Source organism: Miscanthus floridulus, chromosome 13, assembly GCF_019320115.1.
Source record: "Miscanthus floridulus cultivar M001 chromosome 13, ASM1932011v1, whole genome shotgun sequence".
Lineage (NCBI taxonomy): Eukaryota > Viridiplantae > Streptophyta > Magnoliopsida > Poales > Poaceae > Miscanthus > Miscanthus floridulus.
Genome location: NC_089592.1, coordinates 71,228,233 through 71,300,321, shown reverse-complemented (window position 1 = coordinate 71,300,321; position 72,089 = coordinate 71,228,233). Strand labels below are relative to the sequence as shown.

Sequence of the window (72,089 nt, the reverse complement as noted above, 5' to 3'; positions counted from 1 at the left end):
TCACCCCATTGATTGACATTGATAATCTCAACCTATCTATATTTTGAACCTTTGTGGTCATTGATGACAAAGGGGGAGAAAAACAAAGATATTAGTATATGGGGAGAAAAACAAAAATATTAGTGTACTAAGATTAATGAAAAGACAACAAAGGGGGAGAACTTGACATAGGGGGGAGATATAACAAAGGAAAATGATCAATTAAAATTTTAAGCACACAAGTAGGGGGAGCAAGCTCATGAACTTGTATGGTGCATTTGAATGTGCATTTCATATGTTTGCTTGCATGGCACAAGTTTTAAATTTCAATATCCATGCTTGTGTGGTGTATGCTAGTTGTAGGTTTAAATGATGAAATAAAAATCTAGCATGCATAGGTTATCTAGTGATTTTATTTCCAAGTGTTTCCAAGTGGTATCGAGCTAACCATGGTGCTAAGGATGGTATAATGGTGCACTCCGATTGGTATCACACTTCAAAGGTCCATCTTTTATACCTTAGCATCATTTGGTAGACATTGTCTCCTATATTTCCTATCTAAGCATATGTGCAAGCTTCAACTCAAACTCTTAGCACATATGTAGGGGGAGCAATTGCTACCATTTGGGGTTCATGAAACTTGTCCATATCCTTTTACAAATATTAAAAATGCTTGGGCAAGCATCATGGATTCAATTGAATTTCAATTCATATCTTTGTGAAAAGGGTTATCATCAATTACCAAAAAGGGGGAGATTGAAAGCTCTAGTTTGATTTTGGTGAATTGATGAAACCCTAAGTGCTAACCTAATTTACTTAGTGATTATGAGATAGGTAGTACATTCCAAGTGGTGAAGCAAATGAAGATCATGACATGATGATGGTGATGCCATGGTGATGATCAAGTGCTTAAACTTGAAAAGAAGAAAGAGAAAAACAAAAGGCTCAAGGCAAAGGTATATAATGGTAGGAGCTATTTTGTTTTGGTGATCAAGACACTTAGAGAGTGTGATCACATTTAGGTTTGATAGCCGTACTATTAAGAGGGGTGAAACTCGTATTAAAATGCGGTTATCAAAGTGCCACTAGATGCTCTAACTCATTGCATATGCATTTAGGATCTAGTGGAGTGCTAACACCCTTGAAAATGTTTGTGAAAATATGCTAACACATGTGCACAAGGTGATACACTTGGTGGTTGGCACATTTGAGCAAGGGTTAGAAACTTCACCGGTGGAGTGTCCGCCCGTAGAGTGCGGATAGTCCAACGGTGCCACCGGTGCCCTAAACTCAGGTGAACATGGTCACTGTAAGTGACCGGACGCTGGTCTCTGAAGGACCGATGTGTCCGGTCAGTAGCAGCAGAAGAAGCGTAGCATCGGTCATCAACCGAACGCTGGCGCTGAAACAACCGAACGTTGGCTGGCTGCATCCGGTCACACTGACATGGTCATGCACAGGGGAAACGCCAAGTGACCGAACACTGGGTGAGTCCGGTCGAGCATGACTGGATGCGTCTGGTCGTGAAAAGTCGTCTCTAGATGCTTACTGTAAACGACCGGACACTGAGGTCTAGCGTTCAGTCACTTTGAGCTGCTGTGTCCGGTCGTCACTTGACCGTTGAGATCGGGCGATCAACATTTGAAGAGAAGGGACACGTGGCATGCATCGTGTGACCAGACGCTGAGGTCCAACGTCCGGTCAATATGATCAGAGCGTCCGATCACCCCGTGTTGTGCCCAGTGAAGGGGTACAATGGCTCTATTTCATGGGGGCTTCTATTTAAGCCCCTTGGTCGGCTCAAGCTCACTTTCTTAGCCATTTGCATTGACATAGCAACCTTGTGAGTTTAGCCAAAGCCCTCCCACTTATCTCCATCATTGATTCATTATCTTTGTGAGATTGGAAGAGAATCCAAGTGCATTGCTTGAGTGTTTGCATCTAGAGGCACTTGGTGTTCATGTTTTGTTGTGGGATTAGCTTGTTACTCTTGGTGGTTGCCGCCACCTAGATGGCTTGGAGCAGCGAGGATCGTCGAGCAGAGGTTGGTGATTGTCTCTGGCTCTGATCGTGGTGATTGTGAGGGGTTCTTGACTTTCCCCAGTGGAGAGCCAAAAGGTACTCTAGTGGATTGCTCATGGCTTGTGTGATCCTCATCTTGTGTTGGTTGTGCGGCACCCTATCGAGTGTTTGGCGTGTGATGCCAATCAGCATGTGAACCTCCAACTGAGTGAATCGTCACAACGAGAAGTAGCTTGTCGGCAAGCAAGTGAACCTTGGTAAAAAATCATTGTGTTCATTATTTGATTCCGAGGTGATTGGTCTTCATTGCTATTCATTCTTGTGATGGATTGGCTCTTTTCTCGACTCGACGGTATAACCTTCTTGCTCACTCTCTTTATATTACCGTAAACTAGTTGTCAAGCTCTTTAGTGTAGCTAGTTGTGAGAGCTTGTTAGTTTGGTTAGTGTGGCTCTTTAGTTAGCCTTTGAGAGCACACTAACTTAGTGTAGTGACATAACTATTGTGTGGATAGAAACTATATCAACTAGAATTGTGGTAGGTGGCTTGCATTTTTAGTAGGCTAGCACAACACTTGCTTTGCCTCATAATTGTTTAACCGGTTTGCTAAGTATTGTTGTAGAAATTTTTATTAGGCTATTCACCTCCCCTCTAGCCATTAGGACCTTTCAACCAGGCCCTCAACGCCAAGACGTCCAAGGACAAATTCCCGATTCTGGTCGTCGATGAGCTTCTTGACGAGCTTCATGGGGCTCACTTCTTCACCAAGCTTGATTTGCACTCGGGATACCATCAAGTGCGGATGCACCTCGACGACATCGCCAAGACAACGTTCCGCACTCACCATGGCCATTTTGAGTTCCCGGTCATACCGTTCGGCCTTTCCAACGCACCGGTGACTTTTTAGGCTTTGATGAACGACGTGCTCCGCCCCTTTTTGTGCAGGTTCGTGCTTGTGTTTTTCGACAACATACTCATATATAGTGCCTCCTGGGCCGAACACTAGAAGCACCTCAGCATCGTCCTCAACGCACTTCGGGTGCACCAGCTCCACCTCAAGCGTTCCAAGTGTTCTTTTGGGGTGTCGTCGGTGGCCTACCTGGGCCACGTGATATCAGCAAGCGATGTCGCTATGGACACCGACAAGGTGGCTGCAGTCACCTCGTGGCTAGCCCCTCGCTCCGCCCATGGGCTGTGGGGCTTCTTGGGCCTTGCCAGCTACTACAGGAAGTTCATCCACGACTTCGGCTTCATCGCTGCGCCACTGACGCGCCTCCTGCAGAAGGATGCATTCGCCTGGGACGACGAGGCGGACACGGCGTTTTAGGCGCTCAAGGGTGTCCTGTCCATAGGTCCCGTCCTCCAAATGCCCGACTTCAACAAGCAGTTCGTGCTGGACTGCGACGCGTCAGGCACAAGGTTTGGTGCTGTTCTCCACCAAGACACCGAACCCCTCTCTTTCTTTAGCCGGCCCTTCGCTGCTCGCCATCTCAAGCTCACCGCCTACGAACGCGAGCTGATTGGGCTGGTTTAGGCTATACATCACTGGCGACCATACCTATGGGGGCATCATTTTCTTGTTCGTACAGATCACTACAGCCTCAAGTTCCTGCTGGACCAACGCCTCTCAACTATGCCTCAACACTAGTGGATCAGCAAGTTGTTTGGCTTTGATTTTGCTGTGGAGTATCACCCTGGTCGCCTGAACATCGTGGCGAATGCGCTATCCCGCCGCGGCATGGAGGAGGGTCTAGCTGCTGTCCCTGCTACTCATGCCCTCTCCAGGCCGACGTTCGCCCTCTTTGATGACATTCGCAGGGCTGCAACAGCAGCTGCAGACGCCCAGCAGCTCCTCCAGCGCTTGCAAGCTGGTGAGTTGCCGGCACCATGGCACTTCGACGAAGGTCTCCTTCTCCATGGGTCCTGCATCTTCGTTCCGGACCATGACAACCTACGCCACCAAGTCCTCCTCTTGGCTCATTCGGCGGGCCATGAGGGGGTCTAGAAGACTCTGTACTGCTTGTGCACCGACTTCTACATTCCGGGAGACCGCGCCCTTGTCTAGGATTGGGTGCGGGCGTGCAGCACGTGTCAGTGGAACAAGACGGAGTCACTACAACCTGCCGACCTGCTACAACCCCTCGAAGTACCGTCCCAGGTGTGGGCGGATATCTCCATGGACTTCATCGAGGGGCTGCCCAAGGTCAGCGGCAAATCCATCATTCTTGCGGCCTTCCACCCTCAGACAGACGGCCAGTCAGAGGTGGTCAACAAGGTGATTGCGATGCATTTACGTTGTGTTACAGGTGATCGACCGTGAGTGTGGGTGGATTGGTTGCCTTGGGCGGAGTATTGCTACAACACCTCCTTTCTTACCGCCCTACGTGCCACTCCGTTCGAAGTGGTCTACGGCCGTCCGCCCCCGTCGATACTACCATACCAGCTAGGGTCGGCGCGGACTGACACCGCTGACGCCTTACTCCGCAGCCGAGATGAGGAGCTGGCTGAGGTCCTGCAGCGCCTCCTTTAGGCGCAGCAGCTGTCTAAGAAGTACTACGACGCCGACCACCAAGACCTGGAGTTCGCTGTGGGCGATTGGGTTTAGCTGCGCCTGCTTCATTGGACCACGTAGTCTTTGGAGCCCCGGGCAAAAGGGAAGCTTGGCCCTTGCTACGCCGGGCCTTTCCAAGTGCTGGAGCACATTGGTAGGGTTGCCTACCGGCTGCAGCTTTCGGCTGGCGCTTGACTGCATGACGTCTTCCATGTGGGCTTGCTCAAGCCGCACAAGGGGGATCCTCCAGCATCGCTTGCTGCACTACCGCCGCTGCTGGATGGTCGGCTCCTTCCTGCTCCTGAGCACGCCCTCCGAGCTCAACTCCGGCGGGGCGCGTGGCACGTCCTCATCCAATGGCGTGGACTGCCCAACGACAAAGCCACATGGGAGCTCCTCGATGACTTCAAAGGCCTCTACCCCGACTTTCAGCTCGAGCACGAGCTGTTTGCATAGGTGGGGAGAGATGTTATGACCGACATCTACTATAATAGGCGCAGGCCCATTAGTGGCTAGAGGTGGACATCTGTTAGGGGCTAGCGGCCCAGGCGTCATCTGTTAGGGGCTGATTGCCCAGAATTAGCTATTTTATTTATTTCCTCAGATAGAATATTTAGTCCTTAAATATAGGATCTTATAGATGGAAGCTAGGAGGATAAATATATGTAAACATTGATGGGAGAGGATTAAGCAGAAAGCAACAATTAAGTTGCTGGCTTCCCTTGGGAGCCAGCCGTCCCTGCCCTCTCTCCTTCACGTGAACATCACCTTGTTACTGTAGCACCACATGAGTTCTAGGGCTGCAGCAGCAGCCGCCGCACTCTCATCGCCACGGCCCCTCGCCGACGTCGAGAGTACACACCACGTCCTCCCCTCTTCCACCCTATAACCTGTGCAGCAACTCCGGTAGGGCATCAAGTCCTATCAACCGTGCACTCAAAGTTCTAATTAGATGGTATTATGTATCAATGGGTGGCTCAGCAATTATTTCTATAACTCGTATTGTATACTTGCAAGACAAATTGGGCTGGAAGATTGGTTTTGCCATTTCTATAGCTATAGCGGCATTTGCTACATTTTTAAACATTGTTACATCGCCCTTTTACATCAAGGTGGAACCACAGAAAAACACATGGATTAGTTTAGTGCAAGTGATTTTCATCTCTATAAGGAATCGACACATTGAACTTCCTAAAGCAGGTGATAGTGATCTGCATTACCACAACATTGGAGGATTGGCAATGGTTCCATCAACCAAAATGAGGTATTAATCATTGATAATTTGCTATTTGATCTTGTAAAGCTACACTTATTGTTCTTGAGTTAACCATTAGTTCGAAACTTCGAATATTATAGGTTCCTGTGTGTTGAGGGCACATGTACATAGTTCTAACACTGAAGTGCTCAATGCCAATTCATGGATTGTATGCACAGTTGAGCAAGTCGAGGACACCAAGCGTGCACTAAGTGTTATCCCTATGTGGTCGGCTATGATTACTAGTTTGTTGATCCCAACGGCTTCGTTCAGGGTGTTACAGGCAGAAACGATGGATCGTCGTGTTGGTACCATAAAGTTTCGAATGCCTGCTGGTTCAATTGCAATGTTTGAAGTCATTACTTTCACATTGTGGTCAGGCTGCTTTGACAAATTTATCGTACCACTTCTTCAAAAGATTACAAGAAGAGAAAAAATGCTTAGTCATAAGCAGAAAATGGGCATCGCGGTGTTCTTTTTTCCATTGCATATGCTCTTTCGGCATCAGTAGTGGAGGTTTTTCAGAGGAAGCAAGCAATAAGGCAGGGCCTGAAAAACAATATTGATGGGGTTGTAAATATGTCAGTGTTGTGGCTAGCCCCTCAATGTGTTTTTGCCGGCCTCATTGGTGCATTTGGATCCATTGGACAGATCGAATTCTACTATGCAGTGCTACCAAAGACAATGAGTAGCTTAGCACTGGCCCTCCTCCCCCTAGCATCAGGTGTCGCAAACATTGCAAGTACAGTGATTGTCAAGCTAGTCAAAGTGATTACATGTAGTGGTGGAAGAGTAGGATGGCTTCCTGATAACCTGAACCAAGAGCACTATGACTACTTCTATTTTGTGCTTGCAATGCTTGGCATTGCAGGTTTCATCTATTTTGTTGCTTGTTGCTATTGGTTTGAGGAACCGTCACCAAACCAACTTGTTGAATCTAATGAAGATGAAGCAAATATGAAATGAACATAGGGGTTTTTCTTTTTCTTTTATAATAGATCGCCCCATGGTTGACATATGGCTTTCTATAATGGTTGTTGAGGCATAGTTTTCATATATAAGTGTAACATAGCTGTTTATTGGACCTACTATTCTTTTGGTTCTTTATGAATCACATAATTATCAGTTATTGTATTATTTATTTTCATGTTATTTCATTTCACTGTGTTAATAGGTGTTGCTGCCTTGCTGGTATAAGTTTCTTATATAATGTTAAGGCTTTCGCTACAATGCAAAAAAAAGTAAATAACAAGCCATTGGTTAACATAAGTAGTCTCAATGAACTCTTGTTCTTCATGAGATAACATAGTGGAGACGTTGATTTGACAACGTGACTTCTTCAGTCCATCCTGTTGGAGCTCATGAAGCCATTGGTTTTATGAAGGCGTTGCTACAACCTGAAGGTGTTAACACAAGAAGTTACTCGTTTCGATCCCTAAAAAACTGAGGTTGTAGCGCCGAGCAACTATAGGGCAATTACTTTAGTCCATCCCATTGCAAGCCGATCTTCAGGTTTATGGCATACTGCTTGGCTACATGCTTATCACGCAGCTAATGGGCACCAACCAAAGTATCATCATCAAGCAACATTCTATCTTACTATTACCAACCTCTAAATTAATTCTCACAAGATATGCTAAAAAGATAATTTCTAAAATTTCTCACATAAAAAGAGCTAGTCATCAATTTGGTATACTCTAATCACAATTGATAATAGCCACTGGATCTATTATATTTTCTAAATAATTACCCACATCTGTCATTATGGAAAACAACAGAAAGTAACTCCTGAATCCGTATGTTATTATAAAACATAATCTAAATAAACTCCAAATTTGCATCTAATTACCCACATTTTATTACGATAGATAGTTTAAGTAACCCCTTGAATTTACATCTAAATTACCCCTTCTACATTTATTAAAAAGACTAAAATATCCCCTTAAATCTACTAGTACGAAAATGTTAATAACTATAATCTGTTCATATATATGTTTCTTAATTATCCACTTGTATCAATACTAATAGTCTAATATATTAAAAAGTGACTAATGTAAACATAAATGTGTACCCACCCAGATTAAGTACACATGCATGCATGGGTGATAAATTTATGTGTTATGTTTCGCTAATCATGAAAAATATTCACATAACTCATATATGAATGATAATAGCATTTTATTATAACATTATATTAATATCATGACATATAGCTTATGTAAATTGTTACTTTAGATAAGCCGACATTATCTATATTGGTAGAATAACTGTAAGCATTCTATTTCCTAATAATAAAGCAACGATACTACACATGTGATTATTAGATAAAGAAAATTCAACACCTTTAGAAGTGAGTGAGGTTATTAGTTTGTGCATACCAACCAAAGGTGGGTATGACCTTCTTGATCTTCAGTATTCCTTTGGATTGAATAGTGATTATAAGACTTAACTATTAATACCCTCTTAAGCCTAGCATCGCTACCCTATCCTAGATGTGGCAGAATCACCCAAATTATATGGCCCACATGTGCCCGTCATTGTCTCACAGACTTCTGACTGTTGCACATATAAGCCACACAATTCTGGTAGTCTGTCGGGTGTCCTTGGAAAACCTGAATCATTCACTTTTTCTTTTCGAGCAGGATACATCACAGAAGGCATTGCAGTATTACAACAGTTTATACAAATATATTACATCGGAATAAACAATGGAAGTCTTACTAACCATAAGTTTACAAATCATTCATTAAGTTATTACAATTAATAAATTTTAGCCAACTAGGCAGTAGCGTAGCATGACAGGTACCACGAGTAACACACAAGAGAGATTCACCCTGCCCAAGGGTGCATAATAAACTTCACTACTGCTAGCTCTCCTCCTACAACAAGGGTTAACAAACCTTGAGTACAAAGGTACTCAACAAGACTTAACCGACGAAAAGGAAAGACTCCAAGGATATGCAGGCTTTACGGGAATCAAGGTAAGTCTGTAGCAAGAGTCAAGATTAACTTTTGTAGAAAAACTTACTAATGATTGATCCTTATTTTTAATGTTTTAGCTCAAGTTAAATCATTATTAGTCTCTAGTTTGCACCTGATCTAGAGCAACCACTTCTTTAATCATCATATCTCATGATCATACGAAACATTGTTACATTGATGAACTACGAAGTATGGTCAGAGGATCGAGTCTTCTTCTCTGAGAAGCAACGGTGATTCGAATCGATTTGGCCCAGCTGGGGTTTTCTTACCACATGACATATGCAGGCCCCGGACCTACGTATATCAACCTTCACTCAGATCCTCCAAATGTGAACCGGTCTGCGCTACCCGAGAATACAGTACTCCACCTCCCTACGCTGTCCCGGACGGATTTACAGGATGTGTACACACTACTCTCGCCATCTCCCACTCCCAGTGCGCAGTTGTCTTTTCACATAGTGGAATAGCCAAGGTATTAGGCTTACTGGAGTATGTGGCCAATACTACAAAGTCTCGACCATACGGTGGCCTACAATGAACGGTCCTTAATCGACACAGGCGGGGCACTACGTCAAGACTCAAACTTGACGCAAGCAAAGAGTCCGCCCGGTCTCAAATTAAATTCATGATCACCATTAAGCCACAGGGCATTCCCTAGGTAAGAACATTAGAAATCAACTTTGTTGCTGAACTCTTATCCACTAAGCAAGACTAATCATTATTAACTACTACTTCTATTAGGGTGACAAGGATGGTATAGAAATATCAAGGCAGGCATGCAGCAGTTGGTAATCAACAACTCCTATTTTACTTAAATGCATCAAGTATAAGACTTAAGTGAATAACATTTATAAAACACAAGGAAAGGGGTTATGCTTCGGGGCTTGCCTGCTGTGTTGGGAGATAAGATAACCAAATCCACTGATAAGAAATCCACTTCGGGGACTTGCTCAACAACGGGACTCCCTCTCTCGATCACTAAACGTAGTAAATATGCATGATTTAGAATGATGAGACACTAAACATAGTTTATGATGATCAAACAAGATTACTAACTTGAATACAACTTTCCTCCGCAGTTAAGTTAGATTATCTACTCACAAAGCAATATTAGTATTATTATTATTAATAATAAGTTTAATTATGAGCACAACCAATAAGTAATTAAATTGCTAAGGAACATCAGAGGTGTTTGTGTCCCAAGGTCTACAATCAATCCAAAACCACACTCAAGTCCTATTATGATTTAACCTAATTATGTTAGCATTTATTAATTAAAAAAATAAAGCATGTAATTAAGTGGATAATTAAGAATTATCAAAACAGTACCAAACTTTTTGTGAAGGTAGGTTATTGCACATAACATTTACACAAAAAGTTTCATGATTAAAAGATTATTGTTTTAACCTATAAAAATCATGGAAGGTGCATTTATTAATTAAAAGAGGTAATTTTTAGTCATGCAAAAACTATTGATATTCAATATTTCATATTTTTTCTAGGTAGAGTACATCATTAAGAGGCTACACAAACATTTTCATAATTTTATCACATTTCTATATTTTTCTATGAATCAAACAAGAATCATTATATTTAATCAATTTCTAAAAAAAAAGATGAAAAAAAATCATTTTGTACACACGCGTAGCCAGCCACAGATGTTGACAGGCGGGGCCTGGTTAGTAGAACAGTGCTTCCCGCGCTGACTAAGATGGACATCGCCATTGATCGACGAAAACTAGGCACGGATCGATCAACGGTCAAGCGTATAAGCATCGCAGCAACAGGGAGAGCTTGGAACGGAAGATGGTTGAATGAGCGGCTCACCGGAGTGGCCTGGCCATGGTGAGGTGGATCACGACGGTGGGGCGGATGTTGTTGCGGTGAGAAGCGGCGGCGCTGCCAGCTCCGACGATTAGAGGTGACGCGAGCAGGCTTAGGCGGTGCACAAAGATGAAGTGGAGTAGAGGACGTGGGGAATTGGACGGCGTGTGAGTAGATGCAGTGAGTTGATCGGCGAGAGTGAGCTCGACGACGGCGGTAGAGAGAGGGAAAGTGGGAAAATGGCGGTCGACTTGGGCTTAAAACGGCGAGGTCGATGCAGGCGCAGCCACCAGCTCCTGCTTGAGTTAGGACACGTAGACTACTGTGTGTAGGACGTGCGCGAAGCGGTGTTGGAGGGCGGCGGCTCGCCGGTGAAGCAGGTAGACTGCTTGTTGCTGCTGTCGATGAACAGTAACGCCTGAACCCCGATCTTCTCTCCTCTTTTTCTCTAGATTCCAAACATCAACTCAAGATTCTCCAAGAACAAGACTTGTTCATCCTCATGCAGGCTCCAACTTTGCTTAATGAACTGATATAAAAAACTCACTAGTTTTCAAGATCTTGGTTTCCAAACAGGAGTACTTTGTGTCGGTGTTTCGAATCACCGGCTAGTAAATTTCTAGTTTGCGCATCTGACCCGAATGGCTGTGCTCAGAGGACACAAGGATTTATACTAGTTCGGACGGAACGTCCCTACGTCCAGTCTGCTACTGCTCGTGTTACCAGCACTTGGTTTGTAGTAGGGATTACAAACAGGCGAGAGAGGGAGAAGGTCTCAAGTCTCTAGTCAAAAGAGTGAGTCTGGTTAAGCTCTCTGTCTACTGTCGGGTGCCTAAACCTTCAACTGCCCAGACGTGTTAGATGTGTGGGAATGCCCCCCTCTCTCCGTGGGGTGCCCTGCTTCCCCTTTTATAGATGAAGGGGAAGATGCATGTTACATTGGAGAGAGAGAGACGAGGAGAGGAAGGCTTCTAGGATTACAACGTCTTCCATCTCTTTTACGCGGGTCCCACCGGCCCTGTAGATGACAACAGGGACAACTCCACGTCACGGCCCTGTTCATCACTGGCGCCGTACGCGGGCGTCGTCAGCCGATCGTGGCGCTCCATCCCATCTCAGCGGATGGTATGGCTCGCTGACGCCTCCACTGGAGGCCGTACGGGGAGTTGGTAGCAGAGCATCGGCATGCCCGATGCTGCTGGCGATGTGTGTCCTCAGACGTGGCCCATCGTGGACTCGTACTTTTAGATCAGTAGTGGTTGGGGGCGGTACGGGCCTCCATTGGGAGAGGCGGAGCCCACGCCCTCGTGGTCGGGCGAGGCAAAGCCCGTGCCCTCGGGGTCGAGTGAGGCAGAGCCCGCGCTCTCGGGATCAGGCGAGGCAGAGTCCATGCCCTCGGGGTCGGACGTGACGGGGCTCTCACTCGAGGGGTCGGGCGTGACAGGGCTTTCGCCCGAGGGGTTAGGCGAGACAGAGCCTACGCCCTTGAGGTCGGGTGACCTGAATCCCGTATCCTTGAGGTCGGGCAAGATGGAGCCCGTGCCCTCGGGGTCGGGCGAGACCAAGATACGCTCTTGACCATCCGAGGGACTTAGCGTTCACGACCATTAGCTTTCTTCTTCCGGGTATCCCTAATACTGATACCCGACACTTTGAAACTGAAACAGCAATTTCAGTCTAGGGTTTTGAGAAAGTGATTAACTTAGCATCTTAGGTGAATTAATTAGTGATTAGCCATCAATCAAACATAACAACCAGTAGCACCATTGCTTAGCACAAACCTTGTACCAACAAATGATACTAATGGTTGCACAAGTTTATTTGTGAAAATCATTTTATTAATTCCCCCAACAGTGAACTTAATGTTGAAATCCCACACTTAGCCAATTTAGGATTAAGTGTTGAATTTCAAGTTCAATTTCAAATTTGGAGCTCAAATTTTAATTTGTTGGACTTGGATTCCTACCCTACGCTTGACACTTGTGTAAAGTATGCACTTCACACCTCAAAGTTTATTAGGACACAATTCCAAGTACTTTAGTGAAATTCAAAAAATACAATGTCACAAAGTACCTTAAAAGAAATTTTTGGTTTAAGCACACCACACCACATATGCATTGCATCCCTAACAAAACATCATTGTTTTTAGTGAATGCAAGACATGTTTAGCTAAAGTGCATGCTTATTATGCATGATGGTGACATGATCAAGTTTTAGTGATGCTTAACACCAGGGGTGTTACACTAGATCTCACTTCAACCTCTATCACGAATCTTGAGTGACATGGTGCCAACTTAAATGATTGTTTTTTTTCATCATGGTATTTAAGAATGCAATCTATAATCTATTTAAAGTTCTTATTTTTAATAAAAATATAAAAAGAGTATTAATAAAATATACCTGACGAAACAACCACCACTTGGTGGGCACCATGTTCCTTTCTCGCTAGATCTAACGAAACAGTAAGGACTACTTGCATCTTTGTTGCTCGGCTGCTTTGCGACCAAACTTGAGGCTTTATGGCTTGAGAAGGAGCCGATGGGTTGTCGCAACTCGCATCTCATGGAGTCACGAGCGGGAGTGCTAAGCTCTCATTGTGGGGGTGCTAAGGAATTGTGGGGGATAAGTAGGAGAGGATAGGGTTGGCTATGTATTGAGTAGGGGCGGAGCCAGTATTAGACATAGAGGGGCCGTTCAAACCAACAACAATCATGTATGACAAAATGTACAAGACAAGAGTATGCATAACAACCAAATAATGTAGATGTCATTGGAGATCAATTGGGAGAGAGTAAATAAGCAAATCACTAATTATAATTAACTAGCTAATTAGAGTGTGTATTGTACGGACGAACAAGATGTTTAATAAAAACACAAATATCATAATTAAATAGCTAATTGTATAAGATGCTATTAGAGATTATAATATGGAGGAACAAAAGAGATTGAGAAAAAAATAGAATGACACAATTATTAATTATAAAAGATGTTATTAGAGATTGGTATGGAGAAAGGACATGGAACAAAATCGCAAATAGCATCATTAAATAGCTAATTAAACTATTAAGTAGTTAATTAAGAGGACATATTATGGGGGCATAGAAATGTTATGGGTGCTTGCCTCTCCCCCACCCTCCTCTTCCCTCCGCCATTGGTATTGGGCTAGTGATCATTGGTCTATGTCTTGTGGAATGGGATGCTTAGATGGGTGGGCTTTACCTAAAATTAGTCTCCTAGCCATCTAAACGGGTTCCCGTCATGGGAATCCCTACGGGAAATAGGAATGAGAAATGCTACACCATCCCCATCCCGGCTAGACTCAACACGAGATAAAATTGCCCCATTTTTATCCCAGGGGAGAAAAGACTCCCCAACCCTGTCCCCTTAATAATTGAATTCCCCATGGGAAATCGGGTCCCCATTATCATCACTAGTCATGGTGCACTACCCAGCTCAATTCTCATGTTTCCCATTAAATCTGATCCTTCCCATTAGATGACCGGTAAAACCAATGGGGCAATGGTGCACATTGTTTTCATTTTTAATTAATGTGGTAGTTTTTATTCCCTCTCAACTAACATGGTTGCTTTTATGATTTTTATACTAATTAAATTATTTGTATGTGTTATTTATTTAATCATATATTTTGATTTCTAATCCAACGAGAAATTTAGTTACTAGTTTTATTTTTAATTCAAATTTACCTACACTTATTAGTTGTGCTTGACATGGAGTATTTATTTACCTATGCTTCCCAACTCGTGTAGTATTCAATTTTTTTTTTAATTTTGAATTTAGGTGTCTATTAATAATAGACTTTTTTTCAGTTAAATCTAGACCATTAAATGATCATTAAAATTAAATCAATATTGCATTTCTTTCTTTCTTATTATTGCGGTAATTGGGCCATCTTGATAAAGTGGTGCCTTCTTATAAAATTCTTTCTTCCTCCTATGTTGGGGCTGCCATAAGGAACCACTTCACAATATTTATGCCTGCGTGAAAAGTGTGAGGACAAGATGACGAATGACTAATACCCCATTATTCGAGGGGCTTCGATGTGCTCCGACTCCGGCTCTAAATGTGCTGCAATGCACTGTTGAGCATATATTTGTCATGTTCGCTTGGCTGATAAGTCATGGTTGAAAGTACTGTTAGTTAATTTGTTGTGAGAGAAAAATATTGTTCGTTGGTTGAAAAAAGTACGGCTTATAAGCCAAGCGAACAGAGCTATTATAGATTATTGTAGGTGCTGATGAAACGGCTCTAGAAAACATGAGGATCCGAGAAAGCCATCGAAGCTGCCTATGTGTGGCTCCTCCTGGCTTCACTGAGCCGGGATGAGCCCCTCCAAACGGGTCTAATTAAGGCGTTGTTTGATTCCTACTTTATTATAGTAATCAAGATTATGAATGGGCTTATAATAATCTAGATTATAAATTTTAATAATCTAGGCAATTTAGATCCTAGATTATAGTGGGTGTACTATTGTTGGTTAGAGTACAAATGACCAATGATACCCTTGCATGCGGTAAAGGGGATAAGGTGGAGAGGCAAGCTGGTCTTTTTAGCATCCATAACCTCCCATTAATAAATCCCAGGTGGATTACAAGATTATTATAATATGGTACTTCGATTATAATAATCTATATCTCTCATGTTTCACCATTACATTATTTTAGGTGATTAATATGATCCAATTATGGTCCAAACATGTCCTAGATCATGGTGTTTAGCGGGAGCCAACAAGCAGCTCAATAGCGCTAATATCTTTCCTAAGCTTCACATTCTGCTGCTTTCATAAATTTATGTAAGGGCATGTTTGGTCTAGCAGGAACTTCTATGAAGGAGCCAAAGAAGTCGTACCAAATAGTTTTTAAGGAGGAGCAATTTTCTGCCAAACAGTAGATGAGCCAGAGCCATTTTTGGTTGAGGAGCTGGAGGTGCAAAAGGTCTATCTTCAAGTGCTTCGGCTCCTATGGAGGAGCATTTGAGGAGGCCCAAATGTTAATTTTCTTAAACTTCTTTCTCTATTAATTAACTAGCTAACATGCCCTGCTTTGCATGGAACCCAATACGTGCTGGAATCGTATTTCGTATCTTCGCTGGACGAGTTCTTCTAACTTGTATAAGCATGTGTCATGAATCCAAGCCATATATGGGTCATGAATACATGTCATATACGGGATACAAAGTGTGAGAGGGCAGTTGAGTCATATATGGGATACAGAGGGTGCTGCAAGGGCAGTTTAAAAAGTAAACAAGAAAATGGGACGAAAAAATGGCTGTTTGGGAAGTAAAAAACAGAGTTAGAGGAAAACTTTGCTCTTTAATACTAGAATACAAATACATGTTGGGTAGACCGACACCTTATATGTCATTTGTTTTGATAATAATAATAGGAGGAGGAGGAGGAGGAGGAGGAGGAGGAGGAGGAGGAGGAGGAGGAAGAAGAAGAAGAAGAAGAAGAAGAAGAAGAAGAAGAAGAAGAAGAAGAAGAAGAAGAATGACCTGTCCGAGATTAGCTCAATAATGACACAATATTTTGACACTGAAACAGTATTGCAAAAATTATCCTTACGACAATGCTGCGAAAGGACCACAAATATAGTTACGTGATCCCTCTGGCGGTACGCAATTCCACTATGGGAGGTTCCGAACACTATCTTCAGAGAAGAAGAAGAAACCTGGTCGTCAGCCGCCAAATGTAGTTGAAGGCCGCAACATGCATGGCTGTATCTGCACACACATATATGCACATTGTTTCTTTAGTCTTGTTGGGCTTTGACTCTTTTTTTTTACATATATAAGTAACTTCTAAGCAAGATAACTATATGTGTATATTTTAGTTTTACCAGAAGTTATCTTACACTACGTGAAAAACGGTTTGTAGCAACGGAGCTTTTTTTAGGGTCGGCTGGCACAACAACCGCCCCTACAAATGGCACAGTAGGGGCGGCTGGTAATACGAGCCGCCCCTACAAATGAGTCGATTTGTAAGGACGACTGATATTACCAGCCGCCCCTACAAATGCCCGTTATATATATAGCAGCCACCTTCTTCCACCTCAGGTCACTCTCTCTAACCCGAGAAAAAAAGGTTCCAACCCCTAACTCCCTCTCGCGCATCCACATCCGCCTCTCCCTCTCCCTCCTCTCTCGGCGGTGGCTCCCTCTCTCTCTTGTCTCCGCTCTCCTCCCTCCCTCTTCTCTTAGCAGCACAGGAGGGCCCAGGCGCGGTGGCCCGGCCCGGCACGGCGGCGCGGTGGTCCGGCGTGGCGGCACGGCGGCCCAGCGTCATGGCCTGCGGGCCCCCATGCGGAGGTGGAGCGGCGGCACGGTGCTAGCGCGGCGCTGCGAACAGGCCCGCTGGCCACCTGCAGCCCGACTGGGCGCGGGCCGCGTCGGCCGGCTGTTGCCACTATGCCGCGGGACGCACGCGAGCTGCCCGGTCGCTGCGCAGGTTAAGGTGCTTTGCTCACCCTCTTGCTCCCCCTCCCCTTCCCTCGCCGGCGCCGGGATGGACATCGATCTAGGCTTGCCGGCTCGGTCTTCCTTGCTAGCGGAGGCCCCCGGCGGATCTAGCGGATCCGGTGGCTCCATGACCGGATCCATCGTCCTCCCGTCGGATCTGCGCAGGATTTGTTGTACGGTCCTGTCTCTTCTCTCCTCTCCATGAAGGCGCAAGCGCAAGCGCAAAGGGGAGCAGCGTTGACTTTGCGATGTAGATCCTCCGGCGGAAGGTTCTGGAGGCTTCTCGTCGCCTCCCTCTCTTCTACACCGCGCACCGTGGCCGGGCCCATGCAGTGGCCACGCTTGTGGGCGCCGCCGTGCAGTGGGCCCCGCCCACCGCCTCGGGCTCGCTTGCCGCTGCTCCGTGGGCTGCCACACAGCGCTGCGGCGCCAAGATGCTCGGCTCCGACGTACGTACGGATTCCCTTGCGACTCTCGACTTCCTCTAATTTTAATGTCTTGGGTTTAGCTAGGGTTTTAATGGCTTTGTGCGGTGAGCTGTTTTAGTTACACTTGTTCTATTTACTTCGCATCAAGGAAGAGGAGGAGCCACAATACAGGTCATTCATTTTATTTGTTTCATAGTTTATTTCCTGCAGCAATTGGCGCCACATACTTCACTCTCACGATTTCAAGTAGTCAATATTTATTCTGTTTTATTTTGAACACTTTGACTATTGCTGGTCGAACTGAGGGATGTTGACACTAGAAACAAAATAACAAAAAGATTTCGTACTGATGAGGCCCTTGAGAGTATGATTTGTTTTTCTTTTTTTTACATAAAAGTATAAAACATGACTTTAACAGCTAAGATGTAGCCATACAAGCCTTTATGTTGTAGCCTAACTGCCTCCATGGATGTAACCATCCCCTACCTAGACAGTCCTTTCTTCTAATTACAATTTATTGTTCTAGTGTCTTACATAGCAATCATGTGCAAAGCCAATTTTAGGCGGTCTCATAACCTATGGAACATGATTGAGCAAACTAAATTGAATTCATGACTATAATTATGATGTAGAACATGGTATATATTGATCAAGTAGTTGGTAGTCTTAGGACCAATATCTCAACAGCCTCTCCAGAATTTTCTATTGCATAAAAGCTGCAATTAATTTGATGGACATGATTGTATTATTTTTGCACATAAGTACACTATATTAATAGTATTGGAGAAAATACAAAAGGGTACCGTACCTATATGTAACCGAGTTTTATGAGAGATCATCTAAAACTATTTGGTTCCACTTCCACCTGAATCCTGGCTACATTTGAGCCTTCCTGTTTAGCCACTGTCTGCCACCAGTATTCAGTTAGGTGTCAGTTTAAATATTTGATAACATGTTTGCTTCATTTTTTTCAGTTTTAAAATTAAACAATCATGCATATAATGCTAGTCTAATTATTAAATGCTCTCTCTGAACACACTCAGGAGTTTTTGTTGAGGAGAAATCATTCACATATCTATATCAGGAAGGAGATACTGTGACACTTATGGAGTATGTTTCATTTCTTTCTTATCATTATCTATTCACACGACGGGGCTGCGTTCTCGGTCGGTCAGAGGACCTAAATCGCAAACGGAGAAGACGGAGGATCTGCTGACGGCGCGTCATCTTCGCTGCCACAACCAAGCAGGTGCAGGCCACCGTCATGGCCATTGCCAGCAGCAGTCAGCAGACAGTGAGTACCACTCGTTTGCTTCAGTTCCTGCAGATTACGAATTCCGTTTTCAGTCTGCTTTAGTGTTACATTGACCTGATGTGTGACTACAACTCTGCAAGTGGAAAGATTATTAGAAGCTTCTGATTTTATGATGTTCGGTTGCTAGATCTGAGCGCCATTGATTTTGTTATTATGTGGTCTTTCTCATAAAAATCTTAGTCACCATGAAATGTTATTACGATTACTGGAATGTTTAATAGATGAATTTTGTTGTTTCATTTATTTGGACTAAACTGTCCACCTAAAAGTCATGGAATATTTGTTATAATCTGGTATAAATAAATGTGTATTGTCATTGAGTTTCAGTACAATCGCAGAAGAAGATAAGTCATGATAGAGTTGTGCATAAAAAATATATGTTCTGGTCGAATTTGAATTGTAAATTTGAATTTTTTTTGCAGAAAAATATACTGTAGAGGCGGTTCTAGACCGAACCGCCCCCTATAAACAGGTATTATAGGGGCGGCTGGTACTGCGGCCGCCCCTACAAATCGATTTATAAGGGTGGCTGATAACACTAGCCGCCTCTACAAATCGATTTGTAGGGGCGGTTCCCAATACATGATTTGTAGAGATTATATGGTAGGAGCGGCTAGCCGAGCCGCCTCTACAAACCATCGTCAGCCGCCCCTACAAATGCTTATTGTAGTATTGTTAGCTTCAGGGTTCCCTGTGCCTGGCTAACAACAAAGTGAAGCAGTATTGTAAGTGAAGCAGTATTGTTGGAGTAGATTTATTTCGAGTCGTCAGCCCATTTCTTCATTCTCATACTGGCTAACCTCGCCTGCAAATAAAGAAGCATCACAAGCAACAAATAAATCGATGCGGTCAGTACACGGAAGAAACTCAAATATATATGCAGAAACACTAGAAACAAAGAAGACTAGAGTGCAGTGCGCCACCTCTTCATCCCAGTCACATTTGACAGTGAGGTAGGCGAGTATGATCGTTTGAACGGCGGTCCCTCCAATCATGCCGGACCAGATTCCCTGAAAATCAGCTGTCAAGTTGATGCGCAAAGTTGATCGGGACTACTGATTTGCACATGTTGTTTATAGCATCATTACCCCTACTCCAAACTGCAGCGGCCAACCAAGTAGGATACCCATGGGAACTCCGATGAGGTAGTAGGTGCCGACGTTCACGTAGGCGACCAATGCTTGCCATCCTGAACCAACGGCCACCCCTGCAGAAGCAACAAATCCACCATGAGAATCACAAGGAAGCAAGCAGAGGCGATGCTCCGCTCAGGTACAGGTTCAGCGGCTTGCCTGAGAGGACGGGCTGCACGCTGTTGAGGAGGATGGTGAATGCGAGCAGCACGGACAGGTGGTGCACTGCGTCGAGCACGACCGCGCTGGACGTGAAGAGGAGCGCGATCTTGTCGTCGAAGTAGAGGATGAGGCACCAGAAGACGAGGCCGATCACCACGGACGTCGTGATGGACACCACGATGGCGAAGCGCGCGCCTTTGCCGCTCCCTGCGCCGAGCTCATTTGCGACTCGCACCCTGCAAGTGCCATGCCAAATCGATCGATGCTTTACTTCTAGTGCACTGACGACTGATGTGTTCGTTCTAAAAAAAAACCCGATGGTGTACGTACGTACCCGGTTGCTGCTAAGAAGCCGAAGGGGATCATCATCTCCCATCCGTTGATAGTCTGACTGCATTTGGATCAACAACCAATACAATGCACTTGTTAGATATGCATGGAAACTGATCTGGATTCGAATGGCGTGCTAAGCACCATGCAGTTACCATATGGAGAGTGCATCCACAGCGATTTCAGCGTTCTTCAGGTACCCTGTCAGCAGCACCAACAGTCGGTAGTACCAGTTCTCCAAGCTGCATGCAGGTCATCAAGCGTATATATATACGTTAATAGTTGCAGGACTTTGTTGAAACCATATCAGATCATGTCGTCGCTACTACGTCGTCTAGCTCACTAGTAGGCTACAGAAACTAAGCTACGAAATGGACGACGACGGCGGCACGAACCAGAGCATGACTCCGGACGCGGAGGAGAGCTTGATGAACTCCCAGAAGTCGGCGAACGCCTCCATGGTGAAGCCCTTCCACGACAGCGGGCACCCGCCTCCGACGACGTAGATGTACTGGCCCAGCACGACGAGCCACCACGCCATGTCCGCGGAGGCGACGGCCCCGACGATCCCCAGCTCGAGGCGCTGCACGAGCACGTAGGTGACGACGACGTGGATTGCCAGCGCGACGGCCGCGGTGATAGCGGTGACCCAGTTCTTGAGCTGGCTTTGCAGGAAGCGCGTGAGCGGGAGCAGCATCGCCATGGCGAAGTGCTGCGGGAGCAGCCACACGCTCATCTGCCCCGCCAGGCGCGACAGCTCCGGGGTCTGCCCGATCAGCAGCAGCAGGTCCTCCATGAAGATGTACGTCGGCGTCAGCGCCGCCGCGAAGATGAGGAGCACGATCCAGGACCGCTGCAGGTACACGCCCAGCATGTGGTGCTTCTTCGCGCCGAACGCCTGCCCGCACAGCGTCTCCAGCGCGCTCGCCATGCCCAGCTACAGCACCAGCATCAGCATTGTCAAGTTAAACTATTATTATTACCGTGATTACGCATGGGTTTTTCATTTTTTACTGTGCTCGCAGCATTATTAGTAGAATCATTAGTAACTGCGAGTAGCCAGTCGTGAGCCATGACGAAATGGTAGAGTAATAATTGAAGATGGTGACATTTTATTTGTATAGCTTCTGCGACCTGAGCACGTGGACCTTTTTTGTGAAAAATAATGAGTGAAAGGTACTGGGAGACAAGGAGAGATTAAATGGTGATACTACTACGACAGCGATACTCAGCAACATGTTAATAATCTTGGTGTTTCTTCATTCAGTTTTTAATTAACAGCTACAGGAAGCCAAATAAATAGCCCCGCCTAGCTGTTGGTTACAGAAACCTGAAAGTCAATCATCACACATCCCAAAGATCATCATAAATCAGAGCTCAACTACCGCATGGTCCATGGATCCGACGCGACTCAATTATATGATTGTTATTTCCAAAACATAATCGGTTCAGCTTTATCTTAAGTTAAACTTGTGATCAAGTTTATTAAAAAATGTATCAACATCTACGTTATGAAATGAATGCTATATCAAATATATTTTATGGCGAATCTAATGAATCTAGTTTGTTTTTTTATAAAGAAAGGATTTTATTAATTCACAATCATTATCGAGTTGATACAATAATAGTGAACCCAATCTTGTGTGATGTTGTAGATGTTTATTGTATTTCCTATAAACTGGATCACAACTAAAGAAATTTGACTTAGAATAAAGATAGAAAGACATAAATTTGAAATGGAAGGATATCCCACCGGTCCGATTGGTGGTAAACCAACACTGTAGAGTATACAACTTGAAAAGAATATTCAGAGCTATTTCTGCAATCTGCAAACCAAACGCGTCCAGTAGGTGTTGGTTGACCATATCAATGTTTTTTTTTTGTTTAGCATAAATAAACATTTAAGTGGCATTGGATTTGGATCTTCTTACCTACTCTAGCATGCTCTATCGTCCAAAACAAGTTCCAAAGACGAGTTCCTCTCGGCGGCAGACGGCACTGCTTGTTAAGCAGTTCACAAATTGTAGGGTAGGGGTAACTGGTTGCTTGACGTGATCTGCCTGCCTCCAGCTCCGGAAACAGAAAGGAGCTAGCGTATATAGGACAGGAAGCTCCGCTGTCTAGCTCGGGCGGAGCTGAACTGGTGAGGCAGCAGCAGCCACGAATGCGTGTGCGCGCGCGCGGGCGTGCATGCATAGTAACGACATGATTAGGAGGCAGCTAGCGCGGGTGGTGACGCGTACCAGGAAGCCGAAGTTGAAGCCGGCGACGACGGTGGCGGCGATGGAGAAGGCGGCGAGCTCGAGGTCGCCGAGGTGGCCGATGAAGGCCTGCGAGACGACGTTGACCCCGTACAGCGCGATCCGCTGGAAGATGGCCGGGCCGACGATGTGCCAGAGCTTCTTCGACTCCACCCACCACTCCAGCGCCGCCCGCCTCGCGCGCCCCTTGGTGGTGGCCGCGCCGGCCCCGGCGCCGCCCGCTTCGAAATCGCCGAGCTGCTGCAGCAGCGGCGCCCGCGCCTGATCCTCCCCCATGGCGAGATGGCACGGCGACACGCGCTAGCTTAAGCTTCCTATCTAGCTAGGCTAGGACGCGTGCGGCTACGACGGTAGGCTAGCTGGTTGCGGAGGATTGCGGTGGTGTGGGGAACTGCGACTGCCTCCGCTTGTATATAGAGATGGCCAGACGGCGGACGCACGTCCCGCGCGCGCGCCCGTTCTTACGCGACGATGTCGTTAGCTAGCTCGTGGACAATAGTATATCATGGCATGTTGCTGATGATGCAGTATAATAAAGTGTGTTGTGGTGCACGTAGGGCGGCAGTGGCCAAGATAAAGTGGTGCTGGGCCACGAAAATAAACCTGCATTTTTACAGAACTACGACCCCCGTCACAAAAACAATGAAATTTTAGTGAAATAGACGCACTATACGAATATATGCCACGATGAATCTAATAATATATACTTTTATAGATACTTTTTTTTTATAAAGTCTGGTCAAAATTAAGATGATTTGACTTGGTATTATTTTACAATTATTATATTTTCAGATAGAGGGAGTATCAGACAAAAAAATTGCATGGTTAGTCTCCTCGCTGATTTCACTTTGTATGTTTGGTATTGAATCAATATATGAACTCATTAGCTTTTACCACTGTCGATGATTCGCATGATATGCTTTTCTCTTATATTTAGCTGATGTCGTGACCTCGATGTATAGAATCCAGGCCAGGAGTGTCCTCTTGTATCATTCAAACTTATGTTTTGCTCACCGGCTAGCGACTTCATCAACATTTCTTATTGCTGCTAGATATTGTGGTTCTACCATCGGCTACGTGGGTTACTTCTTTATTTTATTTCCTTACTAACGTTACAACCTCGAGACCTTGAGCTATCAGCCTAAGCTTATAGTACGAAAAAATCGTAAACAAAACTCATGTATGTATACCGATTGTGGAGAACAAATCAAGCCAACTAAGTTCTATAAAAACGTGTGCTATATCGCATATTTTAACAACCTATAATTGATTGTATGACATCTAAACCCATGGCAATGTGGCACAAAACCCCGAAAACAACAATTTTTGGCCGTTTTCACATGACCTCATATCCCACTTTTGGGCAATTCCTCAAACTTCAAATTTGGGCTCGTCCTTCCGGGATTGAGGGTTATTCCAAAAACAGCAACAAGAAATTAATCAATTAAACTAAAAAAAAAAACGCACCACCCTTCCGGGGCTCCCTCAAAGTTGCTTGGCTCCGATAGCCTTCCTTCCCTGAGAGGAAACTGATGTCGCATGTATGTATTTTTCTCTTGCATTTGTTCAACCTTCCTTATCTAGGATACACAATCTGAGCCTAGGTGCACTTGACATCACTATTCACTATGTAGTTTTTTAATATCCTAAGTGAAAATTGTAATAAACATGGACTCTAGCAAGGGTTTAATGATTTGGTAGTTGAATAATAACATAACCATTAGCACTAATAATGTTTGCTAGTATATGAGGTACATAGTCATGGATGCAGGAAACAGACTTGGGCCAGGCTAAGGTACGGTGAAGATCGAGGAATCAACACCTCAAATGAAGATCAAAGAGAAGGATATTGAAGACCCTAGAAGAAAAAGCAAGAATCTCAAGACATCAAGGAAGAGAAGCCTAGATAAACGAATGTGTAGAAACACAATTAGATGAGCACCAGGGTGGATGTACACTTGCTAATCTATAAGCACTAATGGTGTCCTTAATCTTCAATTAAGGCTTCATGATCACTCTAGAAGGCTAAATCACTCTCTTGGACTGAAATGTATGTAGCTAATTGTTCCTGGATTCTAACAGCTCCCACATGCACAAGAGGATGAAGTATATATAGGTTAAGCACTCAAACTTGCCATTGGAAACCCACTCAGTCGAAATCAATGCAGTAGATTTCTTTTGTGCAGCACTAGAGAATTCCCATGACCTCCAACCGACACCAGTTAGAACTAGTCATTACTGTATGATATTTCTCCAGTGGGTCACCACCTCATCGAAGAGTTTTTGTGACATTGTTTGACCCTATCCAAAAATACCCTCTCTGTAACCAAACTCGTGTGCTAATCTTCGGTGCACCAGAGAGAACTCAGGTGCAGCACTGAGGATCTCCGGTGCAGCCTGTGCCTCTCAACAAATGCACACCCTCTCTATGATTTACTACTCTAGTGATAATCTTAGGTGCCACACCAGAATTATGTGTTGAACTGACAGAGCAAACCCTAGCCTATTCACTGTTCTATATCTGCAGTGGATTCTCAGCTTCGTTGTGTATAAAAATAGTGCAAATTGTTCCAAATCAAATCCTTTGAGTTTGTCTTTGGGTTTCACCCATCCTTGAGCTTTATCTGAACTACTTAGTGCTAGTTTTGTCACGAGTGTGCATCACATCCATTCATTAGATTCACTTAGGTCAAACTACTTGTTCTTCACACCCCTCTTTATAGTACATCCAAAGAAGAAAATAAGAACCTAGACTGTTGTAAGTGTCTCTCAATGCTAAACAACACTTAGAACTATCTCGTCCTTAGCCTTCACACATATACTTTGAAAACCAATCGAATTTCATCATTATTAGAGGCATGAAAACTATAAGAACCTAGACAATATCCATCATTGTGATCTCACAAAGTAATGTCGCTAGAAAACACATGTTAGTCATAGTTCTTGTGTCGTTATTAATCGCTAAAACTAAATTAGGGCCCTAGATGCTTTAAATAGTAATATGAGTGACCCTTAATTTGTATCTAAATTACTCGCCTCAACAGCCATCAACCATATTAAAAAATCTTGGCTGAAGTGTGGGCTATTTACTCGTATTGGTGTTTATTTCAGATTGAGGAGTGAAGTGCACATCCTTAATTTCATGGCATAGTCCTGCCTATCCATCAAGAAGTGTCATTGTTTCGCTAGCTACTGGTTTGCGCTACTCCACATGTTGTTTCTCATCCTCTTCTATCTTCTACATATACTAGGTAGCGTGTCTGTGCGTTGCTACGGGATAACTAATATTTTGTACTAAAAACACATGGATCGCACGATAAGATAACAATACTGTAAAAATTAAATACCAACGTTAAAGTGACATTTAGTCCAAAAAGCAAAGTTTATGAATTTAACATAGTCACGGAGTGCGCGGCGTCACAGACTCACAAACTCTACTTTATAGACCTTTCCATGATGCGGCTAATATAATGTTTTATATTGGCAGCAAGAAATCTTCGATATCCATTTCTTTTGTGCTCACAAACTAATGACCCTGGTGCAACAATGAAAAATACAAAGGAGTTATCCTCGTGAATGCGTGGAACCAACGCCACTACGATCGTGCCATCCCACGACCACTGGTATGGTGTTGTTTAGCATTATTGTTCACTATTATCGCTAACTTGCTTCATTGGTTTTATTCAAGTAATTTATGTTTGTAATTATGCATGTGCTAATTCGGTTGATCCCACATTGGCACATGAGAAAAGTGGGGAAAGTCGACAAAACTCATGGTTTTGAGAACATACACATGTAATAGTTATGAATGGTTACAAAACGAAATATTATGAACAAAACACTGAAAGTGTCATTTTTATAATAATAATATAACACATGTTCAATTATCATTATGCCATCACACAAGTGTATATACAACATCTCCGTGTAGAGTCTGATAAACTATTTAAAAATACCTAGGAACAACAACAAAAAACAAAAAAGGATAAATTTAATAAAGAAAATACCATCCTCGACCATAGAGTCCGGCGTATGAGCTTGTGCACCGTTTGAAGGCATTGAAGAGGTACCATCAACTACAGACGGTTGTGTCTGTGTACCTGTGCAATTATTAGGTGGTGGAACTGGAGTTTCTTGGGTGACACCACCTGTAGTAACAAAAGGTATGAGTTTTTAGAATAGAAGAGCGAAGGTGAAAGTACTGACAATATATACTGATCAAGGCTAATTATCGTTGTAAACCACACTCGGTTGAGTTTGGTCATTTGAATCATTGCACTTTCCATCCGCACATCCTCTAGCACTTCTTCCAATGTTTGCTTCAAAAGCCCGATTGCGACAGGATAGAAGGGCATTTCTCTCTCCAGTGGTCACTGGTTGCCTATGTATGGTCTGTGTCGCAGCCACTTCAGAGGTCTGGACTTCTAGATTTTGAACTACAGTCGGCGCGACGTTAATAGGCGTGCCCCTCAATTCGTGTATTTCCATCTCGTGTGAAGGCCCTTCATGCGATTGAGGTGAAGAAGGGAAAATATACTGAGGGTTAAAGTGAGGGCTCTCTATGGCTATTGAGTCTGGATGTAAATTGTTTGCTCGGTGTTCTCTTACCATCCTATTATATTTTTTCTTGCTCTCTTTTCATTTCAACTCCTTCTCTTGTGGAGTCATTTGCAGTTTTCTTGTAGCATTTTTCTCTGCATACAAGTCACGTCGTCTCTTATTTAAAAGCGCCTTTTGTTCATGAGACATTGCAGGCCTTCGTGCTCTATCTAGCTCACGCTTATGCTCTTTTGGACATGTGACAATATTGTCGATGGAACTAGATGCATTTACAACACCTATATATAATACAAAAGTACGATCTCAAATAAAATACAGAAGCGCACATATTGCAAGAACATTAATTTATTATTACATTGTTATGAACCACAATTGGGTTGCCCACTACACTTTTTCTTCTCAAATAGATACCATTAATGAAAAAACAATGTACTTGGGTTTAGATCAGGTGATGCATCAGTCATGCCAATCATGCCACTTTGATCTATACATTTATCAGAGTATTCATCTACATATATATAATAACATGATATTAACCTTGGCCTCGGCATCATACAAACACAAGAAAAAATAATTAGTATTTAGGAAAAAAACCAAAATGGTACATGTGTTATCTTTATCAATCTTCATGGGATTGTATGAGTTGTTTCGATGTAGCTAGTCACTATCTTCATAGACATCAGTGTTTTCCGTGGTCGAATCAACTCCAACTGGTACCACATGGCATTCACTATATATTAAATAAACTAAAAATGTCAACACTGAATTCAGAAAGCAAAATCAGATTTACCTGCTTTTTCTGATGATATCGTTCACGACGCTTTCTATTTTTTTTTATTTCTTTCTTCACGAGTCATTGCCGTCAATCGTGCTTTTTCCCTTTCCCTTTTTAGCTTGGTGGCATCCGTATTTTTCTTTGTCTGATGATACTTTTCTCTAAGTTTTTTATTTTTTTATCCCTTTCTTCTTGAGTCATTGATGCATGTCATGCTTTTTCTCTTTCTCTTTTGCGTTGCGCACGTTCATCTATTTGCGCTTGTGAATTTGATGTTGTATGGTCACCTGTTTGAAAATAAGTTGATAAATATTTGCTTAATTACCATAAATAATACAAGTGAATGCGTCCATGGACACGAGTATAAAAAATTACCTCCATTGATGATGTTTGTCAAGTCTTCAAATGGTGCACGACCTTTATTATTTTGCATATGTTCCATTGTGGTTTCACTGAACACAAAATTAACCATTAAATTCGTATTATCAAACTTGTCCATGAGAGAGTTGATAAAAAGTTCCATTGACACTAGAAAGAGTGAAATACTCCCTCCGTCTAAAAAATATACTTTGACTAAGTTTGTATTAGAACATTCTGATATTCATGATACAAAATAAGTACCATTAGAGACACACATGCTAAAACTATTCACTACCTAAATGGGCGTCGCCTCCTATCGTGCCCATTCAGGATCCTATTGACTATCTGAATGGTTAATTGTTTTTAGGTCCTAATATCAATTGCTAATTATGTAACACCTTAACTGGTATATGCCCGTGCGCGTAATGAATCAATTCTTTAAAAAAATGTTCAGTACAAAAAAGCAGGTAGGTCATCTGAACATATGGTAAGGGAAAGTCTTTTTTGATGAATACCCATGATGACATACACCAAGTAATAAAAGTAGGAGTAAACTCACGTTTTGTCATTCAGATTCCTGATGGAGAAGGGTTAGAGGGTGGGTTTACACAGTAATAAACTTCAAGTAGGACGTTCCACAAGTAGTCAGATTTACATATTTTTTGTTTTTTAATATTAGGTTACCATAAAATTTTCAGCAAAACTGACAATTAGAAAGGCTAGTTTGACAAAACAACAAAGCATGCCCATAGGCTTAGCGTTCTTGTAACCCGTAGCTAGGCATGGAAAATTGATTGTTAGGAAACTATAAATATCTTCATGACAGTCAACTTGAATAAATGCTAACCTTAGCAAATTTAACCAAGGAGCTAGTAACAAAATAAATTTTGACAATGATGAAATGGTATTCTGATGTCCAGATTATTTATCAGACTCTTTCAGTAATTGTTCAATCTACATACAACTCAAAGAGCATCCTATGAGTGATGTACAAAAACAGTCCATATTATGGAGAAACAATTAGTATTTTTATAGTGTAAAAATGGTAGAGAAAGAGCAACATGGATATATTATATAAAAGCATAGTAGGTTTGATTTTGAATCCCACACCGACTTTCGGTTTCCTCATTCCCCCCTTGAGTATATATTCCATGCTAAAAGTCAGAGGGTAATTGTGCAATCAGATGGAAAATTCAAAGGGTAATTGTGCAATCAGATGGAACATGCAGCATGAGACTGATTAATCTCCGGAGACCCTTTATGGTACTACTTGCTAAAAATCACATGTGCTAAAAATTCTCGACGCAGGTCCTTCTCATTCTCGACGCAGGTCCATCTACGAGGACACAACCACCAAGGTTTGTTAGCATAGAGACACATTTTGTCGAACATGTTGCCCGCGTTACATTCCCCACTTAGGTGTCCGCTTTTTCGCACAGAAGGGAGAGCAGGGAAGGGGTGGACATACCCTGGTTGACCACCTACGCCGCCGGGATGCCGCGCACGGACACGTGCGCCGCCTCCAGCACCGGGACGCCGTGCCACCTCACGGTGGTCGGCTTTGGTGGCGCTGACGAGCTGGAAGGCAAGCCCGGTGTCCTGGGCAAGGATATGGTGGATGCTATCGAGGAGCGACGCCTGGAAGTGGCCCAAGCTGAGCGCGTCCTTCTTCACCAGCACCACGGTGCCCCGATCCGGCCCTCCAACACCGTGGACGCCGTGCCGCCTCACGGTGGTCGAAGGCGTGCAGCATGGCCAAGCGGGGAGTCACGTAGGGGAGGGGAGCGATGCCGCGATCGCAAGGGGAGCGACGAGCAGGGAGGAGACCGAGGCAGATGGAACACATGAGCGTGAAACCAAATGAAAGGAGAAAAAAGTTGTCCCTTTTGCAAATGCAAAGAGGGGAAGTATTTAAATGTAGGCAGATTTGACAAGGTTTTCAGAAATGCAAAGAGGTTCCTTTTGTCTTAATTCTCTTTCCTTCTGTGTTAATTCTCTTTCCTTTTGCTTGTTGCCATATATGCTGGTGCATGCAAACATGCAATGTGTATATGGATAGCACAATAATTTTCTACTTCCTATTTTGCCGTGATTCCTCTGTCACACGACAGACAATATTCAGGAGATGTCGTGGGATTGCAGGCGTGGGCAAACGGATGAACCAAAATAAATGACACACAAAAAAATATCCACACTTTATTCTTTTTAGTTGTAGGAGACTCCTTAGGCACCTTTTGCTCATCGGCCACTATTTTGTCCAGATCTGACCTAATGATGTCGTCAACGTTGAATGCTTCGTGCTTCGGGGTCTTTGTACCAGACATGGTGGTCAAGTGGGGTGTACCTTGATCTTCTCTCCCCAACATATTCATAAAAAAGTGTGACGCTAGAACACATCATCTCACGAGCATGTCACATTAACTCTCGTTGCAACACTTCCATAAAAACAGCCTAGCCGATTTTTAGCAAACCGATATGTCTAGTTTCATCATGTACAACCCAATGAATCCTCACCCGGGAGGAACCACACTGGGACAAGTGTAACTTGGATTTCTCTAGCATTGGCGGGCTAGCTAGTACATCCTTAGATTAGATGTCATAGACACAAGAAAAACAATAAATAAGGATTTGGAAAATATTAGGGTAAAAGGTTAAAAACAAAGGCGAAGGGTAAAAAAGATATGTGTATATTAGTAAGATTGGATACCCTCAATTAGTCTTGACAAGTTATATTTATTAGTCCGTCATCTCGTGCTTGAGCATGAGCTAGATTCTTAGAAGGCACACTACAAGAGATGTGTCAGTTTATGACGTATATCGCATGACATTTGATCAAAAGGTCACTAAATCGACTAGTTTATGACGTTTGTTTCAGAAGCATTTGAACTTAATGACATAAGTAAATGTATGTCACAAAAAACGTCTTAAAGGTAGTCAAATTTCTTATTGTGACAATATTTGTCGTGTCATAAACACCAATTTACAATAGTTGTAAATTTATGACAAGGATGATGTGTTATAAATTGTTTTATTAATCTTCTTAACATTGTTATCCAAGGTGACATGTGGACCGAACTACCACATAATTTTCTTTTTCCCCATGTATTCAGGAATTAATATTAACATTAAAAAAAGAGTCAACATGGGGGATTGAATGCAACGATCTCTTGAATCTAAAGGAGCAACGATCTCTTGAACCACTCACTACTAGATACTGCATTTTTCTTGTGTGCCGTGTCTTTTTTTAAGGGCATAAAAATACCCACAAAGAAATTTTGTTTAACCTGTCGGCTCGCCTGGTACACAGGGAAACATCAATAACCATATAGTTTTCACAGAACACAGAAAAAATTGGCTCACTGGGTAATTAAACAAATATTCTTGTGTGCTTCATATTTTTTCTATCGGATTTAGCACACAGGCTAATTACTATATTTCTTGACGCTGAAATATTAGCAGCCGGCACGTTTTGGTGCACAAAAATTTCACTGCCACCCTTTTTTGGCTATTGTCCAGCAAATAAGAAGTTTCATTAATTGAGTATGTTGCATATAGTGTTGCATATAGTTTTATCAGGTATAAACTGGAAACCTGAGATGCTAGAGCTGCCATATTCAAATTTTAGATCTGCATTTGTGATGGTCGTGCACTAGCTGATATGCTATATAGTAGTATTATTTTTGTGGCTTGCTGCTGCTTTAGGAGGTAAAGTAATCTAAAATTCCTTCTGTTGACATTCTGCACTGCAAACTTAAAAAAAATAACCATCATACTTGAGAATATATGTTCATGAGTTGATTTGTTAGAGATTATAAGAACATCAAATCCTATTAATATACTAGCTTAGTTGAGTTATAAATTTAGAATTATATTAACATGGCAATGCTTGTTTGAGCTGGTAGTTTACTTGCAGTAAATAAGGGGTTTCATTATTCGAGGATATTGCATATAGGCATCTCAACGGGCAGTATATTGTAGACTCGATACTTTGAGATAACTTTTGCCCTTTCCTTTTTTTTCGGTTCACTAGAAAAAATGCAATGTAATGTATGTTATTGGATTGGATATATTTTTTTTCATTGATTGTTATATGTTGACTGGGAGCTTGTTCTTTCTGTCCAATAGATATGCATGAACCTAGAGCTAACTCTAATCTTTATATCTTTGACTAATTTTGGCTGCAGGTCTATGCTTTTAGAGAGGTTAATAGTGTGGTATGGAGGATGTCTCAATGAAGTGAAAAGCCTCCCTAATGTTTAGGGTTAGCTACAACTCTTTTTGTTAGCTTGATGAATGCTCAAGATGATGAAAGGGCTATGTTGTTTGTCATTTTGGACTTGTGACTTAGATGTAGTGTGATGTACATTGCTACCTGGATCTATGAGTTTAATATTATATATTTTTTACAATCTGAGATTTTGTCAAGATTGTGTAATTGTAGAGTGGTTTTATGAATATCAAAAAAAAATATGAAAAGGGCATAAGCTAGACCATTATAAGCTAACTTGCCAATTTAGCACCTACAGGGCGTGTAGGAAGCTGTGACTTAAAAATCAAATGTCATAAAGCTTTGTGACTTCTAAAAGGATCAAGATGTCCAAGAGAGGGGTGAATTGGGCTAATTCTAAATTTCTTTGCAATAATTAAACTCTACGGTTAGCCCAATTAACCCCTTGTGCCTAGAAAGTGTTTCTATTGGTCTAACGCACAAAAGTTTAGCACCCTAAGTTCTAATCCTACTCTAGCATGGCAATTCTAGGAATGTAAATGACAAGAATTGAATTGCTCAAAGTAAATGCTCAAAGTAAAGAGAGAAGGGGGAACGCGGCGATGTTTTGCCGAGGTATCGGAAAGTCGCCACTCCCCACTAGTCCTCATTGGAGCACCCGCGCATGGGTGTAGCTCCCCCTTGATCCGTGCAAGGATCAAGTGCTCTCTACAGGTTGATTCTTTGACACTCCATCGCGGTGAATCACCCACAACCGCTCACAACTTGAGTTGGGTCATCCACAAGCACCGCCGGATGATCACCAAGCTCCTAATCACCTCCAAGCCGTCTAGGTGATGGCGATCACCAAGAGTAACAAGCATGAACTCTCACTTGACCACGACAAGCCTAATAAGAAGGGTGGATGCACACTTTGCTACTCTCGATCTCACTAATGAGGGCTCTCTTTGGGATTCTCAAATCTCAGTCACCTCACTAGGACCTTGCTCTTCTTGGCACTCTCAAGGATGTTTCTCAGCTGTTGAAATGAGCAAAAATACCCCACACGAATGGAGGAAGTATTTATAACATGAGCTGAAAAATGAACCGTTATGTGCCTCTGCGGGTTGACCGGATGCTCCGGTCATGTTGACCGGACACGCCGGTCAGCTCACCCCGAACTCCAGTGTTTAAAGTGTGACTGGACGTATTCGGTCATGATTTTCCCTCTCTAGAACCTTACTGGAGTCGACCGGACGCTGGCCCTCAGCGTCCGATCACTTGACCTCTCAGCGTCCGGTCACACCAGACGAAAACACCTTGGTCAAATGAACTGACCGGACCCTGAGCCAACGTTTGGTCACACCGGAGCCAGCGTCCAGTCAGTATTTGACCATCCATTCACTTCCAACTCTCGATCATACGTGAATGAAGTTTGCTCTATTGGATCTAAGGGCTATTTTAGAGCTACCTAGTGCTAGATTTAGCATATGTGCACCACACCTAACCCACTAGACTCACCTAGTTTAAGCTACCCGTCCATACCCCCTTAATAGTATGACCAAAGGAAAAACAAAGTCTTAAACTACTCTAAGTGTCTCTTCAACTCCAATCGACACTAAGAACTAGTACATCCTTAACCTTCTCGTTCATCCTTTGAAAACCGAAATGATTTCAATCGTAGGGGCATGACCACCATGATAGCCCAATCGATCTCCATTACCATGACCTAACTTAATTGCCTCTGCAAAACACACGTTTGTCATAGTAATCACGTATTGTCATTAATCGCCGAAACCCAACTAAGGGCCTAGATGCTTTTAACTTCAAAACCCATGTCATAGATTTATGACATTTACATATAAAAGTCACATAACATGGTTTAAGGCGCATGGTTTTTGACACATGTTTTTTCGTCATGCTGGTGTCATAAATGTTGATATGTGACTTAAATTCCATATATTATGACTTAAATTAAGTGTCATAAACCGGCACATTTCTTGCAGTGGCATAAGCATCATATGTTAATTTTAATATCTATGACTAATAAAAAGAATATATTATTTTGCATGTTTTTATCTATGTTCATTTTATAGCACAGTAGACATATAGATGTTCTGTAATCACTATACAGTTGTGATAAAATCATCAATTACTGATCTGTACGTGAAAACTCCTTTAGAATTACTAATGAGTAATAGTAAGATAGGGTGAGGAAGTCTTTTTTTGGTTTGGAGTTAAAAATTCTTACAAATTCCATACCAAAATATAATTTCTAGCTCAGATTAGGTTGTTAAAACCAAGAGCCTATTAGTTTTAGGAAATAGACTTAGCCGATTCTCATGGGTATGGACCTCCCCAAGCCGTAATTATCTCATCTGAGCTTTGCATTAGGCGTTTCATATATGTATTTTGATGATAGCTACGTAGGGATGCAACTGGATGCCAATGGTGTTTTTTTTGGGTCACCTAACTAATTCCGGTCAAACGTCATTGTAGTTTATTTTTCTGCTTTCCTCAAACTATGAAAATACCATTCTAGTTTATTTGATCAACATTTTTGGGTCGATCCAATAACCCAAAATAGTTTGAACTTGAATCCCCGAAGCTACGCAATGACGCTCTTCAAAATTGGTTTTGAAAGTCTTCCCATCAAGCCTGGGTTGCTTCTCAAAGCAGCCTTGAGTCCAAACAAAATTCCAACCAATCCTTCTCCTTTCTAGTATGGGGTCCTCTGTGCCTCCAGTAGAGAGAGCAGGCCGGTTGTCTCTGCATCCTGTGAGCTGGGGAGGGACCGTAGAGAGAGGAGACCAGGTGCCTGTGCCTCTGCATCCCGTGAGCTGGCGAGGGAGACGGAGACCGTAGGCAGAGGAGACGCATGCGCGATCTTGCCCAGATGCGGAGGGAGACGGAGACCGTGCGCAGAGGAGAAGGAGACGGAGACGAGATGGGCGAGCTCCAGCCGTGCGAGCGAGGCGGCCCTATCCACGGCGGCCGCGCGAGCTCCCTGTCAACGGCCATGCGAGCGAGGCGGCCCTATCCGCGGTGGCCACGTGAGCTCCGGCTGGCATCTGCACGAGTCCGCGACGGCCGCGCCGGGAGACGGGTGCCGGACCTCCACGGCGTCGAGCGGCCACGCACGGGGTGGCAGGCGTCGAGCGGCCACAGCCGGAGCACCATGGCGTCGAGCGGCTGCACGCGGGAGGGCGGGCATCGAGGCCGTGGCCGGACCTCCACGGCGTCGAGCGGGCGCGCACGGGGAGGCAGGCAGGCGTGTAGCGGCCGCAACCGGAGCTCGAAGGCGTCCAGCGGTCGAGGCCGCAGGGTCGGGCACGCGTGAGAAGGAAAGCTGCTGGCGATGGGGAGGAAGGCGCACGAGTCTGCGGCACGCTTGATGGAAACTACGGCCGTCTTCCCCAATGCGGAGGTGCGTGGTTTCGTCCGCATCGATAGAAGCGTAGACGACGAGTGTGTCCTATGCTCGGTTTCTTGCGTTTTTTCGGGAGATTTAACTTTTTATCATTATAAGGATTGGCACCTCCTCAGATAGTATCTCAACGGTTGCCGCTACATTTTTACCAGCAAAGACGGAAAACAGATACAAAAATGCCACTTTTGCTCACATGGCACGCCAGCCCTCGTGCCAGCAGGGATCCAAGTCAGCATACGGACATCAAATGTCTCTCCTACCCTTGCTCTCTTCCTACTCCCTGCGCGTTTGTCCAGGGGCTGCTCGAACAGGAGCGAAGGGACCAGCCACATCCCCTCATTGAGCTCGACAATGACGACCATGGCGGCGGCATCTTCTGCGACGCTGGCACGGCATAGCTGCGCGAAGCTCCAGCATGGCTTTAGGCTGCAGCGCCCCACGACCTCATGCTCCAGCGCCGCCACCTATGAGCACGTTGTCGATAGCATGCTCCGTTGCTCTGTCGCGGCTGTCCCGGCAGAGTCGCCAACCTTGACGAGGTCCGGTGCGCTGCCTGATCTCGTCGACGCCCGCGAGGCTCCGCAGCACCCAGCACGCTGCGCACACGAGCTTGCCGCTGCTCGCACCGTGGTCCATGAACAGGTCGAGCAACGCCGTGACGGCCCACGCGTTGTCCGAGTTCTCGGTGAGCTTGCAGAGCACCCACGCCGCCGTCTCCTTCTTCAAGTTGGAGAGGAGCAGAGGACGAACGGGCACTGATCGATTCCAACGGCCAGGTGGCCGGCAACGGCGACGGAGGGGTTGCGAGGGCAGGGGCGTCCTGACCCACCCACGCCTGGGGGTGGCTCGGCCGGAGGTGGCCAAGGTGGCCCGGTCACTGCTGCTGGCGGCGAGTGCGGCCGCGGCCGTGGCCCAGCGCTGGAAGCGCTCCAGCATGTTGTAGCGGTGGCGAGCGTCATCAGTGCGCGATAGAGCGGCTGCTAGCAGCCTCAGGGCAGGCGGAGGTGGGCCGCAAGGCTCCACCACGCGCGTCAGCTACCTGCGGATGTGCACATCAGCAACGACGGGGTCGCGGTGGTTCCCGGCGGCGCTGGCTCAGGCGAGCGTGTGCCATGGCAAGGTTTCTAAGCGGCGAAGCTGGAGGCGCGCTCGGCTCTGCTCGCAAGCGCGTGCAGCAGAGGGAACGACTGTGGCCAAGCTTGAGGCTCGCGGCCATGGCAGCCGGTGTGCACGCGACCGGCTGGCTACGCGCGCACGCGGTGGCAGTGGCGACGGCCCTACTTCGGGGTTGCTCTGGCGGTCTCTGGCTCGGGCGAGGTGCACCGGGCGGAGAGGAGGATGAGGCGGAGGCGGTGGTGCACGTGGTTGGGGTAGAGATGGCGTGGAGGGTGGGGAACGCAACGGTGTAGCTCAGACGGGCCATGGCCATGGCTACTATGCGTTCGAGTAGAGAGAGCAGGGGCAGGAGAGACATTTGACGCCCGTATGCTGACTTGGATCCCTGCTGGCGTGAGGGCTGGTGTGCCACGTGAGCAAAAGTGGCATTTTTGTATCTCTTTTCCGTCTTTGCTAGTAAAAATGTAGCAGCAACCGTTGAGATGCTATCTGAGGAGGTGCCAATCCTTATAATGGTAAAAAGTTAAATCTCCCCGTTTTTTCTCTCTTTCCTTAGCAAAAATTAATAAACAAATGGTAATAAATTGCCATAGAAACTACAATAGAGTGTGCCTAGCTGGCGGTCACAGGGGCGAATTTTTTTTATTTTAACATTTTTAAACTAATTTTAAATCTAACACTGTTTTATTTTTTCCCTAAAACTAACACTTTTGGCCACGTCTATTTCTCTGACATGGCGAAACGCCTGTGCCGCGCCATGCATAGTGGCGCGGTGAGGGAGATGACGTGGTGACGACTGGAGCGCTGGCCGGTGACGTAGCAGGTTCTGCAGCGCCATAGCCCATGGCATGGCACTGACGTGCCAAGGCCCACGGCGCGGCACTGACGCGCCAAGACCCACGGCGCGACAGGACCTGGACACAAACAGAAGCCGACCAGCCTCAATTGCTATTGAACGGGAGCTGCTGTCGGTGCTATAAACAACTACAAGTTCTGTCGCGACGCATTGAAACAAATATGAAGCAAATAAATAGAGTCCATGCGCAAGTTGACAAGTTGCCACATAACATTTTCATTGGTTCGACATAAGTTCGATATAACCAACTAAGTCTGCAAGTTTCGGACGACAATATTCGTTCGACATAACCAATTAAGACCTAGGAGTGTAAGGATCCCTTAGACGCCTCTGTCTCTTCGGATTTGTAGGCAACACATTGGGAGTGTAGCCAACATCGGTGTGGTCGCATTGCCGGTGCGTACGGCTCATACCCTGCAAGTATATGATATACACGATTACTTATAATCTTTATGATCGTTAGTTCATGGAGCCTACGTATTTAAAGAAACTACCTTTGTTACTACCTGTGAGGCTCCTTTGATACCAAGCGGGGCACCACCTAGCTGAGATATGTCGATCTCGTCCTGCTGCCAAGGCCCACTAGTGGTGCTGTATGCGGAAGCCTAGGGGGACGTCGTCATCGTCCTTATCGTCCTCGTTTACAGGGTCCTTCCCAGCACTATAATGTGGTGGTGTACGCACAGCGGAAGCAACACCTGTCACCGGCTGAGAAGAGTCGACTAGTGTCCTCAAAGAGCCAGAAGACGTGGCACCCGACCGCGCTGGGTAATCGGGTTCCACCCAAGGAGTGTCCATTCAGCTCAACTTCGGAGCTAGATTCCTGCAGCTTCGCTTCACCTTCTGCATGAGTAGACATTAAAGTTAGTGCATTTTCCAAACGCATATGCACTAAAGAAATATTTTTGGAACTTACAAGTTTATGTTTACCTTCACAAAAGCCTCGAGAATGCCTGGTCCCTGCCCTCTAGACTCGTGAAGCTAAAACGCTGCTTCGTTGGATAGCCTTGACAATTATGTCGCCTGGGTACTGAAACGCAGTTGGACAATTTTAGTACACATACTTAATACCAAATGGATAATAAATTATACCATTCAAGTATCTTATCACGTATCTTTGAAGCGAGGCTCTCTGTAGTTGTGTGTCGTCTCTAGTGGCAACGTCATACACATCTTCGATCATATCTTCCTCGTCGTCCTCGTCAATCGCCTCCTCAGTGTACAAGGGCTTGATATGTGTCCTCATAGACCTATGAAGCCACCGTAGGTACTCGTCAAAGGTGTGCTGGTCGTGTGGGGGAACTGCATCGACCGCCGGTCCCTAGTCTGCCACAACAGGATGTACACGTTGTGTGTCACGCGCCAATCCTTGGTCTTGTATCTCTTCCTGCGGTCATACCTGCAACAAAACGATTGTTAGTTGTACCATATACACCTCTAAATTGTAGCTTTATTATTAATCGATAACGCACCCGTGCAATTCTTGGTTGGTGGAGTAAAGCGGTGGTGGGTAGCATGTCATTCTTCCAAACTGCCTACAAACCCTGATGGGCAAGTGAATCTCGACCACGTGGAAAAAAATAAGAGGAACATTGCAGCGATACTCGTCTGACTCATCCCTAGTGATAGGACTAGATAGTCCTGGAGCTCTAGAGCATCCTAGGGACACCAATGTACCTAAACATTTTGTAAATTGAGTTAGGTTGTGATATAGTGTACATCGAACAAGACACATATATGACAGTAAAGAGAGCGTAACCTAGTGCTGTGTCAGGACGTCGAGACAGTCCGTGTACTCCCTGTACTTACACATCGCATTCCCTCTAACTAACTCTGCTTGTGTCCAGATATACAGAGCTGTAGGCAGTGTATCCTGCCCATTCCAATGCTGCATTGAACATGATAATGAATTAACCATTAATAATTTCATCATATGTAACTGCCTCGAAGAATATAGTAAACCAAAGTACTTACAGGGGAACTAGTGATAAGGGGCCTCCCAACGGCCCATCGTTCCCAACACCAAACCTGGAGTAGGTAGGAGCAACACCCAAGGTTTGCATACCCGGAGGTGCGACGATAGGCAACGCATAGCTATCGATACGTCCATGCCAGGACTACGCTGCCCTAGCTATACGCCGCTATGTTATCCCACGGCTGGCGTAGTATGTCGAGAAAGATCCAGGTGATGATGTTGCCCGAGGCGTATGTGAATAGGAAAGCACCGAGGAAGTGCCAGAGCCACACTCTAGCGAACCTATCAATCTGATCCTCATCAGCATGTGGGTCCAAGTAATCAAAGCGCTCTATGACCCACGACGATGAAACATCAAAACTTGTCCTGAAATTCACCAAAGAAAATAAGACCCGATGGCTGCAGGAAAGCAATGCAAGTATTAAATAGGCTTGAATTGCTCACTTATTTTTCTTAGAAACCTCATCGTCCGGTGGAAGAAAGCCAGTGAACTGAGCCACCAGCTCCCTCCAGTGATCATTGTCAACTATACCTATCACTGGAAGTCCCCCCAACCGAAGATCAAAGATAGTCTTCACGTCCTGCATGGTCAAGGTCATCTCGCCGTAAGGTAGGTGGAACGTGTGGGTCTCAGGCCTCCACCTGTTATAAGAATAGATTGACTGTTAGTAACCTCAAATTTGTTATAAGAATATTTACGTACAATGAAGGCACTCGCACATGTCTACAGCTGTAGTAAGTAGTGCTGGGTCAAGGGGCGAAAGATCGTAGTTGACAAAACAGACAAGCTCGAGGAAGCCGACACGCCATATGTACGATGCGTAATGCTCGTCCCACTGGTACGCCCTGATGTGCGTGCGGGGCCTCAAAGGAGGCAAGGGCATTATGCAATAGGAACATAATATGAAAGCACATGTATATATTCAAAGTAACATTAACAAACATATTAAACAACTTTACTAGAAAAATAAGCAACTTCTATGTATGGACCTGTTGTCCTTGTCTTCTATGTCAGTAGGCGTCCGTGACACGACGGGCAGTGGTCGGAGGGCGTGGTGGTCGGCTGGAGGGGGTGGCGGGCGCAGCGGGCGGCCGACGGCCGTGGCGCACAGGCGTTCGTGGCGCGGCCGACGCGTGCGGACGCAGTGGGCGCCAAATAATAGGGCAGCAGCATGGCTTCTTGATGCCCCAGCGGTTATCTGCTCGGTTTGGGGGCGGAGACCACGCACGCACATAGCAGGGCGGCGGCGTGGCTACCTTTTGTGGCCGCCGGCGAACTCGTGAAGGAGCCCAACGGCGCCATCTTAGTTCTTAAGGTAAGTGAAAAACGTCTTACTGATCTTAGGGTTGGGGATTGTTACCGGATTTGGGTAATTTGCATTCCTAGGGTTCGAATTTGGACAAAAACTAGGGCTTAGTGTTGAAGTTGATTCGACTCCCCTCCTTCTTGGTGCTTAAGTGAAACCCTATATTCTAATTTGGCTTAAAGAACTTTGAATCGGACAAATTCGAGGCTATTTAGATCTTAACCAAACACTAATTAGGTCTTAGGATTCAAGAATTAGGCTAAGCGGCTTCTCGGATATCAATTGTTAGAACTTATACTTAGACAAGATCTTAATTAACCTAATTACAGGAACACCTAAACCAAAATTAGCACTTAATTAGGACTTTAATCAATCTTACTCGCTCGAAGATGCACCTAGGGCCGCGATGACCTTCGCCTGCTGGATGCAGGCACACTGTCGTCGGATGTAGAGTCGCGGTATGGTTCTGGGGGTTGTCGTCGTGGTGGCGTGCGGGCGCAGCGGGCGGCCGGCGGCCGTGGCGCGCCGGCGTGCGTAGCGTGGCGGGCAAGCGGGTGGGCGTGCGGCCGCGGCCGGCGGCAGGCGCGGCGGGCAGGCGCTGCTGGCGGCAGGCGCGGCGGGCAGGCGCTGCTGACAGAGGGAGGGCGGCTCGCGGGCGATATTTACCTGGGACTGCCGTGCCAAGATTGGTGGCGCGACAGAACCTGCGACGTCACCTGTCAGCGCTCCGATCGTCGCCACGTCATCCCCCTCGCCACGCCACCATATATGGCGTGGCACAAATGTTTCACTTCGTCAGAAAAATAGGCACGGACAAAAATGTTAGTTTTGGACTGGCGCTGTACAGGCTTTGCTTGCCTTGCATGGAGACCTGGAGCAATAATTCGAAACCGTCGGTGCAAAATAATTGAACTAGCTAGTATGGCCATTAGAGAGATCTATGAGAAGAAGTTGACAAAATTGCACGTCTTTTAAATTAAAAGCATGCACAAACAGATAACCCTAGTACAGTACGACGTGGATATTCACACGTCACATCTCGTCGGCTGTACGTCATCAGCAGGGCGTTCGTTCGAGGCCATAGGCACCAATCACTTTCCTTTCCGTGCCACGCTTTAATCCAACACGGCCACATGACGTGTGGTCCCGTGTACTATGCACGCAGTCCGGCGGGCCACGGTGGCGCGTTCCTCTCGGCCGGCGCGACGGCACCACCGCCAACAACCTCCGGAGCCCCTTCGACAACCTCACCACGCTCCAGCAGAAGTTCGGCGCCGTGGGCCTCGGCAACACCGACCTCGTCGCTCTCTCAGGTAAGGAGCAAACCGATGCCTCCGTGATTCTGCACCTGAACGAACAGAGATGCTAGTGGCGTCACAACGACGGTGGATGCAGGGGCGCACACGTTCGGGCGCGTGCAGTGCCAGTTCGTGACGGCGCGGCTGTACAACTTCAGCGGCACGAACCGGCCGGACCCGACGCTAGACAGGGGGTACCGGGCGTTCCTCTCGCTGCGGTGCCCGAGGGGCGGCAATGCGTCGGCGCTCAACGTCAACGACCTCGACCCGACCACGCCGGACACCTTCGACAACAACTACTACACCAACAGCGAGGCGCGCCGCGGGACGCTGCAGTCCGACCAGGAGCTGTTGCCGACGCCCGGCGCGCCCACGCGCCGATCGTCGGCCGGTTCGCCAGCAGCCAGAAGGAGTTCTTCAAGAGCTTCTCCAGGTCCATGATCAACATGGGGAACATCCAGGTGCTGACGGGGAGCCAGGGTGAGATCAGGAAGAACTGCAGAGTGGTCAACGGAAGCTAGACCCGTCGAGCAAAGTCGCAAGTAGTAGTAGTAAACTTGCAGGCGGGTTCGTTCGCGGCCGGCCGCTAACCCACCTCGCTCGCCGCAAAGTTTATTAGCGGGCTTGCGGCTTGCTACAAAGCTGCGGATCTTACGGACAAGTGTTTCGCGGACACAACAAACTTGTATGCAAAACCCGCAAGACCCGTAAGACGTACAGTACAATATCTAAAAATTATTAGTATCCCTAAGCTCAAGTCTGACCTTTTTTCAGAGGCCCTCCATCAATTGCCCTACGTTAGGCCTGTGCATTTCAGAAGTTGCAACAAAATCAGTCAGTGTACGGTAAGCAATCAATCTAGCTAAGCTGTATATTAACAAGGAGTAAATGAGTATAAGAATTTCTTCAGTATATAATATGACTGGACATCTAGACGTGCTTTTTATGATTATCTGTTACTTGGTAAAAAGGGCATATCATCCAGAACAGCTTTCAAGTCTGCAGATTCAGATTCTTCTATCTCATAGGCAAGAATATCTGGCTGCGGAGCATCTTCAATCGTCAATTTACAGTTTATTCCAGTAATTCCCGCCACAACGCACAGGTATCGCCTAGTTGCAAATGGAGTATCCATCCAGGTTACATGTGGACTTGAGTAAGTCAGTGTGTATCAAATTCAGACTAGTTGTTTGCGTCAGTTGCTTGCGGACAACAGTCAGTCGGGCAGAGCAACAGTCAGATTCAGACTAGTTGTTTGCGTCAGTTGCTTGCGATGGAAGGGAGAGCAGAGGAGGGTGTTGTGGGTCTTGCAGGTTGTTGCGAGACTTCTCGCTCGTCCAACGGGTTTGGAGGGTTGGAAGTCTTTGGGTCACGAAAAAATTACAGCGGGTCCACAACAGCCATGAAGCCTAGTTTTACGGGGCGAGCGGACGGGTTACGTTAACAACCCGCCCCGCCTGCAGCTTGAAGTAGTAGCTTTTGTAAATGTGGCGTGCCTAAGTTACTGGTGAAAGCAGTGCTGCTGTATGTAGGATGCTGCAAACATGTACGTAAAGTTGAGGGCATGATGCACCGATCGATTTGTTTATGTCATGGAGATTCAATATAAACTATAAAGTGGTGTCTGCAGTTTCGTTCAATAATCATGTACATACATTAATCTCATTACATTGGCTGCGGCTTGTGAACGAAGATCATGCGGCAAGCTGCAAGCCCTACTGCCTTGCTGCGAGACTCTGTTCTGATATGACTTTTCAGACTTTCAGGATCTATGCCAACTGGAAAAACCGTGCGTGGTGCGGTTGCGTCCGGGCGGGCGTCAAAGAATAGGGCTGCGTCATGACTTCTTGATGCCCAGCGGTGATATGCTCGCTTTGGGGCGAAGACCACACGCGCACATAGCAGGGCGACGGCGTGGCTCCCTTTTGTGGCCGCCGGCGAACTCGTGAAGAGCCCGACGGCACCATCTTAGTTCTTAAGGTAAGTGAAAAACATCTTACTGATCTTAGGGTTGGGGATTGTTACCGGATTTGGGTAATTTGCATTCCTAGGGTTTGGATTTGGGCAAAAACTGGGGTTTAGTGTTGAAGTTGATTCGACTCCTTAAGCGAAACCCTATATTCTGATTTGGCTTAAAGAACTTTGAATCGGACAAATCCGAGGCTATTTAGATCTTAACCAAACACTAATTAGTGTCTTAGGGTTCAAGAATTAGGCTAAGCGGCTTCTCATATACCCATTGTTAAAACTTATACTTAGACAAGATCATAATTAACCTAATTACAGGAACGTCTAAACCGAAATTGGCACTTAATTAGGACTTTAATCAATCTTACTCGCTTCAAGATGCACCTAGGGCCGCAATGACCTTCGCTTGCTGGATGCAGGCACACTGTTGTCGGATGTAGAGTCGCGGTATGGTTCTGGGAGTCGTGGTGGTGGTGGCGTGCGGGCGCGGCGGGCGCAGCGTGCGGCCGACGGCCGTGGCGCGCCGGCGTTCGTGGCACGGCCGGCGCGGCGGGAGTGGCGCACCGACGTGCGTGGCGTGGCCGGCGCTGCCTGCGGGCGCTACCGGGGGGCGGGCGGGCGTTCAGCCACGGCCGGCGGCGGGCAGGCGCGGCGGCGGGCAGGCAGATAGAGGAAGGGCGGCCTGCGGGCGATATTTACCTAGGACTGCCGCACCGTGAGGGATGGTGCGGCACTGCCGCGCTAAGATCGGTGGCGCGGCAGAATCTGCCACGTCATCGGTCAGCGCCGCGGTCGTCGCCACTTCATCCCCCTCGCCGCGCCACCATGCATGGCGCGGCACAGGCGTTTCGCCGCGCTAGAAAAATAGGCGCGGCTAAAAGTGTTAGTTTTGAAAAAAAAAATAAAATAGTGTTAGATTTAAAATTAGTTTACAAAAAGTATTAAAAATAAAAAAAAAATCAGAGAGGCTACTAGCTGGCGGCCTGTTCACTTGTGTTACGAGCATGAACAATATTTTTTCCAGTACCAAAGCTTTTGGCGTTGAATTATGAGATAATTATCTATTTGGCACTGAAATAAACCAGTATTTTTTATTTAGCATTAAAAAATTTAATTTTTTTTTATCCGGCATCAAGTTGAAATTTCGTTTCTTATATGACACTACCGTCGATTTAAGCCAGTAATGGTGTCTAAGTGGCTGACAAAATGACATAAATACCCTTGTTTCTGTAGAAGCATGTGGTGCCAAATAGAAAAAAATAGACGCAATGTCAAATAAGAAAATCATAAATATTACAAATATATTTGTGAACTAAAAAATGGGATTTTGATAATCTAAGACTGCAAATAAATAATGCACACACCGATACAACTGACATTGACACTAAAATTTCTTATGTAAATTAAAGAGGTTAGCAATGACAGTTTACTAACTTACGTAAAATAAAGAGTTTAATTAGAGTAGAACATCTCAGGATACTGTACCATCTAACCATATACAGTATCTTAGTGGATTGAATAGATAGTTATGAAAAAATATAAATGGCCCCGTTCGCTGGTCTGAACTTTGGCTGAAACAGGCTGAAAAACACTGTTCCGGCTGAATTGTTGTGAGAGAAAAACACTGTTCCGGCTGAAAAAACAAGCCGAACAAGCCAAATTTAAGACAAGCGAACGGGGCACTCGGCACTCCCCAGCCAAGAAAATATAGGGCAGTTACACCAACCTCTATCTAAAAAAAAGAAAAGGCTAATATTGATTGCACAAAAGACGATCAGGACGCTAAAATCATCGAGAGCGGAGGGATGCCTGCGGACGGAAGGGGCAACCCGTGATCAGCGCCTGCGTGGGGTGTGGCAAAGGTCGAGCCGGCACGCACGCAGCCGGGCAGAGCGAGGCGTGCTGGCCGGAGGGGCCGCGCGCCCGCACCGCCTCCACCATGCCGCGGGCTGCTAGAGCACCGGCCCGTGAGCCCGCCCCGCCGCCGCAACCCCGCCACGGCCAGGCTCCGCCGGGTGAGACCGCCCCGCTGAGGGCGCGCATAGCTAGTGCTGGGCGCCGCTGGCGACAAGCTCCACCATCCTCTCCTCCCCTTCTATCGATCTAGGATTTGTTTTTTTGTTTGTTTTTTTACAGAGAAAAGTCACGGGATACAGCCACTCGACGAGTGGAGAGAGAAAATTGTGTGTGCGAGTACAGAGGGGTATTTTTGTCCTAGTGAGAAAAAACAGACGTGATCAAAATAGTCAACTAACGGATAAATGATTAAAATAGACGGTAATCCATTTAGGAAAGAAAATTTTAACTTGGTGTCAGATACAAAAGTTTGAATTTTTTTAGTGCTAAATAAAAAAGACTGTTTAAATGTCAAATAGATAACTCTTCTTGAATTATCCAGCATCGTACTCAGACAATAGGAACCTGCTGCAGTGCACCTATTCCTGCGCGTTCCGCCGAGTGGGGGCGCTGTGTGTACCTGTGCTGTCGGTTCGGCACACACGTGAACGATCCATTTTTTTAGGGTATCTGTGACTGTGAACGAATCTTTTCTTTTCTGAATGAGTGAATTTATTTAACATGGATTGGTCATGCTTGAACGTGGGGCAATATATCTGTGCTGTTGTCCGTGCAGCTAGAAGCACGGGCATAGTAGTGCTCCGTACGTACGTATATCATCGAGTTGCATTAACAACGCATTGGGTACCGCCTCGAGGTCAATCAATCGCGTGGTAACGTGTTTTTTTCCTTGGGTACTTTTGTGATGCCGCCATTTGTTAGTTCAGGCCCCGCTTAGATTCCACCTAAAATCAAAAAATTTTCAAGATTTCCGTCATATCAAATCTTGCGGCATATGTATGAAGCATTAAATGTAGGTAAAAAGAATAACTAATTGCATAGTTTGCCCGTAATTGGCGAGACGAATCTTTTAAGCCTAAATAGTCCATAATTGAACAATTTTTACCAAATACAAACGAAAGTGCTACAGTAGCCAAAAGCCAAAAATTTTCGCATCTAAACAGGACCTTAGTCATGTTCGCTGCCACAGCTACGGCGTGTCGTACTTTTTTTTTTATATCATCGGCCTGTTCGCTGGTTGGTTTCTGGGCTGGTTTGGGTCGATTGGTGCTGGTTTATTGTGAGAGAAAAATACTATTAGCTGGCTGATTTAGGCTGACTGAAACCAACAAACGAATAGACCGTATCGCTGAAAAGATTTGTTAAAAAGTCCTATCCACTGATTTGATGCGAGACAAAAAAAAAAATACTGCTGCTCCAGGGTATGACAGCCTAGTTAGTACGCACTAGTACTATGCAAGTTTGCAACCAGCCAGTTCTCCCCCTCCGTACAATCGATTTTGGAAGTAGTAGTACTCAATTTCCTGTACCTGGCTCTGGCCACCACTTGGCTGGTTCGTCAACCACGGAAGCCCCGGGACGATTAGATGTTGCAACTGAAACGAGACCGATGATGGCGCGCCGAAAGCGATGTACTGCTGCAGATCGCGTCCGCAGCCGGTCCGTATCCCCGTCGGTCCGAATAAAATCTATTCCTGATATTTTGCAAGCACGCGCGCGTGGCGTGTGCACAGCAAGCCCGATCGACAAGAGGCGTACCGTATCAGGTGTCGGTCCGTTTGGCTTAATCTATATTCGATTTGTTTAACTTTTTTTTCAGTCAAAATAATATTTTTCTATAACAATAATTTAGATAGAACAGTATTTTTTAGTCAGTTTTAGTCAAAATTCTACCCGTCGAATAGAGTCGATGGCCCCAACATGTCAGCACTGCGCCTGAACTGGGAGATGAGAGGAGGAAAGTGAGTAAGAGATACTGAGCCCAGTGGCGGAGCTCGTACAAGCGATACTGGGCAACCACCCCCTAGGTCTGAAAGGATTTTTCAACACCGTGTGTTTACCGGATGCTAATTTGTCCAATTACAGGTTTGCAACATTTATAGACAAGTGCTAATTACTCAGTTTATTAAACGACACAAGGTTCCACAAGTGTTGTGGCGCTACATGGGACGATCAGCTCCACACGTATTTCCTACCCGAGGAGCAGCTTTACGGTAAGGTATAAGATGAGGAGGTGCAGAACAAGGGGACGATAATAGAAGCTCGTGAGCATAAAACTAGAATCTATAGATAGAGAAATATAAAATAATTGTAGAAACAATAAAAAGGCCATTTTTATACAACTTGGTTGTTATATCTATATACTGCAGATGGCATGATCGGTCTTATAACTAAATACTTGGCTTTTTTTTGGTACTCACTCTAAGGAGATGACAAGCGTCTCACCGCCTCGTACACTAAGGGATGTCTTTTTCATTCCTTGTGTGAGGCGGCTAGGTGCCTAGGCATACGCGTGTTCCTTCTTTGGGGAAGCAATACCTACGCGTCGCTGCAATAATATCATTAGCGGATGTAGATCCATGGGGATCACGGCTCGCAAAAATGAATTTTGAGTGAACCTATTTTGAACTAATAAATTTTTAAGCGGCGAGAGCTCGAACATAGGAATTTCATAGAAATTTCGTAAGAATCAACTCATTTTCACAGGAAAAAAATGCAGAAACAACAAAAAAACCCACATTCCAAACAAGACTCGAATGTGAAAATTACATGAAAGAAATATGAATGTTATCGCAAAACAGAAGAATGAAAAGATATAGAGGAATAATTCAGGAATGGTGTCTAGAATGCAAAAGTTGTAATACATTTCTAAACACATGAAAATTAGAGTTTGTTTGGTTGATGCTTAACTTTGACACAACTAAGGTTAGGTAAAATGTGGAAGCCACAAAAAAATATAGGCAACAAACCTAGCATCATATGGCAAAGTTTAGCATCAAAATAAGTCTGTACGAGGCATATCACTAAGGAAGGTCAGTATACTATCGTTGCGGTATAAACCATACACACGTCTAACAAACCATGACCCCCTACTTTACAGCATACTACGGAGTAGTCGTGAAAACGAAAAGACCCTTAAATTAAGGCGGATCTCACTTGAAAAGCCCATCTAGCACACACTGCCTACTTAGCAAATGACATGTTGACCACGTAAGTTGCGGGTCCCAAAATGAGTTGCAGCAGGGAATAACTCGATCGTCCTCTCTCTCATTCTCATCCGGTCACCCTCGTCACCTTCCTCTCGATCTATCACTCGCTGCTAGGGATAAAAACGGTATAGATATTTTCCGACCGTATTCGAAACCGAATTCGTTTAGAGGGGTTAGAATCTGTTCGTATCAAGTCCGGATATCCAACATCCGATACCGTATCCGTATCCGAATACTCAAATCGCATATTTATGATGTCGATATCCAATCGTATCCTATCCGACATAATTGACACTATCCGTATTCGAATCCGAATCCGGACAGAAATATAAAAATAAATATAATATCAGTGATATCCGTCCATATCCGATCTTTTCCATCCCTACTCGCTGCTACAACAACAGCGATGGCCGAGAGAGGTCAGGCATGACGCAGGGACGGTAGCAGCGGCCAGGTTCCTCTTGAACTCGCTGGCACGTTTCTCTGCTCTTTCACTCTCGCTGCATGACTTTTTGCCTTTTGGTACCGGATCCTACCATTGCATCGTCACCAAGTATAAACTAAAAAGTTTTACAGTCTGCCGACTCGAAAGGAGTAAAATACGTTATTTTCTAACCGTTGTCTCTTCCGTTGGGTGGGACCAGGGAAAACGCTAGCAGGTTGCAAGCTTCCTTCCGTGCTAGCGCGTTTAGTTCCCATTTTTTTTTTGAGTTTGGCTACAGTTTAGCTAATGTAGCACTTTTATTTGTATTTGGTAATTAGTATTTAATTATGGACTAATTAGGTTCGAAAGTTTCGTCTCGCGATTTCTTACTTAACTGTGTAATTAGTTTTGTTTTTCGTCTACATTTAGTACTCTATGCATGTGCCGTAAGATTTGATGTAACACTTTGGGTTGAAAATTTTTTAGAATCTAAACTAGCAAGCTCTTGCTCCTCTCTGACAAGTCATCCTTGGTGCACGATCCGGGCTGCACATGCTCCCTAATTTGGGCTCCTGTGAAATGGACACCTCACTACAGTGTTCCATAGGAAATGGGAGTTGAACCATTTTCAAGAATCCAGCGCCAATTTCTGTGTGGCAAAGTGTGTTTGGCCGGCAGCCCAGCGCCCAACAGCAATGTGGATGCAACAACAGGAGCTGCTGCGTCCGAGCCTCTGACTCTTCGGGTAAGTCTTTTTCTTTTAATTAGTAGGTATTAGATTAAGGATCGAGTATGTCTGGGCTGCAACAATACTACTACACCTGTGGAAAGACAGGAAGCAGCGTTGACAGAGCACGCTATGTTTAAAGAGTTTTGAACCTTAAAAAGCTTTAGTTTCTATAAATCATGCAGCCACCGCTTGTCTACGTTAACGCACGAGCCGCTAAGGAAATACTCCCTCTATTCGTTTATCGCGTGGGTGCGGGACAGGTTGGGGCGGCGAAGGGGGATGGAGTGGTGCAGCGGCTGGCTCGCGGTCCATGTTTCTTTTTTTTTTTTTGGTTGTTGTTGCATGGGTGGGCAGCGCGAGGTCTGTGGAAGGTTCGAGCCGAGACGAGCCATGATGGACAGGACGAACCGATGACGTGGAAGCAGGGGGTGTTCGTTTTGGTATCACTACCGGATTCAGCTTCTTTGCAGACACTCAACAAAGATCAATATACACTCGGCAAAGTCTTTATCGGCAAAGGGCGCTCGGTAAACAGTTTATCGCCAAAGACCTCTTTATTGAGTACACTTTATCGGGCACTCGACAAAGCCTTTGCCGAGTACTAATCTGACACTCGGCAAAGAAAAGTCGCCGTGACGGCGAGCGCCACCGTGACGGCGGCTTTGCCGGATGTCAAGGTCAAGCACTCGGCAAAGATCGCCGCTTTGCCGAACGTCGTTAGCTCAGACACTCGACAAAGGTGCCCACTGTGCCGAGTGCCACCGGCAAGACACTCGGCAAAGGTAGCCTGACACTCGGCAAATAGGAAACCTTTGCGGCAAATCTATGATGTTTGTCGAGTGCAATGGCCTTTGCACTCGACAAAACATGTTCTCATAAGTCACTTTGCCGAGTGTCATGGCCATTGCACTCGGCAAAGTGACTAAAAACAGTTTTTTTATTTGTTTTTTACATCCCATCCAAACAAACAGAAGATATATATAACAAACATCACCAACATCACATATATATCATCAACAACACATATATATCACCAACACCACATATATATCACAAACGTCACATATATATCACAAAATTTGTTATTTGTGCCATTCGAGGTAAAGATTACAAAAAAGTTACAGGATGAGCAACTTCACACCTCAATTCCGGGATGGTCAGAAGCATCCAGTGTAACAAAACCTCTATCAACTTCAGCCATTGAAGACCTGAGGCCCACCATAGGTGCCTGGCTGGCTGCTTTGGGGGTGTCCATGAGAAAATGACACCATCAATACTGAAGCTGAAACCTCATCAAGAGGCAATGGGTTGTCATCAAGCAAATGGCTGAAAGCACTGGAAATCAAAGAAGAACGATTAGCTGGTAGAAAAAAAAAGAAATGTGAACAAGAAGGCATTACAGAAACAAAATAAACTAAAAAGAAAGGGCAAGTGCATTACTCTGAACGTAAGCGAAGGGGGCTCCTAGCGGCGGCGGTTCCGTGCTATTGCACAGAGAGCAGCACGGGCTGCCTTACCCAAACATCTGAAAGCATCAGACATGCAAGCAGGTGACAACTCTCCATCATCCAGAGCCCTGTTATAGAGTAGATTAAAGCAAAGGTATTGCAGACAGGATAAATGCAAACCAAAAAATGATGAAGATGGCATTGATAAGGGCATATGGTGAATCAATAAGTGAACATATTTTGTTTGGAAAGCAAAAAACTATGTTACACATAAAACTGAGATTTTGTTGAGAGAGATAGCTATCCCATAACAAGTGCACAGAAGGTACTATGCAGTAAGCAATAGTTGGGTACAACTGGGATGCCTTGTGTAATTATATACAGGAAGCTGGTTGGATATGAAGCACACACAACAACATGTGAACACATTTCAGATAGTGACATTGCCGAAATTCTTTACGGATGATTCACAAGCATGATGCTTCTAGCAGTAATATATAGGGTACAGCACACAGTTCCAACAGACATCTCACATCTCAGTGTGCTATCAGCATACTAACTCCATTCAAGTTAAAGGCACCGGAGCATTCCCACATTGCGCAGTGTGATACTACTTATTACAGCATCTAGAAGTCCTGCTGCTACTACTACTAGAATTTTATAGTAAAATTGCAAAGTAATAGGTGCAACGGGAAAGCAGCTGCTGCAGCAGCTCTCCATCCAGTGAAGTGAGGTGACAGAACAGAATGAGCAGAATCGTATTGAGATTGGCTGCGACGTACCTCCCAGCGCGGTAGACATAGAGGCCGGGGCGGGCGCGCAAGAAGCCACGGGCGGACTCGAGGACGCAGCGGACGGTCGTCCGCTGGTCGTCGAGGCGCACCCTGGCGAGGGGGCTCCTAGCGGCGGCGGCGGCGCTGGCGAGGGCGGCGCTGGCGCGGTCAGCTGCCTGCGTGCGTGTGTGCGTGTGTGGACCGACGGGGTTAAATCCCCACTTTATCGAGTGCGATCTGACACTTGGCAAAATATTTTTTTTATTTTTTTAATTCTCTACCGAGTGTCACCTGGCCTGTCACTTGGCAAAGAGAGTTTTTTTTTAAAAAAATATTTGCCAAGTGCTCCTGATCTGGTACTCGGTAAAATATTTTTTCAATTTCTTTGCCGAGTGCCACCCAGCCTGACACTCGGCAAAGAGGGTTTTTTTTAAAAAAAATTCTTTGCTGAGTGCTAGCCATGCTGGCACTCGGCAAAGAGGCTCATTTGCCGAGTGCCAAACGTAGACACTCGACAAATTATTTTTATTTTTTTTCTTTCTGTCCCCAAATTTTTTGGTAGTTCTCATACAATACCTGGTACTCTATGTTTCAATGTGGCACATTTCTCGGGCTTTTTCTATATTTCTTTAATTTATTTAATTTAATTGAATTTTTTTGGATAATTCAAATTATAACAGCTAGTTATTCGAATAATAAAAAATGAATGACAAAATGATATTCATGTTATTTAGTATAATGTGAGGCCGTATCCAGGAACAGACTATCAATTTCGAACATCTTGTTCACGAAACATGACCACAAACTTGCGGTCGAGTTGTTTTTAAATTCTATACAAAGCAAACGAAGACCGAAAATCTTGAAACTTGTCGAGAGGTCATGATATCATATATGGAGGCAGTGATAAAAAATTAAAGAGGTTTGTCACGTACGATGCTTACCACCTCGTCGCCCTCTTCACGAAATCATGAAACTTCTTCGGAGATTCTTCGGTTTGCATGCATCGTACGTGACAACTTGCACGAAACTTTCTCAAATTTTTATCACAGCCTCCACATATGATATCATGACATCTTGATAAGTTTCATGATTTTCGGACTTCGTTTGCTTTTTATAGAATTTAAAAACAACTCGACCATAAGTTCGTGGTCATGTTTCGTGAACAAGATGTTCGAAATTGGTGGTCTGTTTCTGGATACGGCCTCACATTATACTAAATAACATGAATATCATTTTTTCATGCATTTTTTCATTATTCGAATGACTAGCGGTTATAATTTGAATTATCCAAGAAAATTCAATTAAATGAAATAAATTAAAAAAAATATAGAAAAAGTCCGAGAAATATGTCATATTGGAACATGAAGTACCAGGTATTGTATGAGGACTGCAGAAAAAGTTTTGAGGTCAAAAGTGAAAAAAAATATGGTTTACCGAGTGTCAAAAAATGACACTCGGTAAATCACCGCTTTGCCGAGTGTTAGGAGAAGACACTCGGCAAAGGGTTAACGGCGTCTGCCGGCCATTAACGGCGGCGGTCCTTTGCCGAGTGTTCTGGTTTGCTGAGTGCCCGACACTCGGCAAACCTGGTGTTTGCCGAGTGTTATTGTTTGCCGAGTGCTCGGCACTTGGCAAACCACCTCTTTGCCGAGTGCTAGTTGTTTGCCGAGTGCTTTTCTCTTTGGCACTCGGCAAATAGCCTCTTTGCCGAGCGCCCGATAAAAAACACTCGATAAAGTCTAGGACACCCGACAAAGAAGCCATCTCTGGTAGTGTATATAGAAATAAGGTTTATGGTAGATTCATTGTATCTTCTCTAGATATATAAGGTTTATTAAGCATCTAGATATATAGTATCTAGAAAAAAACAATACATCTTATAATTTAGAACATTAGGTAGTAAACCAATGAAAGGATTAAGATGTCCAAGAGAGGGATTTATTAGACTAATTCTAAATTTTTTGTAATAATTAAGTCATACACTTAGCCCACTTCACCGATTGTGCCTAGAATATGTTTCTATTGTTCTACCGCACAAAAGTTTTGCACCCTAGATTTCAATCTTACTCTAGTATGACAATTCCAGAAATGTAAAGACAAGAAATGAATTGCTCAAATATAATGCTCAAAGTAAAGAGAGGAAAAGAAAGGCGGCGATGTTTACCCGAGGTATCAGAGAGTCGCCACCCCCCACTAGTCCTCGTTGGAGCACTCGAGCAAGGGTGTAGCTAATCAAGTGCTCTCTACGGGCTGATTCTTCGACACCCCGTCGCGGTGAATCGTCCACAACCGCTCACAACTTGAGTTGGGTCATCCACAAGCTCTGTCGAATGATCACTAAACTCCCAATCACCACTGAGCCGTCTAGGTGATGGCGATCACCAAAAGTAACAAGCACAAACTCTCACTTGACCACGACAAGCCTAATGAGAAGGGTGGATGCACACTTGCTACTCTCCTTACACTAATGAGGACCTTAATTTTGGATTCTCAAATCTCAATCACCTCACTGGGATCTTACTCTCCCTTGCACTCTCAAGGTGTTTCTCAGCTGAATAAATGGACAAGAGACCATCCTTGGACAAGTGGAGTAAGTATTTATACCCCTCATTTAAAATATAATATTTGGATGCTAAGTCAGTGTTCTGCGGGGTGACCGGACGCTTCGGTCAGTTATACCCGTCATTATGTCAGAAAGAGCCATTAAGTTCTGACCGGACTCTAACCTGTGTCTGGTCAGCACTGAGTGGATGCGTCTGGATAAGAAAAACGCTCTCTAGAACCTTACTGATGTTGACCAGACGCTGCCGCCCAGAGTTCGATCACTTCACTGTTCAGCGTTCGATCAGTTACCGCATCTTGACCAACGTCCGGTCAGCACCAACCGAACGCGTTCGGTCAGGAAAAACTCTCTCTGGAACCTCTCTGGAGTTGATCGGACACTGGCACCCAACGTCCGGTGCATTTCCACTCAACGTCCAGTCAGTACCAGATGACTTTAGTTGATCAAATGAACTGATCGGACTCACCCTCAAGCGTCCGGTCACAACCAGACCAGCGTCCGATCAATCATTTGATCCTCCATTCACTTCCAATTCAAAATCCTATGTGAATGAAGTTTATCCAATTGATCTTAGGGTTATTCCTGAGCTACCAAGTGCTAGGTTTGACAAATGTGCACCACATCTAACCCATTAGACTCACCTAGGTCAAGCTACTTGTCCATACCCCTTAATAGTACGGCCAAAGAAAAAACAAAGTCCTAAACTACTCTAAGTGTCTCTTCAACACCAAACGACACTTAGAACTAGTCCGTCCTTAACCTTGTCGTCCATCCTTCGAAAACCAAAACGATTTCCATCATCAGAGGCATGATAACCATGATTGCCCAATCAATTGCCATTACCATGACCTAACTCAAATTACCTTTGCAAAACACACATTAGTTATAGTAATCTCGTGTCGTCATTAATCACCGAAACCCAACTAGGGGCCTAGATGTTTTCAATCTCCTCCTTTTTGGTGATTGAGGACAACACAACCTCGAGTATGTAAAAGAGATGAGTGAGGTTTTTAACATGCTTGGTTCATATAAGCTTTTGACTATAAGAACAAAAAGGTTAGACATGCTTATATGACCCAAGCCAATATTGTGTACTCAAAAGATATGAATTAAGCATGAGTACATGAAGTAAAGCTCATTTGAATCAAAGTAAAATACGGAAGCAAAGCAAATGAGCATAACCAAGTGACATGACATATATATAAATCAATGTAGAGAGCACACATGTCACATAAGTCTCACCATCACATGTAAATAAGACAATGCATGAAAGTAAACATGAATGCATGAAGTCTCACACAAAAGAAACGAATCACATGCCCCCCTAAATCTAACACTACCCCTAGATCTAACATACTCGCTCCCTCTCCCCCTTTGCCGTCAAGCACCAAAACCTAAGGGTTGGATGGTAGGGTAGGAGCAGACGAGTCGAGCGCTGAGGTGCGGTGAGAAATCTAAAACTGAGCAGCAGCATCCTCTGACCCTGAACTCTGAGTGGTCTGACCCTCTATCACTGAAAGTGAAGGTGAAGCGGTCTAGGTCTGCTCAGTAACTGGCGTGGCCTATGACTCTAGAAGTATCACTGTAGAAAGTGGAGCCACATCTACCTCTGTCGCTGTCGCTAAAGCCTCAAGTATAGGAGTGTCGACAAAAGATACTCAGCAGTCCACCGAGGGGTATCCCACGATGGTAGATTTGTCAGTGGGGATGCACGTAATCAGGAACCGGATGGTGACACAAGGCACAGAGACAACGATTTAGACAGGTTCAGGCCGTCTGATTGACGTAATACCCTACGTCCTATGTCTTTGGTGTATTGTATTGAATACAAGATATCGAGTAGAGGACCCCTGCCTCTCCTTATATACTCTGGAGGGGCAGGGTTACAAGTAAAGTATCCTATTTGGTACTATACAATGTCTTGCGGTGCACGCCGAGCAGCGCCGTGCACGCCTTGATCTTGTGGGCCAGGCCACCTCCGATGGTGCGGCTGAAGGGTCGAGATGGCGACTAGAGGGGGGGTGAATAGTCTTTACTAAAACTTAATCGCGTCGGCTAACCAATACAAATGCGGAATTAAAACTATCGGTCTAGCTAAGACTATACCCCACTATATATGTTCACTAGCACTAATGAGGACATCGCCAAGATGGAGTCGAGGATGACTCCAATTCGAGAAGGGGAGGATGATGAGGACATCGTCATGCTGGACACACCGACGCCATGGTCTTCCCCAAGTTACAATTCGTTTCCAACTCAGCTGCCACGTCGTCCTCGGATTCAGCAGACACGTCGTTACTGTTTCGGTCATAACTTCCTCATACGACATCGAAACGGGCCGTTCTTGGATGCGTTGGAAAGGGGACGACGATGCCGTCGTTTTGGATCTGGTCCCAGCTCCAGAAGGTCCGTGGATCATTCTGTGTGACCACGGCAAGGTGCTGCGTCACCTATTTGGGCCAACTTGGCCATGTATCGTGTCGGGCCTTAAGCCCAAGTTGTGGGCGCCCAACCCCTGGCCGTCCCCAACCCTAGGTCGAGTCTTAGACTATAAACACAGCCGCCACCGCTACTACACAATTGGGTTTTGTTTAGAGTTTAGTTTTCCCTCGAAAAACTGAATCGTTTATTGTAACTGTGGTGACAAATCCTTTTACAGTGATCTAGGGCCCCCGTTCTTGATCTCCTCCACTGTGTCGATTAGTCCTTTGGAACCGAGTTCTTGAACCCTCTATTGATATTCGCGTCATTCATATTTGCAATTTCAGATTGCGTGTTTTACCTTCTTGCTTGTGCTCTTCGATTCGCTTGCAGGAAAAGCCTTCTTGGCGAGGTCAATCAAGTTGTGCTTGGTTGATAACCAACGGAGCGGTGGTGTAACGGTTGCAGGGTTCGAATCGTGTCTGATTTGAAGCCGGATCGCCAACGTCGAGATCTCCACCAATCGAACTTACCGGCTACCTCTCGGAAGATCGGGCCTGTACTCATCAATTGGTATCAGATATTTCAGGTTTACCGTGAGGTATAATCTCGTTTGCCTTAGATTCATATTTGTTCATTACCTAGAGTCCACAAAAGCCCAAAAATATTTCAATTTCCGCTGTCCTATCGCCCTTTGTGCCTTTGCAATTTCGTTTCAGATTCGTGTTGTTGAGTTTGTGTCCATGGTCGAGTCTTGTTGCTGGTTTAGGATTGTGTTCGTGGTCGTAGTTCAATCGCCCGTTGCTGTGATTTTGTTTTCCGCCGCTATCCCATCCACCGTTCCCAAACAACAAGTCGAAGCCACCACATTACTCGACTTGCCCCGCTAGCCGCCTTGTGTAACTTCTCGCCGCCGCGCAAACCCTAGATAGGTTGCCAGCCGCTCTTATTTTGCCTGCATCGCAGCCCTCCTTACATCATCAGGTGAATACCTACTGCTGTGATCGGTGTTAGAGTTTAGGGACGCTTTGCCCTAACTGCCGCCGCCGTGTTGTGCCTCCCGGAAAACATACCTTGAGATACCTTCGGTAAAACAGGCATAACTTTTCGCTCGTTTATCAGAAAAATCTGAAATTTTTTGTGCAGCTTCTTGACACCATTTGGACCCGACCCAAACTCGGCTTTGCCCTGTTTGGTTTCATCAGAATTGCCAAAAAAATTCAGGAAAATATAGAAAAAAAATTGTCAAAGTTTTTGCACGCTTTTCAGAGAACGTGCTGAATTTCTGTAGACCACATCCCACCTCAGTTGTAGGTGCCAATTTTTGTGGTTGCATCTTTTGTGATCCTTGTTCAGAGAAAAGTATAAAAAAATAGTAAAAAAAAAGTTTGTTTCCTACTAGTGCCTTTTGGGAAAATCCGGGAAAAATTCAGGAAAAAGGAGAAATCCGGGCTATTTGCTTGTTCTGTGAGTTCTTTCGATCGTTCTTTGTTTTCACCTTGTTGCGCTACGTCTCGACACGTCTTAGCCAGCAACTGTGATTTGTACTTTGGATCCAGACTGAACAATCGCTACTCTGCACTCGTTAATTGCTAATCCTTGCTGTCATATTGTGTGCCTACCCATAGCTCCACATATTCTTCTGTCAGCACAGGTTCATCTTGCAACTGTTACCCACGCTCAACAACAGATTGCTTCGCCACTTTGGTTTTGCTCCTGTTTGGCGTTGGTAAGAATACAGGCAAGACGGTGGTAAGCCGCTTGTGATTTTGCATTCCACTTTTACCACCACCACTTGTTTCCTTTTAGTTGATAGGGATAATACTTTGGTGTTGTCTTTTTCTATCTTCTAACCATGGCAGGAACTCCGACGGACTTCAATGAGTGCGTGTCCAAGGGCGAGGTTGCAATGTTCATGACTGAACAACGCAATCTTATGACCGAGCTGACGCGCAACGTGAACAATCTGGTCACCCGCATTGAACAGCTTGAGCAACGCCCTCCACCTTATCGTGCTGATGATGAAGATGCTGGTGATGAAGATGCGTATGCTGACGGTGGTGCCCGTCGCTGCCTCAACTTCAATCGTCGCGGTATGGCAGGTAATAATCATGGTAATAATGATCCTTTTGCTAAAATTAAATTTAGTCTACCACCTTTTGCTGGTAATGTTGATCCAGAGGCATATTTAGATTGGGAGCTTGCTGTTCAACAAAAATTTGATTCTCATAATGTTCCTGCTGAGCATAGAGTTAGACTTGCTACCAATGAGTTTACTAATTTTGCTTTGTTCTGGTGGAGTGATCTTTGCAATGCCAATAATGCTGCTGCTGTGCCTCAAACTTGGAATGTTTTAAAGCAACGTATGAAATCTCGTTTTGTTCCTCCTTATTACCAACGTGATTTACGTTTGAAACTACAAACTTTAAAACAAGGTGATAAAGGAGTAGAAGCATACTATCAAGAATTGCTTATTGGTTTAGCACGTTGTGGTATAAATGAAGATGATGATGATGCTAGTGCTAGATTTTTTGGTGGTTTAAACCATGATATACAGAACATACTTGATTACAAAGAATGGCGCAATTTTTCCCAATTGTATCATCTTGCTATTAAGGCCGAACGAGAAGTACAGGGACGCAAACAACACCAGCCTCTCAGGTCTAACAATGGGAGGAATTTTCAGCAGCGTTCCGAGCTGGAGACGCCCAAGCTTCCTGTTGCACCACAGCCATCTACACCTCCATTTTCTTCCGGGGTAAGTAAATTGTCTAATGTGCAGTTTCCACAGCTGAAGAAAGGTGGCACTCCGGGTGCTTCTACTAGCTCCTCCTCGTCCATCTCTAAAATCATTTGCCACCGATGCAAAGGTATGGGACATGTCATGAAGGAATGCCCCAGTCGTCGCGCTTTCATTGCTACCGAGGATGGATATGTAAGTGCTAGTGATGTTGAAGATGATTTAGCCCTTGCTGCTAACATTGATGCAGATCCCATCGAGGGCGATCATGACAAGGAGGCCATCACCATTGACTCTGTGGCTGCTGCCACGGACTACCCTAGCCTTCTTGTGCAGCATGTGTTGAGTACACGTGTGGGTCATGAAGAAGAGATGAAGATCCAACGCCACAATTTGTTCCACATGTATCTCATTGTGCAGGGTTGTCGTGTTCTCACTATCATTGATAGCGGGAGTTGCAACAACTTGGTGAGTTCAGATTTGGTTGACAAGCTTGGCTTGACCACACGACAACATTCGTATCCATATAAACTTCAATGGTTCAATAATAGTGGTAAGACTAAGGTAACTAAATCAGCACACATTAGCTTTTTCACAGGCTCTTATCATGATACTGCTGATTTTGATGTTGTCCCTATGCAAGCTTGTTCCATTTTGTTAGGTCGCCCATGGGAATTTGATAATGATGCCTTACACCATGGTAGAACTAATACATACACTATCATACATAAGGATAAGAAAATTACATTGCTGCCTTTGTCTCCTACGGATATTATTAAACATGCTAATGAGATCAAAAATAAACCTCCAACAGACATTGCTAAAAATAATGGGATTAAGTTAAAAGGAGGTGTTTTTCTTGCTACAACTCCTGCTACTGCTGAGTTATGTGATAATCCTGATGCACCATGTTATACTATGTTTTGTCAACCTTTTATGTCTGGTGCATTGCCTGCTGTCACTAACCTTTTGCAGGAGTTCGCTGATGATGGGATGGAGTCGAGGACGACTCCAATTCTACAAGGAGGGGATAATAAGGACATCACCAAGATGGAGTCGAGGACGACTCTAATTCGAGAAGGGGAGGATGATGAGGACATCGCCACGCTGGACACACCGACGCCATGGTCTTCCCCAAGTTACAATTCGTTTCCAACTCAGCTGCCACGTCGTCCTCGGATTCAGCAGACACGTCGTTACTGTTTCGGTCATAACTTCCTCATACGACATCGAAACGGGCCGTTCTTGGATGCGTTGGAAAGGGGACGACGATGCCATCATTTTGGATCTGGTCCCAGCTCCAGAAGGTCTGTGGATCATTCTGTGTGACCACGGCAAGGTGCTGCGTCACCTATTTGGGCCAACTTGGCCATGTATCGTGTCGGGCCTTAAGCCCAAGTTGTGGGCGCCCAACCCCTGGCCGTCCCCAACCCTAGGTCGAGTCTTAGACTATAAACACAGCCGCTGCCGCTACTACACAGTTGGGTTTTGTTTAGAGTTTAGTTTTCCCTCGAGAAACTGAATCGTTCATTGTAACTGTAGTGACAAATCCTTTTACAGTGATCCAGGGCCCCCGTTCTTGATCTCCTCCACTGTGTCGATTAGTCCTTTGGAACCGAGTTCTTGAACCCTCTATTGATATTTGCGTCATTCATATTTGCAATTTCAGATTGTGTGTTTTACCTTCTTGCTTGTGCTCTTCGATTCGCTTGCAGGAAAAGCCTTCTTGGCGAGGTCAATCAAGTTGTGCTTGGTTGATAACCAACGGAGCGGTGGTGTAACGGTTGCAGGGTTCGAATCGTGTCTGATTTGAAGCCGGATCGCCAACGTCGAGATCTCCACCAATCGAACTTACCGGCTACCTCTCGGAAGATCGGGCCTGTACTCATCAAGCACCTTGCAAAGATAACAATTATGCAACAAAGTTGCCGGGCTAGCTAGAGCTCTCCTAAACAATTCTAGGAGCAAGGTTACACAAACCTATGCCACTAGTACTTTAAGCAACAAGGGAGCTCCTACACATGCTAGTAAGCAAAAGCACAAAGCTAACTAAGCTTACTAGCAATGCTCAATAACAAGGCAACCAATGCCTAATTAGAGAGCGTAAATACTTAGCTACACAAACTAAGCAATGTGACTAACAAGGTTACTAAAACCAAATTAGCCACGCAAGGGAGCTACTTCTATGCTACACAAGCAAGAAGGTAATTAGCAAGCTACACAAGCTATCTAATTACAAGAGCAACTACACAAGCTTAATATGTATAAAAGTAATTGCAAGCTTGTGTAATTGGGATGCAAACCAACGGAAAGAACAAGGTTGACACGATGATTTTTCTCCCGAGGTTCACGTGTTTGCCAACACGCTAGTCCCCGTTGTGTCGACCTCTCACTTGGTGGTTCGGCGGCTAATTAGCATCACCCGCTAAGCCCGTATGTCGAGCGTCGCAAGAACCTACCCCTTGAGTGAGGGTAGCTCAATGACACGCTTTACTAGAGTTGCTCTTCGCGGCTCCCGCGGGGCGAGCACAATGCCCCTCACAAGCACTTCTCCGGAGCGCCGCACAAGCTTCTTGCGCGCTTCGACGGAGACCACCACCAAGCCGTCTAGGAGGTGGCAACCTCCAAGAGTAACAAGCACCACCGGCTTACAACTCGATCACCTAGTGCCACTCAATGCAACCTCATGATGCAATCACACTAGAATCGCTCACTCACACAATTGAATGATCACTATCAAGTATATGTGTGATGGAGGGCTCCCAAGCACTCACAAGCAAGGACACTAAGTCCCTTGAGGTGCTCAGCACCAGCCATGGCCGAGGGCCACTTCTATTTATAGCCCCAAGGGTTAAACTAGCCGTTACCCCTTCACTGGGCAACGGTCGGGCCGACTGGATGCTGGACCTCAGCGTCCGGTCGCCCACAGACGACCACGTGTCCCGGTTCCAACGGTCACTTGACCTGACCGGACGCTCTAGCTTCAACTGACCGGACACTGGACCCTCAGCGTTCGGTCATTTCCAGTAAGCTCCCGAGCATGACCGGACGCGTCAGGTCGAACACGATCGGACGCAGCCAGCGTCCGGTCACTCTCCAGCTACTGCTACACTCCACATCAGTGCGACCGGACGCAGCCTGCCAGCGTCTGATGCATTCAGATCCAGTGTCCAGTCAGTTGACTGATGCCAGCATCTTCTCCATTCTCTTCACCCTTGCTCAAGTGTGCTAACCACCAAGAATTTGCATCCGGCGCAATAGAAAATAGACATTCCATTTTCCCGAGAGAGGGACCTAAACCCATCTCACACCTGCAAACACCACCTCCTTTGTAAATGTGCCAACACCACCAAGTGTACACCACCATGTGTATGTGTGTTAGCATTTTCATAATCATTTCCCAAAGGATGTTAGCCACTCAACTTGCCACGCCACTCGATCCTAGCGACAATGCAAAGTTAGATCACTCGAGTGGCACTAGATGACCGATATGCAAACAAGTTTGCCCCTCTTGATAGTACGGCCATCTATTCTAAACCCGGTCATAAACTTCTCTACACACCTATGACCAGTGAAATGAAATGCCCTAGGTTATACCTTTGCCTTGTGCATTCCATTCCATCTCCTTCAATGTCGATGCAACACATGCACCAACACGATCAACAATGATATGATCCACTTCATATCATCACATGATCATATTGGTTCATCGATCTTGACTCTACTTGCTCTTCACCGTTGCCATCGTCCATCGGCGCCAAGTCTTGCTCAAGCTTCACCGCCACGTGGTCCATCACTCCAAAGCCTTCAACTTGCCCTTCACGCTTGCAACCGGTCCATCAAGCCAAGTCTTGTCTTGATCTTCTCCGCCTTAATCACATGACTCAATGTCATGTCTCATGTGCATTTAAGCTCCTTCATCATCACATGTGTGAGCTTTGCAACATCTCTAAGCCATTTTCACCTTCATGGCATATGTTGCTCACACCCATGTACCTGTGGACTAATCACCTATGTATCTCACATAAACACAATTAGTCCACCTAAGTTGTCACTCAATTACCAAAACCAAACAAGGACCTTTCAGCGGCCCATGTCTTGGGGGCCATACCCCCACAAGGAGTGACTGTTTGAGGTGGCTCAGATGATGCAATAGACAACGGGATCGTCTCAGTAGTCCTGGTAACTAGAGCAACTGTGGTAGGAATAGACTCGTAACTCTGGAGGTGTACGCTGCCCTGTAAGCTCACTAAAGGTAGCGCTGAGACTCCTGGAGACTAGGGTGTCTGTCACTAACACTAAAGAACTATGAGTCAGAGTGAAGCCCATAATAATAGGAGTAAAGTAAGGACCCTGAGCTGTCACTGGTGAAGCAAACCACTGGGACACCTACTCTATAGGTGAAGCAAACTGAGTAGCTAGTGGTCCCTGACTCTAAAGTCCACTAGGCTGTACAGCTAGAGTCACTAGAGTGGTGGTAGCTGGCTGGCATATCTGAGGTGTAGACTACTAAGGAGCAACCCCAATAGCAGTGAATACATGCTGTATGAAGCCAAGTAACTGCTGCTGAATCATAAGCTGCTGCTGCTGCATGGCTTGCTGCTGCCTCTAGAACTTGTCCCGTTGAGCCTAAACCTAAGCAAGTGTAGCTGCTATCTCTTGTGCCTAGTCCTACCTCATCTGCTCAAGTATAGCTAGAAGAGCTAGGTCTATCTACGATGGCTATGGTGGAGCGATCTAGAGCCACTAGCCTCTCTGTCATGTGATCGAGGAGCCATCTACGTAATTGGCTGATAGTCATCATCAAAGCTATCACTTGGGCCACTCTCGACCACATCCTCCTATGGAGCATCAAGCTCCTCCTCCTCTGTAGCTGTAATGCCTCTGATGATCTCATCTTGCTGAGCTGCTATCTCTGGTACCTCTGGGCGACGGCTCGATTGGCAAGGTGTCCTCACATGACTATGACATAGCATCTGAGTCATGTCATATGATGGAAACTTAGTGGTAGCACCTGTGTACTCTGCCATTGTCTTAGGAGACTTCTGTGTAACTGCCTTTTGGATTAGGAAAGTGATCCAATGAGCATAAGGCAACTGACGGTGACCCCTGAAGCCCTCTGCTAGTGTATCCTCCATCTCTAAAAGTATCACATCCCAAATATCAAAGACTGATTGAGACACTAGGTGATACACTAGCCACAACTGAATATGAGTCAAACCCTTGTGGTAACCCATCCTCCAGAGCAAAGTCCTCCTCATAATAGCATCAAGAAGTCGAGCTATAGGTGTAAGGTCACATGGTGTCCTTCTCGACCCCTCGCCAAATGGCTCTATGAAGCCTGGTCTAACAATATCTATAGGTGGCACAAGTCCACCGTGAGGGTGTCTCGGAGGCTCTGACTGACCATAGCAAACCTCGTGAAGGTGAATATGTGACTCTAGAATGCTGAGAATCTCTTTGACCCTCGAGCTCTGGAGCCTATAGTCATGGCCTCTGAATGCAAAGTGAATGAATCTGTGCCTTGGGTCAATCCATAGAGGAGAGTAGAACTCATGAACCCATGATGGAACATAATGACCTGTCTGTCCAAGAAGATCTGTCAACCCTAGCAGATAAGAGAGATGAGGATGAATCTGCTCATCTACAGCTGCAACTAAAGACTCTATGGAGCAGACCTACTGAGATATGAAGGCTACACCACTATTGAGATAAGCATTATAGAAATCCTCCTGTAGTACGGTGTAGAAGTGCTTTGAGGCACGCTCATCCCTCCTCGGTGGAAACCAGTCCTCAAACTACACAAAGTGAAGCTGCTGCACCTGTCTGGCTATAGCTGCCCTTAGGTCAAGGTGAACCACCAGAGGTAGACCCTATGGTCTGGGAGGTGGATGAGAACCCCTCCTCTATGTCTCAGGCCTCGGTGACTCCTGAGTACATGTACGACTAGAGCATCAAAGCTGTGGCTGCGCTACCTGCTCTGTCTCCTCAACCTGCTCTATCTACTGAGTACCCTCTGTCTGCTCTGCTAGCTATGTCTACTACTTAGTCTCCCCCTGAGGCAGACTCTCCTCTAAAGAGATACACCATCCTCCAAGCATGATAGTCCCAGGTGGACTACCATGACGAGTCTCAATCCTCTCGATGGCGGCCCTCTAAGCTGGTGACAGCTGATTGCCTATGCAAACGCCACTCCTATGTCCACCTCTCTCCTCTCGCTCTATGGCGACTACCACTACTCCTACTCTCTCTATCTCCACATCAGCGAACTTTCACTTCTTTGTTGTAGTCTTTTTCACCTTTCCTTTTTCCTAAGCAGTCAGGTGAGGCAAAGGCCTTAGATCCTCATCTCCAGGACCACCTCTAGCATTCTTGCAATGTGTCATTGCTGAAGCTGACAAGAATTACTGCCACTAACAGGAAACAATAGCCGACTGACACTCGTGAAGCTTGGCCTCAATCCATACTCGCGGGCTTGGCCCCGAGTTTACTGACAATTGTCAAATCAACAATAAGAGCACCGACTCACTACTCGATAGAATAGATAGGAAATATAAATAATCACTATATTCATCTATAGGTACGAAACCCTAAGAAGCAAGCAGTAGATAAGAAATTAAAAGCGTTGGCTTGCTACCTGATGTAATCAGATGAACCGGCGACCAACCAGCAAAGGAAAGGACCACGGGGCACCACCAGGATCGACAAAGCTATGCCTAGGGATAGGGTTTGGGGTGCAGCTGTATGATGGTCGAGAAGGCACGGCGACGCAATGCAGACGTGGGCTCGATCATAGTGAGGTAGGTGTGTGCGCTGGTGAGGCCATAGAGGCGTAGGCGCGACAATGGAGGCGTAGGCGGCGATGCTAGTGTGCGGTCATGGTGAGGTAGTGTGGGTGCGAGTGAGGTAGGCACAGGCGCTGGAGCGGCTACGCGGCAGCATGAAGCAGGCGTGGGCGTGGGCACAACAGCGCGGTGGCACGACGATGAAGGAAGGGGCGGATGCGGGCGAGATGGCATAGTAACATAAGGCAGGCAATGGTGCGGGCGCTGATAGGTCAAGGAGGTGCGGGCGTGTGAAGGAGAAAGATAAATAGTGGCCCCTGTGTCAGATAAGAAAGGAGAATAGAAAACTATTCCGCTTGACCTTTCATGACCGGATGCACCGGTGGCAACGACCAGACGCTGCCACTCGGAGTCCGATCGACATCAGAAAGGTCCAAAACCCCTCACGTTGTGACCAGACGTGTTTGGTTACCCTTGACCGGACACAGAGCAGAGTCTGGTCGATCCTGATAGCTTCTTCATTTGACCGAACGTAGGACCACCTTCAAACCGGACGCTGGAAGAACACTGTGCAGCGTCCGATCACTCCTTTGTTGTATCTGTTCACCTCCTATGAACTAACTGGACGCTGGAAGCAGAGTCTGGTGCAGCATCCGGTCGCCATTTTTCAGCAGATCTTCAAAGTTCCTTTGCGCTGTCTTTTCCCAATCAAGTCCCAACTTCAATAAGACACAAATAAACATCAATTGGGACTAATGTGAGAGACCTCTCTCAAACCCTCAAAATTTTTAAAGTATTTTGCCTTAGGCTATAATTCTTTTTAAGAAAATAGGTAATAAAAAGGGGCGAGGAGCAACATGTGGTCACACAATAGGGTTTTATGACCAATAGGAGCTTCAAATGCTCTCCCTATTTGTGGATAAATACAGCGGATGGTCAAACGATAACCGAAATGAAACGATAAAGCAACACACATGCATATGCAATGCAATAATTCTAGTTATTTGTCAAGTTTGATCTAAGGTTAAGCTTCTTTGCACGCTTTTTGACGATTATCTTAACCATGTTAGACAAGCCCTAAGTGCAATACTAAAGATTAAACATGTTGTATATTACAATGCAATGCAAGGGACAACACAAGCTTATTTTTTAGTGAAGTTGCTAAAATCAAGCACATTGAGCTCATTCCTCAACCGACAAAAAGTAGCCTCATCTAACGGTTTGGTGAAGATATCCACCAATTAATCCTCGGTCCTTACACCTTCTAGTGATATATCATTTTTTGCAACATGATCTCTAAGAAAATGAAGACAGATATCTATGTGCTTGGTGCGAGAGTGTAGATCTAGATTATTAACAAGCTTTACCGCGCTCTCATTGTCACATAAAAGAGGTACCTTTTGTAGAACTATACCATAGTCTAGCAAAGTTTGCTTCATATAAAGAATTTGTGCACAACAAGCACCCATGGCAATGTATTCCGCCTCGGCGGTGGACAAAGCCACACTATTTTGCTTTTTGGAGGACCAAGACACTAGTGATCTACCAAGAAATGGCACCCTCCGAAGGTGCTTTTTCTATCAATTTTGCAACCGGCATAATCCGAATCAGAATAGTCAATTAATTAGAATCTAGCTCCTTGGGGATACCAAAGACCAATACTTCGTGTGTGCTTAAGGTACCTAAGGATTCTTTTATCAGCAATCAAATGAGCTTCTTTAGAATTAGTTTGAAATCTAGCACACATATACACACTAAACATGATGTCGGGCCTAGATGTGGTTAAGTATAACAAGCTACCAATCATAGAGCGATAGAGAGTTTGATCAACCATTTTACCTCCCTCATCTAGATCGAGATGTCCATTTGATGGCATAGGTGTCTTGATTGGCTTACATTAATCCATTTTGAACCTCTTGAGAAGGTCCTCGGTATACTTTTCTTGAGAGATAAAAATCCCTTCTCTCATTTGCTTGACTTAAAAACGAAGAAACAATATAAACTCTCCAATCATCAACATCTCAAACTCCTGCGACATCAATTCACCAAACTCTTTGCAAAAATCTTCATTTGATGAGCCAAATATGATATCATCAACATATACTTAACAAATAAAAATCTCTCCATCAAGCTTCTTAGTGAATAGTGTGGTGTCAACCTTCCCAATGGTGAAGCCCTTCTCTATGAGGAAATCCTGAAGGCGTTCATACCAAGCTCTTGGGCTTGCTTGAGGCCATATAGCGTCTTGGACAACCTATAAACATGATTAGGATATCTAGGGTCTTCAAACCTAGGAGGTTAATCAACATAGACTAGTTCATTTATGAAGCCATTTAAAAATGCACTTTTAACATCCATTTGATATAATTTTATTTCATGATGCGATGCATATGCAAGGTGGATATGAATGGCTTCAAGTCTTGCAACCGGTGCAAAGGTCTCTCCAAAATCCAACCCTTCAACTTGAGAGAACCCCTTTGTAACTAGTCTTGCCTTGTTCCTCACAACAATGCCGTGATCATCTTGCTTGTTGTGGAACACCCACTTTGTTCCAATGACTCTTGTATCTTGTGGTCGCTCTTCAAGTGTCCAAACTTTATTGTGGGTGAAGTTGTTCAACTCTTCATGCATGGCATTTATCCAATCCAGATCTTGAAGAGCTTCTTCTACATTTGTAGGCTCAATGCAAGAAACAAACGAGTGATGTTCAATAAATGAAGCAAGTTTTTGAGAGCGAGTCATTATACCCTTTGAAGGACTCCCTATGACGAGATCTTGTGGATGTGCTTGTAGTAGGGGTGAATTTCTTCTATCAACCACTTGTGGAGGAGGTTGTGGAGCATCAACATCTTGAGCTTGTGCCACCATTTGATCATGAGAGACATGAGTATCTTCATTTTCTACTCTCCCATCTTTATCATCATCTTGTGGCACATTTGATGAAGAAGATGGATTAATCACTTGTACATCATCTTTATCATCTTTGGGCTTGATGTCTCCAACTGGAATGTTCTTCATGGCCTCCCTCGATGGTTCATCACCTATATCATCAAGATTCTCATGTGCTCCTTGGGAGCCGTTAGATTTATCAAATTACACATCATATGTTTCTTCAACCAAGCCAGTGGTATGATTAAATACTCGATATGCTTTGAACTTTGATGAGTAACCAACAAGAAGAATAATATCACAACATCTTTAGAACTTCCCTAGGTGTTGCCGCTTCTTGTAGATGTAGCATTTGCAACCAAACGCCTGGAAGAATGAGACGTCCGGCTTCTTCCCATTGAGCAACTCATAAGGGGTCTTGCCAAGAAACTTTTGAAGGAATAGACAGTTGGATGCATAACATATGATGTTGATAGCTTCCACTCATAGAGCTTCGGGTGTGTTATACTCATCAAGCATTGTTCTTGCAAGTGTGATAAGTGTCTGGTTCTTTCTCTCTACTACACCATTTTGTTGAGGAATATATGTTGCGGAGACCTCATGCTTGATCCCAACTTCATCACAATATGCTTCAATGTTTGTGTTGTCAAATTCTTTTCCATTATCGCTTCTTATCTTCTTAAGATTCACTTTAAATTCATTTTATGCTCTCTTGGCAAACTTCTTGAAATATGAAGCCACTTTGGTCTTGTCATGAAGGAAGAACACCCAAGTGTATCTAGAGTAGTCATCAATAATCACAAGACAATAGAGATTTCCTCCCAAACTCTTGTAAGTTGTAGGTCCAAATAGATCCATATGGAGAAACTCTAGTATTCTTGTTGTTGACATGTAAGCTTTGGTTGGATGAGTGTTTGCAACTTGCTTACCAGCTTGACATGCACTGCAAAGCTTGTCCTTCTCAAATTTCACATCCTTCAAACCTCTCACCAATTCATTCTTCATTAGCTTTTTGAGTGAGCTCATCCCAACATGTGCTAGTCTTCTATGCCATAGCCACCCAAGTGATGTTTTGGTGAATAGGCATGTCTTTAAGTTTGCATCTTTGGAGGTGAAATCCACTAGATATAGGTTGTTGTATCTAAAACCCTTGAATATAACTTGATCATCATCTTTCTTAGACACAACCACTTCTTTCTCGGCAAACAAACATTGAAAGCCAAGATCACACAATTGACCAACAGATAACAACTTGAAACTCAATGAAGCAACATATAGCACATTTGGTATTGAATGATCATTTGATATTACAACTTTGCCCAACCCTTGAACTTTGCCCTTTGAATTATTACCAAATGTAATCCTTTCTTGACCATCTACTTCTTCATCTAGTGAGGTGAACATACGAGGATCATCGGTCGTATGTTGAGTGCAACCACTATCAATAACCCAATGACTTACATCGGTTTTGTAGTTCACCTACACATAAGAGATCAAGCTTATTGTTTAGGGACCCAAACTTGATGAGGGCCCTTGACTTTCTCAACTAGTGACTTTACAACCCAAATTTTCTTAGGCCTATTCTTGTTGGGAGGACCTAAGAACATGACTTTTATTTTTCCACTAGAATCCTTTCTAACCATATAATGAGCATTGAAGACAAAGGGTCTAGCATGCTTGGG

General features: G+C 45.0%; 3 protein-coding genes and 2 pseudogenes across 3 annotated transcripts; 3 read left to right on the top strand and 2 right to left on the bottom strand.

The window, feature by feature from the left end:
- Nucleotides 1-2,803: 2,803 nt before the first annotated feature.
- On the top strand, nucleotides 2,804-3,328 carry LOC136499996 (uncharacterized mitochondrial protein AtMg00860-like). Its single transcript, XM_066495456.1, has 2 exons — nucleotides 2,804-2,896; nucleotides 3,008-3,328. The coding sequence occupies exons 1-2, from the start codon at nucleotides 2,804-2,806 to the stop codon at nucleotides 3,326-3,328; spliced, it is 414 nt and encodes a 137-aa protein (XP_066351553.1).
- A 14,007-nt stretch (nucleotides 3,329-17,335) lies between these two features.
- On the top strand, nucleotides 17,336-19,123 carry LOC136500557 (uncharacterized; annotated as a pseudogene).
- Nucleotides 19,124-19,442: 319 nt separating this feature from the next.
- Nucleotides 19,443-23,255, bottom strand: LOC136500556 (protein DETOXIFICATION 27-like). The gene is made up of 8 exons (XM_066495930.1): nucleotides 22,699-23,255; nucleotides 20,851-21,392; nucleotides 20,611-20,697; nucleotides 20,460-20,516; nucleotides 20,123-20,361; nucleotides 19,919-20,037; nucleotides 19,754-19,840; nucleotides 19,443-19,635 (listed from the first exon to the last, which is right to left on the bottom strand). Exons 1-8 carry the CDS (start codon nucleotides 22,990-22,992, stop codon nucleotides 19,585-19,587), a joined length of 1,476 nt encoding a protein of 491 aa, XP_066352027.1. The 5' UTR covers nucleotides 22,993-23,255; the 3' UTR covers nucleotides 19,443-19,584.
- Nucleotides 23,256-35,237: 11,982 nt separating this feature from the next.
- On the top strand, nucleotides 35,238-43,473 carry LOC136502209 (peroxidase 15-like; annotated as a pseudogene).
- An 8,355-nt stretch (nucleotides 43,474-51,828) lies between these two features.
- Nucleotides 51,829-65,326, bottom strand: LOC136499995 (uncharacterized). The gene is made up of 4 exons (XM_066495455.1): nucleotides 65,273-65,326; nucleotides 53,019-53,185; nucleotides 52,229-52,364; nucleotides 51,829-52,123 (listed from the first exon to the last, which is right to left on the bottom strand). Exons 1-3 carry the CDS (start codon nucleotides 65,324-65,326, stop codon nucleotides 52,253-52,255), a joined length of 333 nt encoding a protein of 110 aa, XP_066351552.1. The 3' UTR covers nucleotides 51,829-52,123; nucleotides 52,229-52,252.
- Between the last annotated feature and the right edge of the window lie 6,763 nt (nucleotides 65,327-72,089).

Coding starts and splice junctions, on each gene's coding strand:
- LOC136499996 (XM_066495456.1), top strand. CDS start 2,804: ATGCACCTCGACGACATCGCCAAGACAACGTTCCGCACTCACCATGGC. Junction 2,897..3,007: donor TCGGCCTTTCCAACGCACCG/GTGACTTTTTAG, acceptor GCCGAACACTAG/AAGCACCTCAGCATCGTCCT.
- LOC136500556 (XM_066495930.1), bottom strand. CDS start 22,992: ATGGGGGAGGATCAGGCGCGGGCGCCGCTGCTGCAGCAGCTCGGCGAT. Junction 20,362..20,459: donor GGCTTCTTAGCAGCAACCGG/GTACGTACGTAC, acceptor TGGCACTTGCAG/GGTGCGAGTCGCAAATGAGC. Junction 20,038..20,122: donor CGTGCAGCCCGTCCTCTCAG/GCAAGCCGCTGA, acceptor TTGCTTCTGCAG/GGGTGGCCGTTGGTTCAGGA.
- LOC136499995 (XM_066495455.1), bottom strand. CDS start 65,326: ATGCAGCAGCAGCAGCTTATGATTCAGCAGCAGTTACTTGGCTTCATA. Junction 53,186..65,272: donor TACTTGGCTTCATACAGCAT/GTATTCACTGCT, acceptor ACACGCACGCAG/GCAGCTGACCGCGCCAGCGC. Junction 52,365..53,018: donor TATGTCTACCGCGCTGGGAG/GTACGTCGCAGC, acceptor ACTCTATAACAG/GGCTCTGGATGATGGAGAGT.